At 38.6% G+C, this 62,968-nt stretch overlaps 3 protein-coding genes and 1 pseudogene across 3 annotated transcripts; 1 reads left to right on the plus strand and 3 right to left on the minus strand.

Moving 5' to 3' along the window:
• The first annotated feature begins 2,093 nt into the window (after positions 1-2,093).
• On the plus strand, positions 2,094-3,609 carry LOC143573136 (U-box domain-containing protein 21 pseudogene; annotated as a pseudogene).
• A 10,410-nt stretch (positions 3,610-14,019) lies between these two features.
• LOC143573144 (putative clathrin assembly protein At4g32285) lies at positions 14,020-15,376 on the minus strand. The gene has a single exon (XM_077058106.1). The coding sequence runs from the start codon at positions 15,364-15,366 to the stop codon at positions 14,035-14,037; it is 1,332 nt and encodes a 443-aa protein (XP_076914221.1). The 5' UTR covers positions 15,367-15,376; the 3' UTR covers positions 14,020-14,034.
• Positions 15,377-18,743: 3,367 nt separating this feature from the next.
• LOC143573154 (PHD finger protein At2g01810-like) lies at positions 18,744-22,137 on the minus strand. The gene is made up of 3 exons (XM_077058115.1): positions 21,852-22,137; positions 20,972-21,230; positions 18,744-20,422 (listed from the first exon to the last, which is right to left on the minus strand). Exons 1-3 carry the CDS (start codon positions 22,135-22,137, stop codon positions 18,763-18,765), a joined length of 2,205 nt encoding a protein of 734 aa, XP_076914230.1. The 3' UTR covers positions 18,744-18,762.
• An 18,191-nt stretch (positions 22,138-40,328) lies between these two features.
• LOC143573773 (putative disease resistance RPP8-like protein 2) lies at positions 40,329-44,189 on the minus strand. Its single transcript, XM_077058573.1, has 2 exons — positions 43,738-44,189; positions 40,329-42,541 (listed from the first exon to the last, which is right to left on the minus strand). The coding sequence occupies exons 1-2, from the start codon at positions 44,144-44,146 to the stop codon at positions 40,329-40,331; spliced, it is 2,622 nt and encodes an 873-aa protein (XP_076914688.1). The 5' UTR covers positions 44,147-44,189.
• Positions 44,190-62,968: the final 18,779 nt, after the last annotated feature.

The raw sequence follows: 62,968 nt of genomic DNA on the forward strand, positions 1-62,968 counted from the left end.
AATGAGAACCAATTTGTTGTTATTAATAGGCTTGTTTTTATAATTGTTTGCTGTTATTTTGTGTTCGTGTTTGCTGATTTTCGATTATGACATGTTATAAGTATTTGACGAATTACATTTTGTTGTTATTATTGGGTTGTTTTTCTTATGCTGTTATTATTTTGTTACTAATTTTGATTCTTTTGTTGTTATTATTAGGTTTTTTTCTTTGTTATTATAAAACATTGCTTATATAGATTGGTATTGTCGTTGATATTGTTTTCTACGTTCTCATTTTTGGTAGATTGGTATTATTTCCTACGTTCTCATGTTAAGATTATTTTATACATGAACCTTCCACTTTGGTTTTAAACTATTTGTAATAGTATTGACTAATGCTTTTTTTTAATGACCAACAAACATAAAATTACCTAGGTACTCTATACGAGATGACCCAATAACCAAAGACCACGTTCAGTTGGCCTAACCCAGCCGTACGGAGCCTTTAAGCGCCTTCAACTTATCACAAGTTTTGAGGAAAACCCACTCGCCAGAAAGCCTACTAGTGGTAAAACCCGAACGCCTAAAGATCAATCTGGAGATCACAAAGATTTTAATCTTTCTTCATTGAGCCACCTATGCCCTCACAAAGTGTTACCTGTGAGAATTAAACATAGATCTCCGTTGAAAAACTCAAATTTCCTACCACGATACACGTTGAAAAAACATAGGGATTTAATGTTAAAGCCTAAAAGTAAGGAAGAGCACTTTGGCAAATTAATTATATTGTTTAGAATTTGTTAATTTACTTTTATAGCACTAAAATTTTTAAATTGTTAAAAGAATTAATAAGCTAAATTAGTTTTTTTAAGTGGAATGATTAATCTTCATAAAAGATTCTTTATTTCCATCTTCAAATATTTAAAAAAAAAACAGATAGTTTTACAATAAAGAAGTTAATAACGTTCGTTTTAGACTATGCATTGTGGATCCCTCTCACTCGTTGCTGGCATCGCTTGTCCACTGCTTTCTTACATCAGTATGCTCCTTTGTCTTCATTATATGGCGTGGAGATCTCTACCAATCTATCTCTTCCTTCCCGCAAAAACCCATCATGGTAGCCACCTCATCATCGGTGGACAAGAACGCAGTTTCCTATCTCCCAGTCTTATTGCAACAAACGCCTTCCTCTTTCTCATATATATATAAAAGTAAATCAGTTTTTATAAACTTAACCAATTCAAATTAAATAACATTCACATTAAATAAACTTAGTCGTCCATTTTATAGCCATAAACACCTCTTTTTTCTGTAAAATTGGTCCTTATACGTGGACCAGAGACACAAAAAATGCCCAAGAGGCTACACAGTCTCAAAAGCACCGTAAAATAAGGTGTAAATGAGTCAAGCCGCTAGCAAGTTACTTAATATTGACTTGTTAAAAGCTCTAGTCGAGCCAATTTTAAAGAAGCCCGAGTTTAGAAGTCCGAGAAACAAGCTCGACCCTGTGCTTAATTTCTTGAGTTCGAGTAAGCTCACGAACTTAAACGAGTATATATAATTTTATTTAATACATATTTGATATATAGTTATATATATTACAATAAAAATGGCTATATATATATATTTAAAAATTAAATAAGATATAATAAACTATCCAAGCTTCATATTATAAAAAGAATTATGAGCTAAACTCAAGCTTTAAAGACACAAGTCACACAACCTTAAATGAGTTAAGCTCAAACTTAAATCACTTGTAAGTTGTAACTTAACCTGTTATATAATCTTTAAAATATAAACAAATTTTTTAATGCTTTTAAATTTAGTTAGTTACACACCGACCCTTTCAACTACGCTCTCCGTTGACCATTTCTCCCATCAGCTATTTCTAATCTACCGTTTCAAACTCTAGACAATGGTCAACATTCAACCTTTGTCTTCTTCTCATCTCATATGTTTTTACGAATCAATTTCTATGACCATCCCACCAACTTTTCAAACTTCAAAAGCCGCGTTTGCACGCCTCTTTCTATATATACATACGTCCACACCAACTCGGCTATCCATTATTATTCTTTTCTTTCATACAAAGTTAGCAAAAACCATATAGACTTTAAGCTTTTTTTGTTCTTTGTAGATAATTAACAAAAACCCTAAAATGATTTCCGCATATAGGAACCGAAAAGCAGCAAGAAATGCTAACAAGATGATCAAGAAACTTGCTGAAGTGGAGGTTGATCATCAACTGATCGTACCGGAGGGTTTTCTGTGTCCAATATCATTAGAATTGATGAAAGATCCGGTCACATTATCAACCGGGATAACATACGATAGAGAAAACATCGAAAGATGGATTTTTGAAGATGGAAAGAACACGTGCCCGGTGACCGGTGTGGCGTTGACTAGCCTAGAGCCGGTGCCAAATCATACTATTAGAAGGATGATTCAAGATTGGTGTGTAGAGAATAAGTCGTATGGGTTTGATCGAATCCCAACCCCTCGAGCCCTACCTAGCGCGTCTCAAGTGTCGAACATTCTTTCGAAGATTGTGTTGATGAGGGATAAGGGTAATGTAGAAGGTCTTATGGAGATGGTGGGAAAGATTAAGGATTTAGCAAAAGAAAGTGAGAGGATGAAGAAATGCATTGTCTCAAAAGGGTCGGGTCGAGTGTTGACCGAGACGTTCGAGGCGTTTTCTTGTGATCAAACTCAAGAAAATGTTTTGGTTTTGGAGGAAATTTTGTCAGGGTTAGCCCTGATTCTTCCATTTGACCAAGAGACCAAGTCTGGTCTAGGGTCAAACGGAAATTTATGTACCATTGTAAAGATTTTAAAGGTTGGAACTTTATCGGGACGAAGGAATGCGGTGTTGGTACTTAAAGAACTCCTTTCAACCGATCAAACAAAACTCGAAGAATTCGTGGAAGTTGAAGGAAGTATTGAAGGTTTAGCAAAACTCATCAAGGAGCCAATAGACCCTACCACAACAAATGCTGCGTTGCTAGCTATTTACCACTTGGTCACTCCATCAACTTCTTTTAACCAAAAGGAAACCCTAATTACAACATTTCTTGAAATGGGCTTAACCAAAAAGATAATAGAAATGCTTGTAGATTGCACAAGAGGCATATGCGAAAAGGCGTTAGGTGTACTCGAAGGTCTTTGTAGCATTGATCAAGGGCTAGAAAAATGTTACGCCAATGCATTAACCGTCCCCGTTCTGGTGAAGAAACTCTTGCGTGTTTCAGATATCGCAACTGAGTTTTCGGTTTCGATAATTTGGAAGTTGAGCAAGTATGCTAAGAGTATTGGAGAGGAAGAAGGTGTGGCCATTGAAGCACTTCAAGTAGGAGCTTTTCAGAAGCTTTTGTTGCTGTTGCTGTTGCAAGTTGGTTCTTCTTTGAGAACTAAGGAGAAGGCTTGTGATTTGTTGAAGGATTGGAATTTGCATAGAGGGAGAGTTGAGTGTATTGAATCTATGGATTTCATGAACCTTAAAAGACCATTTTGAACAAAAGTGTAGTTTTAGGAACATTATTTATTTGTTAAGCTAACAATATTTGTAGAAAAATAATTCTTTTGTACATAAAGTTAGTTATAGAGGTACACAATTGATTGTGTTGGTTACTTCATTTTTTAGTTTTGGCCTTTTGGTAGAATTTGGTAGTTTTATTTTATTATATCACTTGTATGAATAGTTGTTTTCTTTCCAAAATCAGAATCATAAAAACAAATCAGATTAAAATAGTTCTTATATCATCAACATCATAAAAACAAAACTTCTTATAAGGTAACACTTGTTCCAACCCAAACACCTCAATTGTTAGATTTATCTTCTCATTCACAACCAATTAATGCATTCCTCGAGTATGTGCTAGTGGTGTTTGAGATTGAGTGGACAATTTTAGTTTTGCCTCCTAGTGGTGTTTGAGATTGAGTGTACGATTTTAGATTCGCATACCATCTTAATGGATAAATTATCTTTTGATACCATATGTAATATACGACTCTTATACCTATTAATATTGACTGTTTAGCCAACAAGAGACTAATGTATTTGCTTTCTTTTGTTACTCAGTGAAAACTATTTAAAAGTCATGTCCTCATCCAAATTAACGCATTTAAATACGGTGTCCTTTTTCATACACAATCAACCTCATCGTTGGCAGGGCGAGCATCCCATGTTTCAATGAAAATATGAAACCTCTGGATTGTAAGTTAAGTCCCACTTTTTTGCTTTTAAGTGGTTTCTTATATTCTCGTTCATCTCGACCCTTAGTAAATACTAGTGGACTCATTTGCTCCATATTCTCATTCACAACCAATTAAGGCATATAATATGTGCTAGTGTGTTTGGGATTGAACTTTCCTTATTGTCTCTCTTCTGTGAATGGATAATTTCATATTTGTCTACAATCTTATTAGGACAAAACCGTCTTTGAAACCATTTATAACATCGAACTCCTTGTACCTACCAATATCACCGTTTTACCAGCAAGGAATTAATGTATTTGTTTTTTGTGTTACCATGTGAAAACTATTTATAAAGTTTTTCAAATGGAATTGCTCTCAACCTCACACATATAATATGGAGTTTTCTTTTTCATCAACAATGATCAATCGTGTTGATGATATTTAAGATTGAGTCTTTCTTTTGACCCAATATGGAAATGAAAGATAGGGATTTTCCAAAGATGCCAGAAAGCATATTTGTTATCTTTAGATCGTGCGTCGCAGGGCGCCATCACATTTCATGAAGCCCTCATAGCGTCGGGAACACCGCCCCCGGGCTCTATGGGCACTACAGAAAGGGGGGGGCTCCCCTTAAAGAGTCGAGCTTTCTTCTCTTTTGGTCAACATAGCCGTCGATAACGGCTGGATTTAAAAAAAAAAACAATTTTATTTAATGCCATCCACCGCATGTATATCAATCATACCATTTTTTTTAAAACCACAACTCTTTCTTTCGTTTTCTATCAAAATCAAAACAAAAAACCTTCCACTCTCTACCCACCATGAATCCATTCAACATTCCATGTTCGGTTAGAACAATTTGCAACCAATCAACGCCCAAACACCACCCAACAGAAACAACACAACCAAACACCACACAACCGACTCAACCGAACATCAGCCAAGCGAGTCAATCAAACCCCATGTTCCCGGCCAGCTTGAATTTCGACCCTAACATGTTGTCGTACATGCAATATTTAGGGATGCCCACCAACGTACCACCCGGTCTTTTTAACCCACAGACTCGTCCGAACTTCTCAACGACACAAGAGGAGACGATGCCGGAGACTCAACTCGATCCAGTGCTTCAAGACGAGGTGGAGACACAACCCTGTTCGAGCAAATCTAAAAAAACCGGTTCGAGCAAAGCTGGACGAGAACGGTCACACAAAAAGAAAGACGAGACTTAGCCTCCTCGTAGTAAAAAAAACAACTCACCATTGGACCCTCGAGGAGTATTTGACCATTTCACGGTCGTGGTGCGCGGTCTCGGAAGATCGCAAATGTTGTAAGTGTTGTTAAATAATTTTTTTTTATTTCTGTACTAATTTTTCTTAAACAAAATATTAGCGGGTACATATATGTTTTCTAATTTGTTTTAGCCAACTATAAAAAATTAGGCATTTTTTGGGACAAAGTTCGAGACCTTTTTTTCAAGGAAATGGGCAAAGGGGATGGCTACCAAACGCCTGATTCTATATCGGGAAAATGGTCCAATATAAACGGTAGATGCCTATTCTTTCAAGGGGAACATGCTTTGTAAATCGTGGGGCAGTGGTGCGGGTGATGCTTAAATTATTGCCGTGGCGTTGACTTAGTATCAAAATGCTTGGGGGACCTTTATATATATGAATTGTTGGAATTTTCTTTGTCATCACGCTAAGTGGGTGTAACCCCCCGTTGGGTCTGGAAGTAAGCGACGAGCAAAAAGGTCCAAAACCTCGTCCTCCGTTGATCCTGAAATGCAGCAATCCGATGCTCGAAACTTCAACTTAAACAATGACAAATTCAGTGATAACGAGGATGAGTATGCGGAGTTGCCTCGACCGGCAGTAGAAGAAGTCGTGGAAAGAGGAAACCCGCGGGTCGTCATCGACGGGTGCGAGTGTGGGCGCTAGAGAAAATTTCACCGAATGAACCGCTGACTCGTCAATTTACACGACCTTGGGAGTCAACGTTTCCAGGTGATGCAACAAAATTCTGATTCCAACAAGGTGTTCGCCAATATACTGAACGAGAGGCAAATGGGCAAAGATCTCGCTTTTTTTGCAGAAACCGATCGATCACCTTACCGAACATGTCCGGAGGCTAACGAAAATAAAAAAGGATAAAATTATCAAAAACTATAAGCTCGATGAGTAATATATATTTTTAGTACTAGTGATGTTTTTTTAATGTATTTATTTTAATTTTAATGTAGTTTTTCTAATTTATTTTATTTAATAAAATGTTATTTACATTATTTTAAATAAAAAGAAAAAAATAGTAATAAGTTAATAATTGAAAGGGCTCCATCTACTATATCTTTTTTAGCTATAAAACTCCTATAATAACATGCCGTCACATTGCATATAACGCCCACCTAGAAACTTAATCCATTATACATGATCTTGGTTCATACTATTTATTCATTTTACCCTTCAAAATAATGCAGAAAACATGCCTAAAGAATAGAGTATTCAAACATCTAACATTATATTCCATATATATATTTCACCTATTCACACAATAGTCATGTTCACATCCTGTTGTGCTTTGTCCGATATTCCAATTCTTGTGACGGGTCTCTCCTAAAAATATTAATATAAAAAAATGTAAATTTAAATCGGTTTGTTGCATTATTGCTCAAGTCAAACCAAAAAAGTAAAGCACTGTTAACTCATAGTTATGGATGATAATTGGTCGGGTTTGAGACACGTTTAGACATTCCAAACTCATACCTGGTTAGTAAGCCACCCAAAACCCGTTGGGTATTAGTCAAGCAATTATCTATCAGGTATCAGATAAACATATAAGTTTTTGATCATATATCTATTAGGTTTTGACAATTTATGATTAGAACGGATTAATAGTCTCATAATCTTAGCCCAAGAATATTCGTTGTTCTTTAATTTTCTTGAGATATTATCCTATTCTTTAATTCTCGAGAAAGTTAAAGGAATAATATCTTCTCATTTAAAACATTCTCTCTAGAACATATATATCAAGTTAAAGGGGTGTGACTGTGTGAGTACAATCAGTAACAATTGTTTGGAGGGTATATTTAGCGTCCAATGGAGAACCCAGTTTGATCTTCACCTATGACATTTTTTATGGATATTATTAATAAATGATTTGAACTATTTACTAGATCTTGTGAGGTTGTTAGTTTGGATCCGAGCCCTCCCGGATTTTCGTCCCACCGTATAGTCATGCTCTTGTGACGGCACAACGACTGTCAAGTAGCATCCGACGGTATGGTTTCCCGGGGAAATGCCTAGGCCAAACTCTAAAGCGAGCGTGGACCCAGCTAAGAAAATATAGTCTGGCCAGGGTGGAGTAACGGGGCTCTCCAAATTGGAGAGTGTGGTGACCTAAACTAGGGGTGTGTGTGTATGGTTCGGTGCGGTTTTGGGCTGAAACCAAACCAAAAACCAAAACTTCGGTTTTTTGAAACCGTTCGATTTCGGTTTCTTCGGATTTTGTTTTTTGGTTTTCATTTTGGGTTCGGTTTTTCTGGTTTTGGCATTTGAGTTTGAAAAATTTTAGGCCGAAAAGAAAGTTGGCCGAGTAAATTTAGGTATAAATAATATTGTTAAATGTTAACTAATAGACTATTATGCATTTGGACAAAAGTATTTGAGTTACATATTTATTATATTCTTATAAATTACATAAAATAAAAAATAAGACATCTAGAAATTCGGTTCGGTTTTTTTGGTTTTTATTACATGCAAACCCAAAACCGAACCGTTAGTTCGATTTTTACAAAAACATAAAACCAAACCGTTGGTTTTTATTTCGGTTCGGTTTTACGGTTTGGATTTATCGGTTTCAGATTGGTGTTTTCGGTTTTTTGCACAACCCTACCTAAACACAAAAAAGAAAGTCATCGTTAACTATTTATAAGAGAACAATTAATATAATTACAAAGAATATTAGTCAAATAACTTATCATAATTATAACAAACCCGGCCTGTTAAATAAATCTCATCTATATAGTAAACCCCAACTAATATAATCTATCTAATACCTCTCCTAGTTGAAAAAGGAGAAACTCGAATGCTCGTATTAAAATGAAAAACAATGATACATTCCTAATTATCATATCTCAACTTGGTGAATTTTGGCACACATACGGAGCACGGCAGGGTGCCTACGTTCATTTGAGTTAAACCTTAGTTGTTTGCAAAATGACACTTCTGATTTCCTTAGGATTTCAAATCTACAGTTGTGTGAGGAGTTGCACCATGTGCAAATCAATTGTTGTATTGTTGCTGCGTAAGAATAAACATAGTATTACTTTTAATAGAGTAAATATTAACATCATAACCTAATCACACACACATAACAATTTTGTGTGCCTCATATTTTCTAAAGTCGGGTTCCTCTCAAGAACCCTAATCGCTATCCTTATAACTATACTGTGAAACGTAAACAACACTCGATAATATAGGGCGGTTCGGTTCGTGATCTCATGGGGTGGCTTGGAGGAGATCAAGATAATAAATTAATTATTATCATTATCTTTTTAGTTTAAAAGTTTGATTTATCTTTTATTATTTAAATTTTAGAATTCGTATTATAGTCCAATAAAGTGTTTGAGTTGGAATAGGAAACTAAATGTAAGGGTTATAAAAGCCCATTAGATTATTGTTTGTTTAGAGTACGTATTTTTGTTTTCTCAACTAATAAGAAGAGGAGTAGCAGGCAGTTCTGAATTGTTGGTCTTTGATTTGTTCTGTTACCAACTTGCCAAGTTCAACAAGTGGTATCAGAGCCACGTTTAGGGCTCGTAGAAGAATCCGTTCAGGTCCAGAAGAAGCAATCGGAGCAGTAGCAGATTAGAGGAAGTCTACGGTTCGATTGGAAGAAGATACTATGGCAGATCTTCAGGTTACCGGTGGGATAAGGAAGCTTAATCAGACGAACTACAACACGTGGTCGACTTGTATGATGTCGTATCTACAAGGACAAGATCTATGGGAAGTTGTCAACGGTACGAATACCATCCTACCCAGAAACGATGTGAACGGGGAAATCGGCAAGTGGAGAGTCAAAACAGGTAAGGCGTTTTATGTTCTCAAGACTACGATTGAAGAGGAGTTTTTAGAACACATACGAGACCTTCAAACACCTAAACAGGCATGGGATGCCTTGGTAGCCCTGTTTTCCAAGAAGAATGATGCAAAATTGCAACTTCTTGAGAATGAATTGTTGTCCGTAAGCCAAAAAGAATTGACGATACCGCAATATTTTCATAAGGTGAAAACCTTGTGTAGAGAATCGGGGAATTGGATCCGGAGGCAAGAATCGGGGAACCGAGAATGAAGCGAATCATCATACACGGGTTAAAACCCGAGTATAGAACGTTTGTTGCTGCCATACAAGGATGGCTAACTCAACCATCCTTGGTTGAGTTTGAAAACCTGCTGGCTGGGCAAGAGTCTTTAGCCAAGAAAATGGCGGATACGTCAATTGGAGGATCAACAAAAGCCGAAGACACGGCGCTTTATGCAGATCGCGGTAAAGGTAAGTTCAGGTCAAATAAATGGTCTGGTCAAAAGAATTATGGTGAGCGGGCCAAGAAACAGGAGTGGCGGAAATCGAATCAGAATCAAGAAAAGGAATCGAATGATCGGGGTTTCGATAAAAGAAACAAGAAGCCATGGAAACAGTTCCCGTTTAATTGCCATAAGTGCGGACAGCGAGGTCACATGGCTAAATATTGTAGAACGCCATCGAATGAGGAAGGCAATGTTGCTGTAACCCAAGAAGAGGTTGCTTGGGATGTCGAGGCACACTATGCCACTGTTGAAACAGTACTAGCATTAAATGCAACAACCGAAGAAAAGAACAAAGGAAAGGTAGAATGGATAGTTGACTCGGGGTGCTCGAATCACATGACGGGTGAGAAAAGTCAACTGAAGAACCCGGTAAAGCATGAAGGAAACCAAGTTGTAGTGATCGCCTACAATTCCCGTCATAACATTGCTCATGTAGGCGATACATGATTGTGCCCAGAAGGAAAGCAAGAACTAATGTTAAATAATGTGCTTCATGTACCGGGGATGAAGAAGAATCTTTTATCAGTACCTCAAATCACCGCATTAGGGAGGTACGTTTTATTTGGGCCGAATGATGTAAAAATTTATGACAAGTTTGAAACTTCGTCTAAACCCGTAGTACAAGGAAGAAGGGCTGAAACAGTATATGTTTTATCGGCCGGAACGGTCTATATTGAAAAGGCGAAATCAAATCAAAACGCAGATCTGTTGCATCAAAGGTTAAGCCACGTGGGATATGATCAACTCGAAATAATGATGAAGAGAAGCCTAGCGATCGGGTTGCCAAAGTTAAGTATAAATAAAGATGCGGTGTGTGGAGGCTGCCAATATGGGAAGGCGCACGAGCAGCCCTTCGAGAGCTCAAACCACAAGTCATTAAAGCCATTGGAACTCGTCCATTCGGATGTGTTAGGGCTCGTTAAGCAAGCCTCACTATCGGGTATGAAATATATGATAACATTTATTGATGATTTTTCTAGGTACCTTTGGGTTTACTTCATGAAAAAAAAGTTGAAGGCGTTCACAAAGGTTAAAGAATTCAAATATGAATCAGAGAGAGATGTTAAGTATTCGATTCAATGTCTAAGATCGGATAACAGGGGCGAGTACACATCAAGAGAGTTTAACGACTATCTTAAAGAACTCAAGATCAAAAGACAACTCACATGTTTAAATACCCCGCAGCAAAATGGTGTTTCGGAACGCAAGAACCGATATCTTCAGGAGTTTTCGGGAAGTATGATACATAGCAAAAACGTACCGGGGCGTTTTTGGGCTGAAGCTATGAAGACGGCGGCGTATGTAAGTAACCGTCTCCCACAACAAAATATGCAGTACATATCGCCGTTTGAAAAGTTGTTTAATCAAAAACCGAATGTTAGCCATTTTCGTATGTTTGGTTGTGTATGTTACGATTTTATAACAAGCCATTTGAGACACAAGTTGGAGAAAAAGGCGATAAGGTGTATTTTTGTAGGGTATGATAATGAACGAAAAGGTTGGAGATGTTATGACCCTTCGACCGGGAAGTGTTACGCGTCAAGACATGTAATTTTCGATGAGGCATCGGCATGGTGGTCAATAAACCAAGAATCATTGCCTGATTCAAACGAACTAAAAGATGACTTAGAATCATATACTGTGTTAAAGTTTGACGGGGTTGACACCGTGATGGAAGATGAAGTAGCAACGGGCCTGAGTAACTCATTGTCATGGAATAACCCGTGGGAAACTGGTGTCAACAGTACACAACCGTCAAGACTTGAAATGACCAAGGAAGCACATGAAGAAGATGGAGTCAGAAGATCAAACCGGAATCGGAAACCAAATTTGCGGTATGCAAATGTGGCTGTTGCATAAACCAAAGAAGAAACTGAACCGGAATGTTTTGATCAGGCGGGTAAAGAACCGGTGTGGCAAATCGCTATGCAAGAAGAAGTAGATGCCTTATTAAAGAACCAGACTTGGGAGCTTGTACCGAAACCAGGAGATACAAAGACGATTTCGTGTAAATGGGTATACAAAATTAAACGAAAGACGGATGGATCGATCGATAGGTATAAAACGCGTTTGGTTGCACGAGGCTTCTCCCAACAGTTTGGTATCGACTATGAAGAGACGTTTAGTCCCGTGGCTAAACTCACAACTGTTCGGGTTATACTGGCCATAGCAGCACGTAAAAGATGGAACCTATGGCAAATGGACGTGAGCAACGCGTTTTTATATGGAGACCGGATCATGTAATCTACATGGATCAGCCCGAAGGTTTTAAGCGTATGGATCGACTGAGATATGTGTGCAAATTAAAGAAAGCTTTGTACGGTTTGAAGCAGTCGCCTCGAGCCTGGTTTGGAAAAATGGGTGAATTTTTAGAACATAATGGGTTCACACCGACCGATGCGGATACTAGTTTATTTGTTCGAATAGAAGGTAAAAGGGTTGCTGCCGTTTTGGTGTACGTTAATGATTTAATCATCACGGGTGACATGGAAGATGAGATCGAGCAGTTAAAAGTGAATCTGTGTACAAGGTTTCACATGAAAGACTTTGGAAGGCTAAAACATTTTCTTGGGTTAGAGTTAGAATACAAGGATGATGGTCTTCTGCTACATCAACATAAGTACACTGTTGACATGTTGATGAAATATGGTTTAGAATGTTGCAAGCCGGCAATGAATCCGATGGAGCCAAGCGATCAGTTTCGGGCAACCGAAGGCAAAGAATTACAAGATCCAACTATGTACCGAAAGATAGTAGGAAGTTTAATTTATTTGACACTAACTCGACCCGATATCTCGTATGCAGTTGGTGTTCTAAGCCGTTTCATGCAAGACCCAAGAAAACCGCACCTTGAAGCGGTTAGACGAGTACTACGATATTTGAAGGTAAGAACAAAACATGGAATAAAGTTTGAGAGGGAGTCTCGGGCTGAATTGGTTGGTTACTGTGATACAGATTATGCGCGAGACCGGGACACCCGAATGTCGACTACGGGTTATGTGTTTATGATAGGATCGGGTGCCGTGTCGTGGTGTAGTAAACTGCAACCGACTATGTCGTTGTCAACTACCGAAGCGGAGTACCGAGCGGCCGCAATTGAAACTCAGGAGTGTGTGTGGTTGAAGCAACTGATGCAAAATCTGAATCAAGAAGTTGGTGCTAATGTGGTAATATATTGTGATAATATGTCATCTATTGCTTTAGCCGAAAACCCGACATTTCATGCGCGCACTAAACATATTGAAGTACATTATCATTTTGTTTGGGAGAAAGTATTGAAAGGTGAGATCGATCTGAAGCATGTAGACACGGAGGAGCAGGTAGCGGATATGTTTACTAAGCCGTTAACCAGAGTGAAGTTGATCAAGTTTCGTGATGGCGTTGGAATGGAGAAGTCGAGTGTTGAGAGGGAGTGTGAAACGTAAACAACACTCGATAATATAGGGCGGTTCGGTTTGTGATCTCATGGGGTGGCTTGGAGGAGATCAAGATAATAAATTAATTATTATCATTATCTTTTTAGTTTAAAAGTTTGATTTATCTTTTATTATTTAAATTTTAGAATTCGTATTATAGTCCAATAAAGTGTTTGAGTTGGAATAGGAAACTAAATGTAAGGGTTATAAAAGCCCATTAGATTATTGTTTGTTTGGAGTACGTATTTTTGTTTTCTCAACTAATAAGAAGAGGAGTAGCAGGCAGTTCTGAATTGTTGGTGTTTGATTTGTTCTGTTACTCACTTGCCAAGTTCAACATATACATCCTAAATGTACACTCAACCAAGCTGACAATCATGTCGTTTACATCTTTATCTGTTACGGTTACCACTCTCCCTGCTGTAACAGACTTATAGATTTAATATTTATTATGTTTTCTATTACTTACATGAAGAACTGATCAACATACTAAACTCTATCTAGTCACATTTTGGTAGCATTGGAAAATTGGTTCAGAAATGGATACAACACAATGGATCAATTCCTTGAGCCATGTGTTTGGTGGTGTAGTTTTTATTTAAATATTGCTTCACTAGTAAATAAGCATGAAACTTGTCTTTCATTATTTCAATTCACGTGCTAATGTACATGTCCACAAAAACATGAACTTATCATTCAATAACAATAACATTTTTCCTGTATATTTTCCATCTTGATTTAATTTCATACATCTTCAAACAAATCACACAATCTTGATATATATAATATAATAAACAAATAAAATCTTTCTCAAAACCTATGAACTTGTTGTAGGTTTCAAATTTAATGCACCAAAACCACTAGTGAAATGGGTTGATCACATAAGGATTATACACTTGAATCCTCAAATCATTACCACTTTCCTCATCACTTTCATCCTGAAAATAGAAATAGTTATCAGACACCATAAGTGGTGCAAGAATCACTGAAGCCTCCAACAACACTTCCCAACTCACAACATTATCATTAATATTATTATCATTCGTTTCGAATCGGATCAATGCATGTTCTTCTTTCTTTTCATGTTCTTCAAACTGCACCCAATCATTAAACCTAATCAGCGGCTTCTCGTCTTCGTTCGAGCTTGTTACAGATTCAACGGTGGACGCGGTTGAAGACATGGTGGAACAAGAACAAGATTGATCAGTTAACTGCCACATACCATCAAGAAAACTCTCCAAAGCTTGGATTTGAATCTCCGGGATTCGATCAACAAAAGGGTATTCGTAGATTCCACAAAGGCCGACCGATTTACACCAATCATAGAATTCGGAAAGATGATCAGCTTGAATGGCAGCTTTCTTGTATACACCAAATGCCATCATGCAGCTTCTGTAGGGTAATTGGATTAGATGGTCCAACACTGCCACTATTTCGGTTCGGAAGTTATTGTAGCACGCGAAACTGTCGCGAACGATGTATTTTAATGCACATTGTATAAGAAAGGTTCGTGATGCTGCCCCTTTCGGCTTGCATTCGATTACTCGGTCGATTAGGGTTTGGAGTTGCGGTAAAATCTCTAGTTTGTCGCCGACACGCTTCATTTTGTCGGGAAATGTTTGGATTAGGGCTTCCTGTTCTTCGTGTTCATCGTGTTCATCATGTTCATGATGTTCATGTTCATTTGTTTGTTCGGGGTCTTCGTAGAAGCATACGGAGTCGATTGTGAGACAATCTAATGCTTCATTAAGGAGATTAGCATAAGAGGAAATGAAATGTGTGTAATCACGGTAATTAGACGAGGAAGTGTCGCGAAAGGGGCATGGATTTAGCGACAAGTAACCGTTGGAGCGGGTCCATAAAAGCTCGGTTTGAAACAGGCTGTTATAAGGCAATGCGCGAAGCAAACGGTGGAGAAGTCTTAAGCATTTTAAAGCAACTCTCCAACATTTTGTGTTGCTAAACCGTCGAGAAAAACTCGTCGCAAAAGTGCGGTAAGATGGCGGTGAGACCGCAAATATTTTTAATAGTTGGAGGACGTACCGATCACGGAGCGGTATGTCCTCCGGAGATGTCGCCTTTACGAGTATTAAATCTATGTCGCAAAAGCCTCCGACCGTCGCGATTTTCGCATAACTAACAAATGTGTTTTCTTTTATTGTTGTGTATGCTCTTTGAAAGCGCCTATGCATTGTGTTTAATTTGTTTGATTACTAATGGAACTTGGAACACAAATGTGGTTGAAGGTTTATAAGTTGTTAGTACTTGTTAAGGTTGTTGGCATCACACCGTTAAATACTAGGAAGATCTTACAGGCTGAAGATGTTTACTATGACAGTTGGGACAATGGACAAACGTATTGAAGTTGTCACATGATTGACCAATTGGAATAAGGTGTCCAAATGTGACGTGTAGGATGTAATGTAGTGTGCAGGCCATGGTGAGTAAGAGACTTAATATGAGTTTAATAATGGTGCAGGCCTTGGTTTTTTATGTTAAATAAAAAGTTGGAGACAGTGATTGTGTTGGTAATATGTTAAATTTGTTGTGTTATACCAACTTGAAATCCATTTTTATATCATTGATAAAGACTATCAAGCTAGTTTTTTCGTAAAAGACGTCTAAAAATTAAATTACATAAAAAAAGAAGGTAAGCGGACAACAAGCTGCGCCGCTACCCCTTTTGAATCGCAAAACTCAATCTTTTAAAAACTACATTTGCTGATCTTGAAATTATAATATTACTATGCATGACCCGTTGAACATGAGTAAGTAACTCCACAGCTTCAGGCGCGAGAAAACCAAAAGTGTCAAAAAAACAAAAGAAATAAATACATATTGGTTGTCAAGACACGCCTTCTCATGTATTTTTATTTTTTTTCTTTAATTTTATATCCGGACAGTTCGTTATTCTTATAATCGAACTCAACAAGTTTACTTGGGTAGCAACTAGCAAGCGAAAGTTATGTGAAAAACTGGTTGTGTATGATGAAAAACTTTATGAAGTACTTATTGTCACCCAAACCAACTTACCATGTTCACTTAGTGGGGTAGCGAACTGCCCAGAATTAAGTATAAGAGCCTTAAAAAAGACAGAGAAGTACCAGTCTTTCGTGTTTAAACAACTTAAAAAATTCTAATATGTTGGTAGTCATTTTCGGTTGGTGGGTAAAAGTTAGGACACGAGTTATGCGTGGTTCGGCAGCTAGATAGGTTACTTTCATGAAAAATGCCCAACATTAGATTTAATAAAATATCTCACCTATTATCTATATAGAGTAAAGTTGACAGCCACCGTCACATAAGTGAAATTAGTTTAAGGATTTTCATATATATTATATATTTGTGCACAAAACAAAGAGGTTTGGTTCTGGCTGAGTGGCTAGGATGGTATTAAATACTATGTTAGATGTTCCTTATCCTTGATTTGTCTGGAATCAATTCCTTTCCAAGACATTTTTGTTTCCAACATTGCATCATTGTGGTTGGCAAACCCGTTTAAAAACATCATTTGATTAAATCAAATATTTAGAATATAGGTGTGGATAATGTTTTTTTTAACTTGAAAAAGTATTTAAAACATGTTTATGTAAATCCAATTGTTAAAACGTCCGAGTTTTACCGATTAAATAAACGTCGTATTTTTAGAACGGCAACTTTCTTTTTTTGTGATTACGTCATAGCCCTCTCCAATTTGGAGACCTCCGTTGCTCCACTCTGGCGGACTATGCTGTCTTAACCGGGTACATGTTGGCTTCAGAGACCGAGTTCGTGTCGACTTACCGTCATAATGCGTGGGTTTCACCGACCGAATAAATATGCTAATTTTTTTTATAATATGCTATATGAGTTTCGCTACTTTTTTTTGGTTTCTTATTTTAAACATGTTAATTTGACGAATTAATTTTTTAGGTTTAGTTCTGGTACCGTAACAAACGTAGCCAACACCAACCGAAATCGTGTTAACTCGCCATTGCAACACCTGAGTTTTACCAACCAGTATCCCGCGTAACATGCGGCTGAATTAGGGATGAGTTCGGGACCGTACCGATACCGACCGGTCCCGGTCCCGAAAATCCCGGTCCCGAAAATCGTAAATTTTTGGTACCGGTACCGGTACCGAAATCCTCGGTTCGGTACCGGTACCGGGACAGTACCAGTACCAAAGGTAAAAAAATCGGGAAATACCGGTACCGGTCCCGTCCCGATATCAAAACTCAAAACTTTGGTACCGATTCGATACCGACGGTACCAACAAATCGATACCGGTACTGGTACCGAATTTGCCCATCCCTGTACGTTGATTCACTGGTTATTATTATGATCAAGAATGAAAAATCCAACCTTCTTTTATTTCCATCAACAATATCCAACGAATGGGCTCATGGGCCAATTAATTTGCATTGCCTTTTTATAAAATGCATCACAAGAGTTAATATTGAGCCAACTGTCAATTAGTTAAGGGTTATTGGATTTTAATAATTCCAATTTTGACTTATCAGATTAATCATAACTTAGGAAATGCTTAGAGACAGTCTCAATCTTGAAAGTATTTTCCTCCAATGATTTCACACTAACTAAAAATTAACCCTTTTAAATTTTTAATGACATGGTCTGTTTATGTGGCAAAAATATTAATTTTAGAAAAATACAAAACATTGACTATTTATCTTTATTGTTGATAATCTTATTACTTATATTATACAATTTATTAAATTATGGGTAATAGAAGGGCGATAACAATATGACAATCACCTGATTATGTTGTAGGCTGGTCATGGACTCACTGCAAAACCCATGGTGTTACATTATGATGAGACTAACGCCACCTTTTATTGTAGCCCATAGGACAAGCTCATTCCAATAGTTGATCGTTTTTCTTGGTGCAACTTCGATCTCCAACGAAACGGTGTGAATATTTATAGCAGCATTGACATTTTAGAATACATTATTTACGTGTGACTGTGTAAAAATACTAATAATATCACAAAAATCTCTATATTCGATATAGGAGAAAGTCTATAAGCGTTTAAAAATGATTACAATGAATTTATATAAAAATTGACATTGTCCTCTTAATTCTTAAACAGGTTAAGGTTGGATAAGTGTCACTTTTAAGCGTTTAAAATTGATTATATAACACACTGCAGTGAATTTTTAAAATTGTTTTTAAAGTTGATTACGGTGAATTTTTTCGGATCATATAACATGCTACAAAATTTATATTCAAAGCGGTTGAAATGTTTTCCACATAGACTTCACGTATGTATAGAATATTATGGTAACAAACTAACAATATTTATAGTTTATTTAAGACGTTGTGGATATTGAATAAGTTGAAATACTTAACAAAATTTAGTTGAGAGGCATTCCCTATAAAATATTACTACATTTTAATTAAGATAAAACTAAGTTTTTCTTTTGTTGTGAATATTTGCTACTGCAATGAGATAACTTGAGAGCAAGTAATGGCCAACACAACCAAATCTTTCAACTCCATATATATATTTTCTTCGTAATATTTAAGTAATAAATTAATTAATTAAATATCCCATCTCAATTTCTCATATCCCATTGCCAAACCCAACCTACTGGCTCAAAAGCTCACTCTTGCTCCTAGCATCACACTCACCACACACAAACTCCACGGGTGCGAGTTCGTCATCGTCTATGCCACAACACACCGTATGCTTCCAAACGCGGCACTCATCACACTCCACCATCCTCTCCCCGTCATCATCCCGGGCCCCACACACACACTCCACCCTCGATTCCATCGCATACCCATCACCCCCTTCATACCTCAGCGCCGTACCCAAGTCTAACCCGAACCCCCTTACCCAAACCTGCACACCCGCCTCCAAGGCGCACGAAATCACCACCTCATCATTAATTCCTTTTAACCCCCCAATTTGACTCACCACAAACTTACTCATCACACAATATGTATCCCTTAATGCACACTGAGCCACCTCTTTTAAACCGCCAACCGTCATCCACGGTGTCACCAATACAATCTCGCCAGGTGGCAGCGGCCGAGTCAACTCAGTATCCAACTCATCAAAACTCGGTAAAACCCGGCAGGTCAACATCATCAACTCATCATTCCCCACCCCAAACTCCCACTCTTTAACAAAATACTTACTATTCAAAACGAGTCGACTTGCTTGACTCACCGAGTTCCATAACGGGTAACCCAATAACACATTTCTGTACACAAACAACATATCCCCATAAACACCCCCACCAAATTCCTCACTGTTTTGATCCCGGATCTCGAATTCCATTAAACGGGTTAACGGGTTTTTCATACGGGTCATGATTTGGTCCCCGACAACCAAATTATCAACCGATTTCAACACGAAATCGATCAAACCCGTGTCACCGACGTATTTACTAGCCATATCCCTCAAATCTTTACGTGACATCGCGCCGCTTCTTCCAATGTTCATAACCTTATGATCTTTTAAAATATTTGCAATTATTTTTGCAGTCTTCTCAAGCCGTTGCTTCGGCCACCGAGGCTCCAGTTTCCACAATGAAGAAACGGGCTTCACGTTAACTTCACGAAGCTCAAACTCGACGAACCTGGTCAACGGGTTGACCACCCGACGAATAATGTAACTATCAAAACTCAAAACATTGATTGACTTCAGTACAAAGTCAATCAAACCCGTGTCCCCGATATATTCTCGGGCACCTTCCCTTAACTCGTGTCTCGACATCGCATCGTTCATTCCATTTAACAACTTCACGATCACTTCAAGCGAGTACACAACCTGTTTCGGGGCCCACCGACACTCAGCATCCAGAACAGAAGTCAAAAACTGGTCCAGACACATTATATTTTCACTCTCTTCATCAAATTCATAATGTTCATATTTAGATACTTTTCGTGAAGGCGATAATTTTACCCGCTCGATCTCTTGAGTTTGCTTAAACTCGAGCATGCATTGTAACAGCTCGCTTAAAGTACTCAACCGCGACTCACTGAATTCCTCATACTTTAATATAATCTGTCGAAACTTGTTTCGAATGCGAGTGTTTTTGAAGTCGTTTATAATCTTATCGAGGTTCAATTCGGCTAGAAACCGAACCGCTCCCTTGTATTTCTCCTCCGTTACACCATAAATCCCATTACCGAAATTATACCCCCAATTTCCGAACCACGAGTTCTTAAACGCCACTCCATGTATTAACCTTAACTCGATTGATCGGTCTAACTTAACATCAGCAACAGATACTTTCCTGCACATTGTAAATTCACACTTAATGTAACTCAAATTCACAATAAAATGAGATTAAATAAGATTTCAGTTTTCATAAACTCAGTCAGGTCGGGTCTCGTGTGTCTGACCATTGTCTCTTTACATAAACCGGGTAAGACTTGTGACCCCAAACCCATCAAACTCGGTTATTCACAACAGGGTCAGGTCCCAGGTCCTGTGAAACTACTAAACAGGTCCGGGTCGGGTCAGGTCTCGTGGGTCTGATTATTATCTCTTTAAAAAACCGGGTAAGACCTGTGAGACAAACGGATCAGACCTGGTTATTTACAAATTACAATATGGTCGGGTCCCGGGTCCTGAGAAACTACTAAACGGGTCCGGGTCGGGCCTGACCATTGTCTCTTTATACAAACTGGGTAAGACCTGTGAGACTCAAACCAATCAAACCTAGTAATTTACAATAGGGCCAGGTCCCGGGTCCTGAGAAACTGCTAAACGAATCTGGTCAGGTCTGACCCGTTATGTAACTCAAATTCACATAAAATTGATACAAAGCTAGAAAATATACCTGGTTTTGAGAGAACTGCAGATGCTGTTCCAGAAACTCATGACATTAGACTCGGTTAAGCAAACCAAAGACCCTAAATCGAGTTTGTTAACAGAAATCAGATGACCGAAGCCGTTGCAGTGAATCAAACCGTGTAAGATGTACGAATCGTCGAGCTCCAAACCGTTATTCATATCGTAATCATTCAGCAGCGGTTTCTCACCGTAAGAAGGGATCATAAACCGGTACCTTCTCTTACACACAAAATGATGCCCCCAACCTTCACAATATCACAATTAATAATCAATTAAATGTCAATATTATTAAAACTGGATCTAATTAGACTCAAATTCACATTAACTTAAAATTAAACTGGATCTAATTAAACATTAGCAACTCCATAATTGACGTCAATTCACACTAAATACAATTCAAATTCACACTAAACCCAACTCAGATTCACATTAATTTGAGATCAATTTACACAAAATCTAATCCAACTCAAATTCACATTAACTTCAACTCAAATTCACACTAAATGCAACTCAAATTCACATTAATTTGAGATTAAACTGGATTTTCATTGTTCATCATCGATCTAATTTAACATCAGCAACTCATACTTTCACGATCGACGTTAATTCACACAAAACCCAACTAAATTTCACACTAAATTCAACTCAAATTCACATTAATCTGAGATTAAACTGGATTTTCAATTTTCATCATCGACCCAATTCACACTAAATCTAATCCAAGTCAAATTCACACTAACCCAACTTAAATTCACATTAATTTGAAATTAAACTGGATCTAATTTAACATCAGCAACTGATGCTTTCTGGGTCGACGTTAATTTACACTAAATGCAACTCAAATTCAAATTAAATTGCTCACTAACCGACGAATTTGCAGTGAAAGCAGAACTTATGAACAGAGTGATCAGTAACGTGTTCTTCAATAACATAAAACGGGAAAACGGCGCCGTTTGACTCGCACAGAAGCAGCGTTGACCACATATTCTGGGTGTCAACTTGTTCACCGAATTCGTTGATAAATGACCGGATATTATCGCGAAACGGACGAGAATAATCGCCGATTGAGTTCGGGAAGCTTTTGAACTCGAAGATTCGTTGCTTGCGTTTGCGGTTGGGTGTGAGTTTGATGCAGGGTTCAAGAGTTGCCATTGGAGGGTTTGTGAGAGATGATGATGATGAAGAAGATGATGGAGAGAATGGTGGATTAGTGGGTTTTGGTTTACTGTCGAAATGACGGTGAAGGGTATGTGAAGGCGGGAGATTGTGAGAGGGTTGTGGGGGTATAATGGTAATTTGATTGGTGTAACGATATGTTATTGCATGAGGGAGTACGTGTGTGATTATGTGGGTCCCACTGGTGGAAGTTACGTTAGCCACCCCTATAGTTTGGTTTTTCGTCATTTAGTTTGTATGCCTGTGGGCTATACTGACTCCTTCGTTAAGGATCAGCGTTGAGTGCGTTCCTTTTTACAGTAGTCTTGGATTAGCTTTTGAAGTTGATTAAGGAGGCAGTCCCGTGGTGCATGATGCTTGAAGAGGATATTACGTTAGTTGGTAAGAGAAAACAAGATCTGAGCATGAGGTTAGAGGAGTGGCGAGCAGCTTTAGAGACGGAAGTTTTAATGATTAGTGGCTCTAAGACCGAGTATCTCCACTAGGTATGATTGCTGTTGTATTCTTGAAAATCTTTATTTATTTATATTAAATGTTGTTGCTTAAAAGCTATAACGTATTTATGGTTTGTATAAAGGTTGTTAAATCTACATAGAACTGTCTAACTTTATAAAAATCATATAGGGGTGTGAATCAGGAGACCAAACTGATAATCGATAATAAAGAAAAAAAAAGTAGACTAGAGATGAACACATGGTGGTTTACAATGGAGTTTCATATGGTGCATTTTCGGTACACGATAGAGCCCGTGGCAATAGTTGGATTTGTATGAACATGTGAACAGGTGAATGGAACTTTTGGTATGCATGAAGTAAAAACAGAATATTGAAGTGAGTTGAGTTGAATGCTAAGATGAGCTTAACGTAAATATTAGAAACTTTTCTTATTTTGAATACATTTTGTTTTCTTATTCTATGCTTTTTGTAACATTTCAATTTCCTTTTTTTTTTTAATTACAAAAAGGATGTATGATTTTTCTGAAGGACTACATTATTCTTATTGATGTAGTATGAGGATTAAAAGTTAATAAAGAGTTCTTTTATGTGGTCAATCTGACTAAACTGTAAACTATATGGATTATAAAGTGAACTTAAAAAACCATTAAAGTAGTTTTAAAGAGAGAGAAAAGGGCTCTAGACTGAGAATTTGTGGTTTGCATGTCCAAATTAAATCCTTAGAACCGAAGAGTTTGCAAATGTTTGTACATATTTAAATTCCCAATTGGGAAGCCAGTTCACTTTCTAACTTTATTTTTGGCTTTTTTATTTTTATATTTTTAATTTTTGTTAATATTTTACTTTAAATCCATCTAATCCTTGTATGACGGGAATTGAACTTTCGACCTACAAAGGGAGGAAGCATTTATCATTAGGCCAACTTATGCTACCCTCTTAGCAGTGGCGGAGAGCCACATGCAAGTCTACCGGGTTCGGTCGAACCTGGTCCATTTTTGGTTTCTATATAACCTATATGTATGATTTAATGAACGAACATATTCTTTTTCAGCGAGCGAACCCATTGTCATGAAATCTCCGGAAGCATTTCATCGTTCGCCGGTGAAAAAAACAAAAACTTGAATTTTAGAGAGACAACGATGTCGTTTTCAATACATGAAAACGCATATGGAACAATTATAATATGAAAACTTTTTTATTTAATATGACATTTTTATTTTATTTAATGTTGACGATGTACTTTTGTTATGGTAGTGATATAGTGTATTATTTATTTGACCGAATAACCGATCCGACCCATCTGGACCCAAAACCTTTGACGCCAAAAAATCTCAAACCCATAGGAAAATTCCTGACTCCACCATTGCCTATTAGTGAAAATCGATTTTATAACAAGCGGTAACATCCGTAAGTGTAAAAATAACTAATTGATTTTTAAACAATTGGTGATATAGCTTAGTGTAGATTGTAGAAATACTACTGTATTGAATATGTTTAATTTGTCAAGCATTCTCAACCCATCCCCTATAATTTTGCGAGGGGAATTTGTAAATTATAGGGTGGGGCTGTGAGTAGTTGTGAGTGTAAATTATAGGGTGGAGAAAGAAAAGGTAGTGATTTTTTGTAAATTTAGATAAAAGGTAGTGATTTTTGTAAAATATAGGGTGAAGAAAGAAAACTTTAATGATAAAAGTATAAAAAAAATAATATTTAATTAAACTGTAGATAGAGATGTAGTGTTATATAGTGTAATTATGAAGATGAGGACGGGAGACGGGCCGGGAACGCTCTCACTACCGTTTGATTTGGCTGGATGAAATATGAGGAGATGGTGTGGGGTAAAATGGTAATTTGGCGAGTGTAACGATGTACTTTTTCATGAGGGTGTGTGTGACGGACTTTGTTGTGATAGGGCAGGGAGTACGTTGTGTGATTGTGTGGGTCCCACTGGTGAAAGCTACGTTAGCTCCCCGTTTTGTTAGTTTTTCATCATGTTTGCCTCATAGTTTTCTTACCTTTGTATTCTTGAAATGTGAAATAGAATGAGTAATTGCGAGAAAATGAAAAAAGGAATGTTTGGTCAGTCAATATAATGGAATCAATGATTACACAAGGAGTCTTGTTCCATCAAATCTTACTCTCTTCCACCTGACAACCACAACCACCACCACCGTCACCGTCATACCACCATCGTCGCCGCCGCCACCACCACTGTGACCGCCATACCACCACTGCCACCATCACTATTGTTGCCTGACCAGCACCACTACCGCCACCACCTGACTACCACCGCCTCCGTCACCACCGTACGGCCACACCACCATCACCTGACCACCATCACCTCTGCCACCACCTGATCACTATCATCGTCGCCATCGCCGCCACCACCTGACCTCCATCACCGCCGCGACCACCTGACCACTACCATCGTGGCCGCCGCCACCACCACTGTGGTCGGCGCCACCATCGGCATTGCAATTTTTTTGTATTTTTTAATTTTGAGATATGAGTATTTTTATCATTTCTATTTCATTTATACGTTTTTTTTATTTATTGTTTTTTTTCTATCAAATCACATAAAATAATAAGTCATTTCATTTTCTTGTTCATTCTATTCCTTCTTCGATTCCATTCCTCCTTTATTCCATTACGTTCAACCAAACATACTCTTATTGCATTTTCATGAAATGATGTTGCTTAAAGGTTGAAAAAAAAAGCTATCTGATAGACGTGTTTATGTAGCATTGCATTTATGGTTGGTATATATAAAGCCTGCTAAATCCATAAGAACTGTAAACCATATAGAAATCATATACATGTGTGAATCAAGAGACCGAATTGGATAACTGGAAATAAAGAAAAAAACGAGACCATAGATAGAAGTATGATGGTTCACAATGAAGCTAGCTCCATATTGTATATTTTTGGTATATAGGGGTGTGAATCACGAGACTAGACTAATAACCGAGAATAAAGAGAAAAAGTAGACAGGTGAAGTGAGTTGATTAGTATGTTAAGATGAGCTTAAGAGTGTTAGAAACTATTCTTATCGATTACATATTGTTCTATTTTTCCAATTTTTCATATTGATGTAATATGAGGATCAAAAGTTAATATAAGTTATTTTATGTGGTCAATTTGACTAAACTGTAAAACAATGAAGTATAAAATAACTTGAAGAACCGTTGAGAATTTAGGGGTGCAAACGAGCCGAGCTGTTCGTGAGCTACTTGAGATCGGCTCGTTAAAAAACACGATCGAGCCAAGCTGAATCGAGCCCGATCCCAAGCTTGAGCCTAAAAGCAAGTTCGTTTAATAAACGAGCCGGAGCCCGAGCTTCACTTAACGAGCTCGAGCTGGCTCGCGAGCTTAAACGAGTCTGTCATTTATATAATTTTTAAAAAAATATATTTAATAAATATTAATTAACATGTGTAATGTTATAAAAATAAATAAAAATAACTAAATAATATATATTATTTTATACATAAAATTATAATAACAAAAAATATATATAAAAATACTTATAATTATATAAAAAAAATAATTAATAAATAGTAAACAAGCCGAGCCCGAATCGAGCTCGAGCTCTGCATAAGTTAAACTAGCCGAGCTCGAGCCTAATTGAGCTCGGGCCCGTCTTGGCTCGTTTACACCCCTAAGAAAAATCAATGGGACTCTATAGAGAGAAAGTGAGAATTTGTGGAGAGATCAATGGGACTCTATAGAGAGAAAGTGAGAATTTTTGGTTGCATACTTGCTTATCCAAATTAAATCACCAGAGTAGTGCATTGCAAATGTTTGTAGAGATTTTAAGTATTTAACATTCAAATTGGGAAGCAAGTTTTCACTTTCAAACTTTATTTTTCATTCACTATATATCAGTGTTTTAAAATCCGGTTCGTACCGGCCGGTTAAACCGGTAATACCGGGTTTCGCATATCAGACCGGTATTTTGTGCTCAGTATTTTTGAACGGTTTGCTAAAACATTGAACCGCCGGTTTTTTCTAAAACCGGTTTAAACCGGAAAATCGGTTTTAAGTTTAAGAGATTTTTGATATTTTGTGGTCCGTATTTTCTAAAAATTACTTTTAACCTAGCGATTAACATTGAAATGAGTAAACTTTTGGCTTATTTTTTTTTTTGAAAATCAAGTGTTTTTGTATTATTTTTTATTACAGATTACTTTTAGATTATATTTTTTAATGGAATCATATACTTTTGTGCAATTTTTTGAGTGAAAGTTACATTTATATGAAATTGCAAGGTAAATTACTCAACCCGGTTGAACCTTCCGATACAAACCGGTTCAACCGGTTGTACCATTTTTTAGCCTATTCCGGTATGAGTAAAAAACCGGTTTTTAAAACATTGCTATATATATTATTTTTAGCAGCTAATATTTTCTATCTAAATCTATTTAACCCGTCTACTACGATTGCAGGGAGCACCTACCATTGGGCCAAATTATGTTGCCAATTGGAAATCGATTTTTGAAACAATTGGTAATATCCATTGATGTAAAAATAGCTAATCGATTTTAAGACAATTTGTGATATCGCTTAGACCCTCCGTAGGGCGCTTTAAAGGGGGTAAAAGACCCACACCCCCCCTGGCGGGGCAGAGGCACTATGGGGGCGTTTTGTGAGTGGGGGATGGCTTGGGCGTCTTGTGGAAAGCGCTAAAATAGGATTGACTTTGGTGAAAAAAAAAGGTTTCAGGCAGTGAAGACTAAAGAGAGTGACGGAGAGCGTTTTCCCCTCCACCATTACACATGATCTTAGTACGAAAATACTATATTAAATGTATCTAACTTGTCACTATGGTTGATTTGGCTGGATGAATTTCTTAAAATTGGTCAATTTTAACAAATTGTTTATTTATTTATTATTTTGTGAAGTGATGTTGATAATCGTGGATGATTTTTCAACAAATGATTATAATTACTATTTAAGTATCTTTGAATAATAGTTAATATTGAATATTCAAATTGTCAAAATTGAGAAATTATTGACCAACACGGTAACCACTCGTTTTAAAAGTCTTAAAATGGCCATATAACTATTTCACAATCTAAATGCTTTGGTAAATAAGTGAGTCGAACAAAGTTTTAACAATAAAATGGTTACACTTGTTAAACACGTTGTAACTTTTTAAAAGAGAATGTAGTGGGTTGACGTCCAATGCCAAGTCACCCAAAAAGGGTGTTAAACAAAACTCAGTGGAGGCACCAATGGGAGTTAAGGGTGGAGGCATGAGTGTGGTAACGAGCATATTTGGTATGTATGATATGCATGTAGAATTAATGCAAGAACAAATAAAAAAAATTTGTGTGGTGTGGGGCTTCAACCAACTACGCTCTGGCAAATGATTTTTAAGTTGTGTTAGGATGCAGTGCTCGTGAAAAGAGGCGCGAGGGTACCATCGTGAATTCAATAACGGGCGCGGGGAACGTTTATATGATTTCTTTAATTAATAATTATTTTATTAATCAATCAATTTACTTCACCTTAAGTCACAATCATATGTGACCTTATAGTCGATGCAAAATATGTGAATGCTCCTTTAGCCAAGGTGATGCCTACATGTAGCATATTACTATTTTCGCATTTCACGCAACTCACGCCTCTTGTAATTTTAACCTTTGTGGTGCTACCAGTTTCTAATTTCAACCTTTCTAACATGTTTACGTCTTAACATGGTCTTCTACTCTTCTTTGACTTATTTAGTCAAACTGCTCTACGCTTCTTCTGTGTGCAAGCTTTTATTCCAGAAATTAAATTAAGCAATCTTGGTCTCTATAGTTTTTAACTATACGTATTTTGCCCTTGCCGAACGCGATAGAAACCGACCGAATTTGCGTAAACTCACCGCATTTTGTTTTAGTTCCGATACCGTAACGAAAAGCGACCGAATGTTGATTTTTGTTTTTTTAGTTCCGATACCGTAACGAACATGAAAAATCGACTGAATTTGCGTAGACTCAACCGCTTCAACGCCCGGGATCGATAACAGCCGGGTTTTACCAATGATCGAGTTTTACTGACTGATGCACACCATTGGTCCATCCTAATTTTTTATAATTTTTTTGTTTTAGTTCCGATACAATAACGCATATAACTGAAACCGACCGAATTCGCGTCAACTTACACAGTATCAACGCTTGGGTTTTACCTACCTGCCTGGCGCAACGCGCCAGGAAAAACACTAGTTTTTGGACAATTAATAACTTAATCAACAACAAATTTAAACTAAGGAATGTAATCAAACTAGACTTCTAATTTAGATAATTTTAGATAAAATGATAACTTAGGCACCAAGTTATCGTTAACTTATTGAAGAAACACTAATCGACCCCGGGCAGATTACGGATAATCTGAGGGTTAAGTAGGTGTTTCCCACGAGGGGTTAGATCCGGCGAAAATGGTTCTTCTGATAACCTGCAAAACAGACACCGTGAGCTCGTCACTGAGAAGGGGGGGGGGGTACCTCCTTGTGACCACCCTCCGGCGTGAGAATCAGACTAGATTGCTCTTGAATATAAGTGTATATTAAGAGAATAACTAGAGCAGATATCAGGTAATATATCAAGATATGAGATATGAGATATGAGATAAGATGATACCATTCCAAGGTGTTGGAGTATTTATTGCCGAAGGTAGGTTTCCAAGCAGGTACAGCCGGCTGAATAGTGTTCCTGTTCTGCCAACTGTGGGCTACGCACATGCCATGCTGGTGGTTGGTGGGTAGGCAGCGGCTGATAGTGACCAGGCCGGCTGTGTACTATTCCTGTTCCACCAACTGCAGGCTATGCACGTCCTCCGACAGGTTGGTGAGTAGGCAGCGGCTAATAGTGACATACAGTACAAGAGCGTGCTGCTCGTCATACTGTTGTCAGTGAGCTGTCGTATCCTTGGTCAGATCTTTTGTCCATACCTCGTCAGGTACAGTACAAAAGATCCCCCAGTATCGTACGAACTGGCTCATTTGGGCGGGAGTTTTCCCGGCTTTGTGCGGGAGTGTTCCCGGCTTGCTCACTCCTTCAGGTGACATTACTGAATTATTTAAGAGTTAAGTGCCTTGTGCGTGTAGCCTTGCTGCGCGGGTAGCCTTCCCTGATGGCTAGTATCCGTTGCTGCGGGAACAGGCGGAGTACGTCGACCATTGGGAGGCTTTTCCTGCGGGAACAGCTTGCGTACTGCGCGTAAGGACGTCACGTCTCTGAGCATGGTGGGTCCTGCGGATCCAGTTGGTTTCTGCGCAGACGACTCTCTTCAAGGTGAGTTGCGAGTTTAGCCTTTGCGCAGACGTCCTTCTTGAAGGTGAGTCTTGCGGGTTCAACTGCGCAGACGTCCCTCTTTGAGGTGAGTCTTGCGGGTCCAACTGGGCTCTGCTGGGACCTACCTCTTCAAGTCCCCCCAGTCCAATGTTCTTCTCATGAATTGTTAATAAGTGAGGTGAACTTTTGGACTTAAGCAAAGGGTTTTGAAAAGGGTTTAGTTTTAAGGTTTTCCATGGGGATTCTTCCCGCGGAAGTCCTAATGTCACGTGCAGAAATTCCCAACTTTCCTGCTTGATCTTTGGGTATGATGCGGGTAGGTCTGTAACCTCCTCGCAAGCCAGGAGCGTTGAGTCCCACTTGTGTAGATTCTCCATGAGGTTTTGGTAGTTTTGAACATAGTGATCAATTATGTTAAAACAACCAATTCCATCTTGGAGCTTCAAACAATCTAGTTCTCGACGTTCCCGCTATGCGAGGATGTTATTCCCGTTTCCGCAAGCATGGCCCAGAAGATCCTTCTTGGTTTCAATTCCCTGCGGAGTGCTAGGTATGTGAAGGGTTTCGCCTTGACACTGTACCCGCACTCGTCTTATAGTTACTTTACTTCCAAGGTATTCCTGGCTACAATTCACTGCGGGTGCTAAGTATGTGAAGGGTTTTGCCTTGACACTGTACCCGCACCCGTCTTATAGTTACTTGGTCGCCGAGGTATTCTTGGCTTCAAATCCCTGCAGGTGCTAAGTATGTGAAGGGTTTTGCCTTAACACTGTACCCGCACCTGTCTTATAGTTACCTGGTTGCCAAGGTAAGGGGTATATTCCCGCTTATTTTTGAAACTTTTTGAATCTTTTTGAATTTCGAAGAGTTGGTGAAAGGATAAGAACAGTCCCAACTGTTGAAAGGACGGTTGAGTAGTCCGACGGTTTCTTCTGACAGTTTCAGGACGTGCAGGAAGTTATGGCGACGTGACAGTATATGGTCATTCCAGACGCTTTTTCAGGCGCGTGGGCGCGAGTTTTCGGGCGCGTGGCAGCGAAATTTATTGCACGCGTCCTTTCAACAGCTGTTGCCAGCTTGCTCTTTGCCACATGTCATAGTTTCATTGCACCTGCGATTTCTCTCTCTTCCGCATTAAATTCATCGCATTTATTGTGATGAGTATATAAAGGGGGAGAGGGTGCATCTTAATCCACACTTTCACTTTTCTCTTCTTCTTCTAAACGATTTCGGCGAATATTCTCCTGAAATCGTTCTTTCTATCTTTCTAAACATGTCTTCCCTTCGTGATCCTGAGGCTATTGCCGAGGAGTCCGACGTGTATACGGAGAATCCGTCGTCCACTTCTGATAAGGACGATAAGAGTACTGCTGGCGAGTGCCAGTGTGCTATTCCCGTCGGCCAGTATCAGTATATCGTCAGGAAGTTCATGCTCGAGCCTTTCGAGCCTGAGTTTCCTGAGCCACACCAGACGGTGTACGATGCCCCCAAGGGCAAAATAGGGGTGTATGCTGCATTCTTCATCTATGGGAATCTCAGGTTCCCATTGACGAAGTTTGTATACCGTGTTCTGGAGAGACACGGTGTGCACCTGACGGAGGTACACCCAATGGGGATCGCAAAGATCCGCCATTTTGAATGGGTGTGCCTCATTCTGGGCGTGGAGCCCCATGTCGACCGCCTGATGACCTTCTATTCTTGGAGGTGCATCCAGGGGTGGTATACCTTGGTCAATCGGATCAAGGGTCTGAAGATCTGCGCAACCGAGCGCAGTCTTCGGTCTTGGAAGCGGTAGTTCTTCTATATCTCCGCTCGCGTCGTCCCGATAGCGATGACGTTTAAGAACGGGAGAGCTCTCCCGAACCTTCACGCCTCCAACTATGAGGAGGCGGAATGGTTCGCCAAGATTTCCCGGATCCAGTCTCCGGTTTACCGCTTTGCGGAGTCCGGGATGGTGATGCTCGGGATGAGCAGGGTGTGGAAGGATGCTGGGGCGGAGATGCCACAGATTCCCATCGTCCTTGAATACGGTTTGAACTTTATCCCTTACGGTATGCTCCGTCTTCTTTGCTGATTTAGGATTTTTCTTCTAACTGTTTTTTTCTTTTTCTTTTTTTTTTATTTCAGAGGGGAATGACTTGCAATCGCCTCTGCATCCGCGGGAAGCTGATGGTCCCGCTCGGATGGGTACCCGTGCTCTTGATGAGAACGAGTTGCCCATCCTGGAGCAGACGAGGGATCGGTTTGTGGAGGTCTACCCGCCGGGCCACCCGATTCTGAGCGCCACGCGGCCAGGTGAGGAGTTATTTAACCCTCGCCCTCTCAATGCTGAAACCTCTGCCGGAATTCCTCTAATTCTGTCATCTTCTGATAAGGAATCCGCAGATGGTCCTTTTTTCACGCATAAGAAGAAGGCTGCTGGCGGGAAGGGCAAGGCGAAGGTTGCCTCCACTGCCGATCAGGGGAACCGGTCTAACTCGGAGACCGAGAGCGAGGAGGCGGCGGGGAACCCAGGTGGTGTTGATACCACTGCTCCGGAGGCTGAGACGACTGTCACCTCCGAGCAGCCCCGGACGACGGCGGTGACCGGTATGAAGCGTCCGGCTCCATCGGGTTCGTCCCCGCCTGTTCGCACCTTCAAGCTCAAAAGGACCCGTAAGTACAAACTTCATTTACTTTTAACTTCATATCTTTCCGCCATTATACTTATATATCTTCTTTGTGCAGGCGTGGATGCTACCGCATTCCAGGGTGGAGCGGGGAGGAGCACCTCCGGACCCATGACGGTAGGCTTGGTCAACCTACCTGAGGCGATGACCCAGGCGACTGCGCCTGCTTCAGTTGTTGGTTCAGTTGCTCACCCGGTTGAGCCAACTGTTCCAACTGTGACGACGTCTCCGCCGGCTGTCAGTGCCATATCCACTGATTCCTTCACTGAGCCGGCGGTGAGTGTTTCTGTGGATTCTTCCGCAGCCGCGGCCACGGTTGTGAGTTCACCTCCGGTGAGTTCACCTCCGTTGGTTTCCACCGCAGCGGCTTCGACCGTGCCTCCCGCGCCGGCAACTACCTCGCCCCCGGTCGGTTCAGCAGGTATGTTTGGGGCTTCAAGCCAGTCTGTGCCTCCTTCCCATCTGCCTGACCTCTTGGATGAATATCCGTTAGGTTCAGGTGATGGGTTCGGCGGCTACCGGCCTGTTGTCGACCCTACAGGTGCGTAGGGTGAATTTGGCCTCTTTTTTTATCATCTTTTCCTAACTGCCTTTTGTTTTTGCAGTGTCGGATTCGAATGAGGTGTTAGTTCCGCGGTGGAACATCCGCCGGGGAACCACCCTTCGGACGGCTGTGGACTGCGTCGAGTGGGCGCGTCACGCCGCCCCCAGTGGTGCACTGGGAGAAGCTATGTCAAGCTACCAGGAGGGTAGGCTGACAAATGAGCTTCGAATTCTCCTTGCCCGGATGCAGCCGCGCGTCGAGCTGCTTTGTCGTGAAAACGACAAGTTAAAAGCAGCTCGTATCCAAGAAGTAGCTCAGGCGCGGGCTGTCCGGGAGGAGAACAGGAGGCTCTCCGCCGTTGCTGCGGAGAAGGAGAAGGCCTTCAAGGCCCTTGAGGTTGAAGTTCAGGCCCGTCTCGAGGCCCGTTCCAAGGCTGCCCAAGCTGTTAACGAACAGCTTCGGTTGGCTAAGGAAACTGCACGGAACGCAACTGAGAGGGCCACCAAGGCTGAAGCTGTTGCTGAGCCTCTACGCATTGAGAATGAGGAGCTTAAAGCCAAGCTGGAGAGGCTTCAACAGGCTCATGATGCCTTGGCTATGGAAGACGCGAAGAAGCTCCAAGAGATCTTGGACCAGAGGGGCGTGCTTGACCACACTGAGCGGAAGCTAAAGGGCGTTGAAGAGGCTGCTGCTAAGGAAGTGTTGCTCGCCAACCTTAACAAAAGTGAAGCCGAACGCGCCCGTAACCAAGCTCAAGCTGCCCTCCAGGAGGCTCTGGTTGCCAAGGAATGGCTTCTACGAGAAGCGTTGTCGCAGGTAGGCTTAGCTTCATAATGTCTTTACGCTTTTCTTTGTACTTAGAAAAGGTTTTGATACTTGTATTTTTGTTTTGTAGGTTGTGCATCGGGTCTTCACGGACACATCATATGACGATGCCATGAGTGCAGCCCTCAACGCTTCTCATGAGGATGGGGAAAAGGCTGGCTTCCTGCTTGGTCTAGGGTTCGTTGAGAAGGGCATCCCGCCTTCCAACTTCCCTTTATATGATGTGGATACTGAAGCTGCTTATGACCAAGCAGTGAACCAGTATGCTGCCTTCCCGCATCCAGTGGTGGAGAAGGTGAACGAAGTTGCTGCTGCTGATGATGGGTTTACCATTCTTAAGACCTTCCTTGAACCGCCACTGCCAACTGATGGTGCGGGAACAAGTGGGTTTGGAGGGAGTGGTCCTGAAGCTTGAACCTTTAGATCCCTTCCCACTGTTAGGATAAGTTTACCTTGTATAGATTTATATTCTTGTAGGCGGGTAGATACCCGGCCATTCTTGTAATACTTGAATTATTATGGAATATAAATCTTTGTGCGGGTAGGACCGCTACTTTCACTGGATGACTTGCTTTATAAACGTGATATGACTTGCTCATGCATACTTTAGTTTAAATTAGCAACTTTCCAAGTGTTCTGAATAAGTTAACCTTTGAACGTGGTAGACAATAGGTTGAAGTTTTGCTTCCTCCTTCGTGATTGTGCGGGTAAGACCGTCACGTGAACTTAGTAGGATGGCTAAACTTTACCTATATCTGACCTCCGTGGAGGTTTTCTTCATCTTTTCCCTAGAAATTTTCTAAGTGTTTTAGAATAAGTTAACCTTTGAACGTGGTAGATAATAGGTTGAAGTTTTGCTTCCTCCTTCGTGATTGTGCGGGTAAGACCGTCACTTGCACTTAGTAGGATGGCTAAACTTTACCTATATCTGACCTGCGTGGAGGTTTTCCTCATCTTTTCGTTAGAAATTTTCTAAGTGTTTTGAATAAGTTAACCGTTCGACGCGCGGTTGTCAATAGGTTAGTTCGGTTTCCTCTATCATGATTTGTGCGGTTAGGACCGGCACTTTCATTTAGTGGGATCACCAAACTTTACCTATGACTGACCTGCGTGAAGGTTTTCCGTTTATTGTGTTTACGCGGGTTTTGCCGCCGTCCACCCGCAACGATTTCTTTACACTTATTTATGCGGTGAAAATCGGCATATCAGTGTTTTGAATAAATTAACCGTTCGACGCGCGGTTGTCAATAGGTTAGTTCGGTTTCCTCATCATGATTTGTGCGGGTAAGACCGGCACTTTCATTTAGTGGGATGACCAAACTTTACCTATGACTGACCTGCGTGAAGGTTTGCCGTTTTTTGTGTTTATGCGGGTTTTGCCGCCTTCCACACGCAACGACTTACTTCCCCACTTATGTATGCGGTGAAGACCGGCATATCAGTGTGGAAAGTTCATAAGTATAAATGTAAGACCATCAGCATCAATGTGATAAGGAGAATCATTTCCATTAGAAGTGGCTCTGGGCCTTTTCTTTTACAAGTTTGGAATTGATCTACATGCAGACTGTGTAATTGAGCTCCCTTCCATGTTCTTGGGAGTGTCATCGAGCCTTTCGAGCCGATATGCACTTGGTTCGGAATCTCGTTGTTTACGCAGTATGTAGTCTCCGACATTGAAGCTGCAGTTTTATTCGTGTTTTCCCCAACTGGGGTTCTACACGCATTAGCCTGCTCAGCGTTCATTATGCCACGAGGTGCGTGAGCGTCCCATCTCTGACAAATGCTTCGACGATGTCCTTCAAGTCTACGCATTCCTCGGTGTTGTGGCCTCTTGTCCTGTGGAAGTCACAGAATTTGCTCTGATCAGCGTTGTGACGCTCTCGGATTATTGGAGCCTTTGGCCATGGGAGTCTCTCGGTGTCGAATATCTCGGTGACGCTTTTGGTGAGTGTCGTCCATCTGGAGTTCCGGTTTGACGACGACATGTTATCCTTTCCGCCTAACCGAGAGTGCGAGCTGGATGAGGTGTCAAAGTTTACCCTTGACTGCCAAATGCCTAGCTTCCTCTTTTTGTTTAGTCGGGCGGTAAGGACATTGTTTTCTCTTGTTTTCTGGGTGTAGAGGTTTGTGCTCTGGGGAAGATCTCTACCCAGTTGCCTTTCCGTTTCCGCGAAGCGTTTAGCTGCTGTCATGATGGCATCCCATGTGGATGGCATGCCATCTTTACCCGTTAAGGTGCGGATGAGCTCTGGGTCTTTTGTGCCCTGGATGAAAGTAGCGCGAACAAGATCTTTGCTAATACTACCCAGACTTAGCTTCTTTGAGTTGAAATGAGTGATGAAGTCTAGCAAAGATTCATCTTCCTCTCGAATGCAATTGAGGATTGTCCATTGCTCTTCGGTATACTTTCTTTGTTGGCTGAAGTGTTGGCTAAACTTCTGTTGGAAGTCTGCCCAATCGTATTTGTGGTGGACCGGTAGACGGTCGAACCACGCTCTGGCTGCTCCAACCAGCGTCATCTGTAACATATAACACCACGTGGGTTCCGTCCAGTTGCTGACGGTTGCCCCCGCTATGAATCTGTTCAAATGATCGTCTGGGTCGGATATACCATCATAAGTGCCGATGTTGGACATCTGTTTGGCACTTCTTGGGGCGATTGCTTCCGCAATGTCCCTTGCAAACTTGGAGGTTCCCGCATTTGCAGCGGTTGGTCTGAAGGTTTTAGAGAAGTCACGTGGGTTTCCACCCGCGTTTTTTAGTTTGAAGGTTTCTCCAAAATTCCTTCTCGGTTGGAAGTCCGTGTCCTTACGCTTCCCTTTCGCCTTATGGCGAGGGTTTACGTTGGTGTCGGATTCCTCCGAATCATCGTCCAAGTATTCGCACTCATTGCTCATGTTGAGCTGTTGAGTGCTTCCGAATTCGTCAGCCTGTTGGAGTGAACGTAAGCGTTCATTCAATTCAGCTTGGAATTCCCTTTGACGTTTTTCCGCCCACGCTTTAATTTGTTCAAGTGTTTGGCGAGGGTGCCTCGTCTGTTGTCTTTCCACCTGGGTATCAATGAATCCCAGGGGAGGATTGTTTACTGTACTTGCCCCGGCTCGGGTAACCGGGGTAGTGTTCGTAAAATTTACTGCCCTTTCCCCGGATTGGGTAACCGAGGTAGTGTTCGTAAAATGTGTGTATTCGCCGGTGTTACCCCCAGTAGCTGGGGTTGTGGTTACCGGGGTTTCTTGGTTACTCCCTGGCCTGGGGACCGGAGTAACGTTAACCATCTTTTCGGAGGTTTTGAAAAAACTGAGAATTAGTTCTAGCTTTTATGCACGGATGGCGCCAATGAAGGGGTAGGTCCCAGCAGAGCCCAGTTGGACCCGCAAGACTCACCTCAAAGAGGGACGTCTGCGCAGTTGAACCCGCAAGACTCACCTTCAAGAAGGACGTCTGCGCAAAGGCTAAACTCGCAACTCACCTTGAAGAGAGACGTCTGCGCAGAAACCAACTGGATCCGCAGGACCCACCATGCTCAGAGACGTGACGTCCTTACGCGCAGTACGCAAGCTGTTCCAGCAGGAAAAGCCTCCCAATGGTAGACGTACTCCGCCTGTTCCCGCAGCAACAGATACTAGCCATCAGGGAAGGCTACCCGCGCAGCAAGGCTACACGCACAAGGCACTTAACTCTTAAATAATTCAGTAATGTCACCTGAAGGAGTGAGCAAGCCGGGAACACTCCCGCACAAAGCCGGGAAAACTCCCGCCCAAATGAGCCAGTCCGTACGATACTGGGGGATCTTTTGTACTGTACCTGACGAGGTATGGACAAAAGATCTGACCAAGGATACGACAGCTCACTGACAACAGTATGACGAGCAGCACGCTCTTGTACTGTATGTCACTATTAGCCGCTGCCTACTCACCAACCTGTCGGAGGACGTGCATAGCCTGCAGTTTGTGGAACAGGAATAGTACACAGCCGGCCTGGTCATTATCACCAGCATGGCATGTGCGTAGCCCACAGTTGGCAGAACAGGAACACTATTCAGCCGGCTGTACCTGCTTGGAAACCTACCTTCGGCTATAAATACTCCAACACCTTAGAATGGTATCATCTTATCTCATATCTCATATCTTATATCTTGATATATTACCTGATATCTGCTCTAGTTATTCTCTTAATATACACTTATATTCAAGAGCAATCTAGTCTGATTCTCACGCCGGAGGGTGGTCACAAGGAGGTACCCCCCCTTCTCAGTGACGAGCTCACGGTGTCTGTTTTGCAGGTTATCAGAAGAACCATCTTCGCCGGATCTAACCCCTCGTGGGAAACATCTACTTAACCCCCAGATTATCCGTAATCTGCCCGGGGTCGATTAGTGTTTCTTCACTTATAATTTTCGTATTAATCATTCGAGTCATTCAAGTTGTAACTGCACCAAGTTTCACATAACTAATCAGTTAACAATTAACTTTCGTTATATTGATAGTCAACGATTTCACTACTACCAATTTCAGTTTGGATTAATCAAAATACTACAACAAATAATATTATTGAATTCTATGTAATTTCCAAACATAAACCCTGCAAATTGACATGAGTTTTCCAAAATAACGTGTTTGGGCTAACAATGATCATGCAACAAAAAGTAATATTGTGGTTTTAAATCAAGAACCTACACAATAAATGCAAATCTTACTCAAACAACGAAAAACCCGAGCCCTACAAATCGGACAATCGTTCTTCTGCCGCAACCACTTCTCAAGACATTCTATATGATACCCGTGTTTGCATTCGAGTGCCGCACACATCTCACCAGTTTGAAATTCTTCCTGACAAACCACACAAACAAGTTCTTCTTTCTCCTCGTTACTGTTTCCATCAATCTTGACTGAATGTTCCTGAATCGTTGCCTCCAGGGACTCGCTTGTACAAAGGGACTCGTTCTTCATTATACAAAATTACTTGCAACACAAGTTTCTTGAAGCACTTTCTTAAACGACTGTAGCTTGAAATATTGATGGTATTGAGTTATAACTACTTATTTATTTATATAAGCGCAAGTTTGATTTTGCTATATTTTAGCGGATAATAGTCCTAATTAAGGAATTGATATTGAATACCCGATATTATAGCTTTATGAAAATTACATGATTTTACGGATGTTCCCAACGCGTTATGTGAATTTATCCTACAGCCCCTCAATTTGTTATGTTTATTAAAAAATAAAACATAGATGTTTTAAAAGTATTATGTTTACACGAGAAATAAAGTAGTTTAAATAATATTATGACTTGTTTAAATAATATTTTTACTTATTTTGTTAGAGAACTAAATGCTGTGTTTACTAGTTTTACTACTATGTTATCCAAAAAAAAAAAAAAAAAAACTTTCAAGTAAAAGACTGCAAACAAATTGCCCGATGTGAAATTTGAATCTATAAACTTTAATGAAAGGAAATACAAGGTAACAACTCAATTATCTTTTACCATTGATTATGTTCTTACACCATTATTTATATGGGGGTATTGTTCAAAAAAGTATTAGCCAAATGAGTTCTTACTATATGCGACAAATTTTTTGAAAGCGTGGGGTTGCTTGACCGGTCCACGGTTAGTGGGTCCCCCATCCTCCCCTGTAACAGACAACCATATGCGGAAATAGGGATGAACAAACAGGCACGGGTACCAAATTCAATGCCATTGGTATCAATTCGGCATCGATTTATTTGTCGTTTCAGGATCGGTACGGTACCGGTATTTCTCGATTTGTTTTTCTTCGGTACATTTATCAAGATTTTAAGAAAATTGGGATCGGGATTTTCGGCACCTCGTTCAATACCGAGCTCATCCCTACACTAGATGCACCCAAAGCTAGTTTTGGGCCCCAACTCGATCATTTTGAAAACCAGATCGAATCAAGTCATAGCTAGTCCATTCCGGTTTGGCCCAAACCAGTTGGTTTCAGAAAACCGTTTGTACCGACTCTAGATTGTAAATTAAGGATATAAACCCTTTCGAACTTGAAATCCTTTCGATCAAGTTTTTGAAATTATTGAAATGACTCGTTAATTGCTATGAGAGCATTCATCCATCCAAAATATTGATGTCAAATGCAATTTTGTGTGATGTTATGAATTGAAAATTTATGTGCAATATCAATTCACAATGTTGAATAACTTAAGCAGCTAGCATAAAACGTCCATGAAGAAATAACATAATGGCTAATTGGCTAATAGCAATCACGTGAACATTTTTAAGAACTTTATAACATTTCACCCGGATCAAAACCTTTAGTGGTTGGGTTTGGGCCTAATGTCTGGCCCAAACCAGTTTGGTGGCGTTAATTGTACAAACACAGCTCGAGTATCATTAAGCTCGGACATCTCATTACAAGTTTAAGTCTCTTGATCCGGAGGGAACACAAGAAGCTTAAATTTCTTTTGAATCAAACGCGCCGAAGCAATGGCTAACTGAGAAGTCCAAGACAACTCCATAACCTCAAGAGTCGTTATGTCCCCTAAACCCGAAGGCACCGCAACAAGTTGTTCACAATGCTTCAAACTAACCCGCTGAAGTTGAGGAAACTGATGACCAGTAGCCTCCCAACGCACCAAATCCGTCTTCCCAATTTGAAGAACTCTTAGCTGAACAAAACCACCGTCGGGTGTCACCCATCGTTCGCCCACAAACGCATTGTCCCCGAGCTTAAGAACCTCAAGGCTTAGCAGCTTTCCAATAACCGACATTTGTTCCCAGTCGAGCATAGTGTCGGATAATGTAAGTTTCTTTAGCTTTGGTGGGAACTTGTACCAATCGGGAAGAACACGCAACTTACCATCCATTGGTGAAATCGGGTACGTGTCGTTTAGCAACTTTAACTTCTCGAGATGACTTAATTTTGCAATGTTATCGAACTTACAAATACCCTTTTTCTCTTCCAAAAGCGAGGCTAAGTTCCCACGAACACCAAGCTTTTGTAGATTTGGCGTCCGAGCTAAAATCACATCGGTGCAACTACTCGGGGAAACTTTAGACATGGTTCTAAGGTTTTCGTTAACCAAAGGATCTTGACCACCCTTTCGCGAGCTTGAAGACGGGGCCGGCAAAACACTAGCTGCACTTGTGTAAACATGTCTCAACTGTAACAACTTCCATAAATCCGCTTTAACCTCAATTCTACGAGAGCTTGTCTCGAGTATAAGCGTCTGTAGGTTCCAAAGGTTCGTTATGGCCGCTGGAAGAACTTCAAACGTGCCTAGCAACGCAATGTACCTTAAATGAACGAGTTGGATGCTCGGGAACCGAGTGAAACTAATCGGGAGAACATCCAAAACTCTAAGCAATTTAAAGGTGCCCGGAAAGTATGTTATGAGTTCCGGACGCAAAACAGTTTCTTCCTGACCGTAACACAAGAAAGACCGAATATGCGAAGAATCGGGCTTTAAAGAAATGTAATCTAACACCCGAGAATGAACAGAAACACGACGAAAAACGTTCGGATCAATGGATTTATAAATAGATTGTTCCAAACCTTTGATTTCCTTAAAAAAGTTCTCTTCTTCGGCTTGTTTCACGCACATGTCATGTAACATATCATGAACTCGACAAGTTTTGATTCCACCGTTCGCCTTTCGCCTTTCGACCAAAACCAAGTTCCTATCCACAAGATCCTGCAAGTTCTCTTCCGCCATTTCTTCTGCACTAGCGTCCCCAATTCGCTGAATAAACCCCTCGGCGACCCAAATATGAATCAACTTCCACACCGGTATCTCATAATCTTCCGGAAAAACACCAAAATACAAAAAACAAGCCTTCAAATCATAGGGCAAATGGTTATAACTTAATGCTAATACCTCCATACATTGCTCCGGTTCCATAGCGACATAAGTATTCACCTTTTGCTCGACTTTCTCCCACGAACTAGGCGTTTTATCCCTCTTTTTTAATATTCCCGCAATCACAACAATCGCAAGAGGCAACCCATAACATTTTCTCGCGATCTGCTTCCCTAAATTCTCCAATTCTCTCGAGCAACGTGTTCCTTTTGGGAACACTTTCTTCTCCAAAAGCTCCCAACTTTCGTCATCCGTAAGAAACCGAAGTTGATATGGAGGGAGAGTCGTGTTAGCATGAACCGCGACGTCTTTGTTCCGACTTGTTATCAAGATTCGACACCCATTTTTCGTGTTGGGAAACACCGTCTTCAAATCATCCCACGCCTTTTTGGTCCAAATATCGTCTAACACAATTAAATACTTCCCGTCTTTTAATCTATCACGAAGCTCATCCGCGATCATTTCCACGCTCCATTGCGACATATCTTTGGTTTCTCGAGTGACGTCGAATAAAATCTTGAGAAACACCTCGCGTGTACTATAAACTTGCGAGACATAAACCCACGACCGGATGAAAAACTCGTATTGAACAACTGAATCGTTGTACACTTTCTTAACAAGAGTGGTTTTACCTAACCCGCCCATACCCACAACCGAGAGTACCTCGAGCTCTTTAGTCTCCGCCTTGAGCCACCCGACAACATTTTCGGCTTCTTTATCGAATCCCACAACGTTCTCCTCCTCCACAGATGGAGGAGATCTGATAAAAGTCTCTGTAACACAAATAATAAAAGAAGCTTTTTAAAAATAAAATGCCAATATTTCTACCGCGAGAAATATACAAATCAAATGAAACTGAAGCAAAAAAAGGATGATGTATTCATGCTTCACAACCAGAAGAATACATTATCAGCACCTAAGACCATACGTAGTGGGCTCGTTGTGAGTCCAAAACGAGCACAAAAAGCGCCACACACCGCCCCATCCCCTTGTTTTTGGTTCGTTTTGGTGGTGGTGCCAGACGCTTGTTTTGACGCCACCACTACGCACGGCCTTAAGTAACTGCCTATCACTGCCACGTGCGCATTATGTGAGCCACATCTACTTTTCTACCCTTTATTTTATTCCAACTTATATTATTTACAAGTTTATATAATTCCTAAATCTTCATTACTAACTAGAGATGCTAAAAAAAACTGGTTTTGAAATCCAAAGCAGTTTTCAAACCGACCCAACCCGTAGGTTCGTATAATGGTTCGGACTATGAAGATGCAAACCCGTTTCCAAACCGATATTGCCCAAACCGTTTTCCCCAAACCTGTTTATATCCTTGACTGAACAGATTTGATAGGTTTGAAATATTTTACTCCTAAACCATTTATAACCCGAACCAGTTTGGCCAAACGGGTTTTGACAAGCCGTTGACTAAACCGATCCGGTTTATTCCCGAACCGGTTTGGCCTCATTAACCAATTTGTACCTCTATTACTAACCAGTGTTGTAAAAATCCCCACTAGATGTCGATTAATCCCCGATTAATCGCTATCCCCACCCCACAGATTAATTTTGAGCTAATCGGTCAATGGTCAAATCTGGCCAAAATCGGTATTAATCGGTTTTATTCGGCATTTTCTGACGAGGTTCTAGCCAAAATCGGCGGTTTCCAACAAGATTCCTGCCAAAATCAGCGGTTTCAAACGAGATTCCAACCAATGTCCGGCCAAAATGTGTTTGTGTATATATAAAACTGAAAATTAAATATAAAAATGTGTACGTTTGTATATAAATTGAAGAATTATATATTAAAGTTTGATTCGTCTAATCCCAATTTAACTCGATTAATCCCAATTAATTGCTAGTCCTCGTCCCACCATCCGACTAGCCACTAGCGATTTCTACAATACTGTTACTACTATTCACTATATATCATTTATTCAACCTGTGTAACAAAATAATAACGCACACTCACCCGTCTTATTAAAAACCTCGCTAGCAAACAACTTGTTATCATAAATCTCCTTCACGCGTCCTCTAATATCTTGAATCTCTTTCCCAACACCTCGTAGCTTCATCGAGTAATCCGGCAAGTGCACAGCAAACCCGAAGTTGGTTCGGGTTTTCTGGACCGATTTATAGAACACGTACATATCCACAATATCTTCCGCTTTATAAACCTCTATTCGAATTCGTCTCACGAGCTCTTTTACGACCGCATGTTTGCTCCGGCTTTCGGTTGTTTCTTTCACGAAAGCCGCTAGCAAACGGAGATCGTTGCATAGCGAGTCGACTTGGTCTTTGACACTTGAGATCAAGTGGACGTTGTAGACTAGAAGCTGTTTGAGATTGCCTAGTAGGAACTCTACAGCTGCATCAGCCATTGGAATTGAATATTTGGATTGTTCACATAGAGTGAAATTGAATATGAATGGTTTTGTAATACCTGTTTATTTTCAAGGAAATTGGTTATTATCTTCCTTGCAAGTTCATCGAATCTTACTCGGTTTAGAGTCATCGATGAAAGTCGTCTTAGTGGGACCGGGTACTTTATTTCTCAATAATTAAAAGCAATATTCGTTTTTATTTTTTTTATCATTACATTGGTAGCATCACTTGGAATTGATTTGAAAGATTATAAGTTGTAGTTTGTATAGAATGAAATATTTTAATATGTTTTTCTTATTTATTGTTTTGCATTCACATATATATACCTTTGGTGATTACATTTGAGATTATTATGAAATAAGATTACAAATTCTTTATAGTATCAACAGTCAGTGAAGTTTTATGGATTCGATGGATCTTGAAATATTTGGATGTCTCTCAAACCGGCCCGACACAATTATTTTGTGATAATGTAGCTGTCAAACATATAACAAATAACCAAGTTTTTCATGAACACACGAAGCATGTTGAAATAGATTGTTATTTCGTTAGAGAACGTGTGGAGTCGAAGGATATTGAGCCATTATACATTGATACTAAAGAACAGATTGCTGACTTGCTCACGAAGGCTCTTGGTGCTAAACAGTTGCGGTTTCTACTGGACAAGTTGTGCATTTGTGATCTCCATGCTTCAACTTGCGGGGGAGTATAGAATGAAATATTTTAATATGTTTTCCTTATTTATTGTTTTGCATTCACATATATACCTTTGGTGATTACATTTGAGATTATTATGAAATAAGATTACAAATTCTTTAGTTTGTTTTTTTTTTAAAGTTCTACGCAGATTCTTTATCGGTGTCGGGTAGACTACACGCAGACATAATCATTCTGTTTGTTTTTTGAAAAACGTTTCATTAAAAATAAAAACATCTACCAACACCCACTGTCCACCCCCACCACCACCCATCGTCCACCACCACCACCCACCACAACCACCCATTACCACTATCTACCAACATCGTCCACCACCACCACCACCACAACCCACCACCCACCATCCGCCACCACCACCGTCTACCACCAGTGTCCATCACCACCATCCACCGTCACTACCACTATCTCTGTCCACCACCACCACCCACTACCACAGGTTATACACCACCACCAGTTTATTTTAGCAGTCTACAAACGTTAAAATATAAACGGTCTTCTGCTTGCAAACTGTAGAGATTTGATCCACCTTTTCTACCAATGTCTGCAGATTTAGTCCGCAAACTGCATACATTTTACTTCTGAAAAATAAAAAACACTAAGAAATGAGCCTGCCTTAACTTTAGAACTTAAGCTCGGTTTGTTTCGAGCGTTGGTTTTAAAGCTTAAGTTCGGTTTGCCGTTCGAATCATTTAGTATAAATTAATTAACTTATATACGTTTCTAATTAGTTTTGTATATTCTCAGAAAACTTTAAAGAAGCCTAAGCCCGGCTTAAGCGCGTGTAGTATCTTAAACAAGCCAAAGCTCGGCTCGAACTCAAACTAAACAAGCTTTATTTAAGGTTTGGTTCTATTAAAGACACATTAATTGTATATCTTGAATGCGTGTTATCTAAGCAAATTCTATTATTAGTTCTAATTATAGGTATGCTATGTGTATTCCCCATTGTATGCTATTTGTATTTGTAAGGAATACAACATGTGGTTGATCATTTTCTTATAGGTTCGTTTTCGAAAAAGCTTGGCTCGTTTTGAACCTTTTATCGAAATAAGCTTGAGTAGCTTGCGAGCAGCTCGACTCGTCTACGCCCATATGCATGATTAATCGGACGCTTCAATACAAGAAATCAAATTATGGGAACGAGGTGGATCATATGAAAATAATTGTAAATTAACAGAATAGGAGGGTTGGAAATATAAAGGCAATAAATAATTGTAAATTAACAGAATCTCTTTAGCTTGGCATATTTCAGACAGATCTAAACATCGTTATACATATTTGGCTATCTTTTTTCTTTTCCTTTCTTTTTTTTTCATTCGGTTATCGTGTTTTATTGTCTAGCTATTGTTATTGTGGAGTTTCTTATGTTATAACTTAGGCCCATCAAACCGGTTTTGCATAGAGGTGTGTGCGGTGTAGTTTTGGGCTGAAACCAAACCGAAAACAAAATTTTAAAATTTTTTAATGTTTTAGACCATTGATGAATAAGTATAGTGAAAAAATAAATATCATCAAAAAAGGAAAACCGGATACACCTAGTTGGATATCCAAGCCCTTCACCTACAAGACCTCGATCTCCGGTCAATTTTGCCGAGTATCAACGGGAGTCCTGCAAAACAAACACCATTAGCCTCCCCACAGCATGGGTTCCTCTCGTGACAGTCCTTCAATATGAGAATCAGTACTTGGTTTTTCAAAAAATTGTACGAGAGTATAACTATTAGTCATAATGAGAGCATACATGAGTTCTTATTCTATATTGCCATTTATAATGGAGAGATTGGCGTTGATGTCAATGCTCATGTCATCGCCTCATTGGTCCTCACAGGCCTAACAGATGCAATAGTGACATCTTCCTTTCCATTGAAGAACACCTTTTGCACGTTGTGGTACTCACATTTTGTCGGGTCGATTCTTGTAATGCGAGTTTACCCATGGATCAAAAGATTGAGGATGCAAACCTGTAGGATGTAAGCTGTGGTGTATTTATCCTAGAAAATATAGTATTGTCGTGAAAAAGAAATTCGCTAAGTTATTGGGTCAAATTGCGTATTTGGATGTTTTTCCCGGTAAAATAACATAGTTTATTTTGAGAAACAGCTTACGTGCATGTAACTAATGTAGCCTCGTTAGAAATCAAATATTCACACAAAATGATTTTTGAATCAGGTTGGTGGTTATAATATTGCTCTAAGCTAGTATAAACAAATTTGTTTTTGGAACTTTGTAAAGTAGCCAAAACTAAGAAAGGACTTTGTCTAGGCAACCCACTTTCACTTTTCCTCATTATGCTAAGGATGAGCAAATACGTTAAAGTTTTGGCATAAAGGAAATTTTCTTATTCATAAAATGGGTTGTATGAATACATTTTACACGAAGAGAACAGGGGAATATAAAAACATGGAGTCCACCAACAATTACTCATAAATTGGTGCTCAATACAAGGAAGGAAATAATTAAGAGAAGAATAATAAAGATAGGAGGAGAAAAAGGTGCCAATTTACACTCCCCCTCAAGTTGGAGCGTGTAGGTTACGAACGCCTAACTTGCCAAGAAGAAACATTAGTTGTTGCGAGCCCAAAGCTTTGGTGAATAGGTAAGCGATTTGCATTGTAGTGTCAATGCCTCTCGGTTGAATCTCTTTTGATTCCACTCGTTATCGAACAAAGAGACAATCAATCTCTACATGTTTCGTGCGTTCATGATAGTCTGGATTATTAGCAATGTGTCTAGCGGATTGGTTGTCACAAAAGAGAGGTGTCTAGTGGATTTGGTTTACGTTTAGCTCACTTAATAACCATCGCATCCACAAAACTTCACTAATGGTTGTTGCCATAGCGCGGTATTCTGCTTCAGCCGATGAACGGGAAACTATAGATTGCTTTTTGGACTTCCATGAGACAGGTGCTCCATCAAAGAGAAGCACATAACCCGTTCTTGATCTTCTCGAATTCGGACATCCAAGCCAGTATGAATCACTGTATGATGTGAGATCATAATCACCTTCCTTTAGCAACAAGATTCCTTGTCCAGGAGTAGTTTTTAAATACCTTAAAACTCTTGTGGCTGCATCCATGTGGCTTTGTCTCGGGTCTGAAAGAAATCGGCTTAAAATGTTTCGGAGTATGCAATGTCAGGCCTTATGGCCTGCAGGTAGAGTAATCTTCCAATAAGTCGTCTGTATTAGTTGGCATCCACCCTTGATTCCTCTTCGTTCTTTCCAATCTTCAAGTTTTGTTCCATTGGAAAAGCACTTGGGTGAGACCCTAGGACTCCACAATCCTTTAAAATGTCTAATGTGTATTTCTGTTGACTAAGAACAAGCCCTTCCTTCGTTCGAGCCACCTCAATTCCCAAGACGTACTTTAAATTTCCAAGGTCTTTAATGCTAAACCTTTCGTCAACATAAGTTTTTGTTTCATTTGTTTTTGCTAAATCAATTCTGATAATAATGACATCATCGATATATACTAGGGCTGCTACAAATGAGTTATCTTTCTTGAAAATGAAAAGGGAGTAATCCGCTTTTGACTGTATAAAATCAAGTGTTAAAAGAGTAAAAGTAAGCTTGTGGTACCAGTTTCGTGAGGCTTGTTTTAAACCATACAAAGACTTCCTCAATCTGCAAACTTTCCTTTCCATTCCCTTATCAAAACGTTGTGGAATTTTCATGCAGACTTCCTCCTCGAGATCCCCATGTAAAAAGGCATTGTTACCATCTAGTTGGTGAATGACCCAATCTTTCTTGATCGTCACAGCAAGAAGAGTACGAACTGTAGCTTAGCGACTGGTGTGAATGTATCATGGAAGTCAACTCCTTCCATTTGTGTGAACCCTTTTGCCACAAGTCTTGCCTTGTACCTTTCAATTTCTCCATTAGGCTTGTACTTTATTTTATAGACCTATTTTGAATCTATAGCTCGCTTTCCGGATGGTAACTCTTCAAGAGTCTGTCACACCCCGCCAAGGCGGAAACGCGGGCGCGTGATGTCATGTATACCATAAGCATATGCTTATCACAAACATAGTAGTATTAGGATACCATTAGTTTTCAAAAGAGTTTTACAACCCACGAAATGTTTTTAACAAGATAATTATACATAATAAGAGATTTCTCGTATATGACCCAGATATCAATCGGGTTATACATCTGAAATCCCTCCAAAATAGGTAGCCTAATTATGCATCGAGGTTTCGGTTCCATGATTTTCTTACAAGCTTGTTAATTCCCTGAAAGAAACATACAATTTAAAAGGTCAACACAATGGTTGCTGAGTCCACAAGTTTTAAGACTCGAAGTAAAATCACGTTATTCATAAAGCGTTGAATTAGTTCACAAATAAGTATACGATAACATATTAAAACAAATACGATGATCCTCCGTAGACTAGCTAAATCTACGAATTAATATAAAGAACCCTGAGCCTATAACGAAACCACGACTTATATCCTTTTGCCCTGTTCAAATCTCACAGACTGAATATACGCACCCTGTTTCGATGCAATATCGGAGGTTAGAGCTACTAACCTAAAATAGGGGGAAATGTCAATGTCAATAGTACTATCCGTATATTCCTGTGGCTAACTCCGTTAGCTAATGGTTATAGTATGTAAGCAAGGGACTTATAGCACTACATACTTCAACTCATGTTCGCATAAGGATTGGTGTTTTGTTTCTAATTATCGTATATAAAAGCAGTTGTGTATGTTTTCTACCCCGAATTTATAAAACAATAAAACGGTAAAACATTAAAAGGGGTTAGTGAATCAGTGATCGATTCGCTAGCAATTTTATATTAGCCCGGTCCTGCTGCCTTCACACGTCCTAAACGCATAAGGTAAGTTAGTTCGTTACCGACTCGCAAGTCGGTTTATGCTAGTCAGTTTCACCCAACTAGCCGTTTCGTTTATTATATTTGCGTCGGTTGCTTTCACCAACCGAACGTTTCGTTGTTAAGTTTGTGTCGGTTGCTTTCACCAACCGAACGTTTCGTTTATTTTTGGGCGACCCGTTGGTGATAAGTTTTTATATTCTTTTTGGAGAATAAATGTTTATGTATATGCTTATATAAATTTAAGAATAAAATTCTTATTAGTGTCGGTGTAATTTGGATATAACATATTAGTTTGGGACTAGTAATATATATTAAAATTATATATATTTATGTCTAGACAATTTTCCTTAATTTACAACCAATATTTTTGTGAAACATAATAAATTTATATTTCCATTCAAAAATGTTAAGACCGAATTTATTTATAGTTTTGATCGTTTGACTCGTAAAAATTATTACTTTTACGCCTAACATTTATATATTTCCCCAAAATATATATTTATGTAAAAATTATTGTTTCGACTATAAAATGCCATTGTTAAAAATAATACTTATTATTTGTAAACTTTATAGCATAAAACTAGTCAAAACCATAATAAGTTTTATAAACCGAATGATCGTATTCTTAACATAAAAATTTATAAAAGACCACTTTCGTTTATTTATAGTTATAAATCACATTTATGGTTTGAATACATCTACTTAAAACCAATGTTTGCTTTAAAGGAACATATATATATTTTCCACTCATAACTCCATAGAGCTATACTTTTACACTAAAATGGTATATAACCTCTATATGTTCACATTTCACTCAAAACCATCAATCTTTATATGTTTTTCACAAATCAAGCTCTTAGACTTTTAAGCTCGTGTTTAGCTCATTTATTTTTATATAATCAAAACTATATAGTTTTATAGGTTTATCTTTCATCTTTCAAATATACTAATTTGTGTGCATATTTTATTACCAAAATCCATCTTTTAACATCATCAATTTATTTGCTACTTTTTTTTAGGAGTTTGTAAACACACTCTAAGGAAAAGCTTATTTTTCTAGCAAGTATATAAACAACATTCTTGTATAAATAAATTTAGTGATCATTTAAAAGTATGACACCATGCATTTAATCATTTTAACCAAATTTTAGTATAAAAATAAAATAAACTACATTTAAGCATGTTCTTAACCCATATCATTTAACCCTTAACCTCTAAGTGTTTTCTAAGCATAATAGGTTTATGTTCATCATTATAGGTTTCTTTGACATGTTAATTGGGTAGATTATTAGTTGGGTGTTTATAACTAGCATAAACAAAATATATATAACAATATAAAGATAGGTTTAGAGGAGTTTAGCTCACTTAGCACTAGGATTAGATATTAGAAAGAAAATAGAAAATCATGAGTTTGGTTTCCACCCCTTGAGCTTGTACACTTTCTTAAGAAAAGGAAACCTCCTACACTTGCCACTTCCTTTAGAGCTTCCTAACTCATGGTTATCTTTGAATAAGTAATATATGTTTGTGTGTTGTAGATTGATATATGAGTGTGTGAGATAGACAGAGAGAGCCGAGAGGATAGTTAGGATATATATTTTCTTTTTGTTTGTGTTTATCTCATGCAAGACTAAGCTTTAATATGAAATATGGTGGGGTTTACACAATACACATTTTGCCATAGAAATATGTGGCGAGGAAGTGTTTTGAGTGAAATAGAAGTAAAATAATTAAAGAAAAGAGGGTATGGTGAGGGGAGTGGTTAACAGGAGTGAAAATATGGTGATGGATAGAATTGATGATTGTGATCTTGCATTAGGTTTCAAAAATATATGGAGTTTGTACTTTAATAGTTTTATTATAGTTCTCATAATTTAGTGCTAGGATATTGCTAGGATATTTTTACTTACATATTAATATAAGAAACAATGTATACATATGCAGTGTTCTATTCATTTGACACTTATATTTATTTGCAAATTATATATGTTGTATGCATATATATCAAATTTAATGGTACTCCAATTCGACAATGGTAGACGAATTATGAGTTGTGTGCCTGGTGTTTATACTTATTTAAAATAACATTATATATATATATATATTTATATATATATATATATATATATATATATATATATATATATATATATATATATCACAACATAAGTTGATGTATGATTAACATTTATAGAACTATATATACAAACTATATACACTGTAATATATATAAACATATAGATGTATGACAATATTATTTGTTATTTTCATTTGATATTTTAGTGATCAAACGTTCGTTCATTAGTGCTTAAATACTCACTCGCACACGTCTATTACTCATATATATATATATATATATATATATATATATATATATATATATATATATATATATATATATATATATATATATATATAAAGTTTTTAAGTTGGTAAAGCCGTACGAGGCATACATTTATTTGAGAATGAATTTAATATTTGAACAAAAATATTTTGTCATCAATGTCCGTGTGCCTTGAGTTGGTAGTGTTTCACCAAATAGGTTCGTTAAATAACTAATATGTTTAAGTTACCACCAACGTCCGTTTATGTCGGAAATGTTCCGTAAGTTCGAGTAATTTAATTAAAAATAGATTATTTATATAAGATGTATCGTGCCTATGCTAGACTCGTTGTGATTAAACTTAACAAAATTTAATCATGCAGGAATTAACGTTAAGAAATCATAATTAAACATTGTACGGAAAAAGACCTGTTTAGCGGAGTGTCAAAGAGTCCATGTTCCATTTTCCTCTAATGCCTTTATCTCTTTTTCCATTGCATCTCTCTAGTTTTTGCTTTTTGCTGCTTGGTTAAAAGACTTTGGCTCATCGTTCGAGCCAATGGCCACCAAAATGGCTTTGTGATCGTTAGTAAACTTTTCATAAAAAATAAAACGAGCTATTGGGTGCACCGTATTAGTTGAGGTTTCTTGATCAGAAGTGGGCAAAGTGTGATCTATGGATGGTGGGAGATCAACAACAAAATCATCAAGATGTTTTGGTTGAGTTCTGACTCTTTGCTGTTTGGTCGGTTGTGGTTCTATATGGCTCGTTTCATCTTCCATTTGGTTTTCAGTTGGGCGGTTTGATTGAGTATTGGCTTCAACCTGATAGTTCACTATTTGGTCACTTAGTTGGACTTGGGCTTCATCAGAAACAATCGGTATTTCCTGATTGAATGAGTACTGTTGATAATAGCATACGATATTAGATAATTAATCGTAAATACCTTATTTCCTGATTCCATTAGATCAGTTCTTTCGCACTGATGTATGAAACTAAGAGTTTTGTCGAAATCTCTTGAATCTCGATGTAAAGCAAATTTAGGGTATACGGTAAACATAAATTTACCATAAGCTAAATTTCCTTGTACTGCCCCTAAGAGAGCATCTTGTCTGTTAATGATTCTATTATCAACAACAGCCATTTTTATAGGAAAATTAATTCCATCTCTGAACTGTGCTTTTAGTAAGATTTTTACCGCTCCTATATGCACCATGTTCATTGATTTTCTTAATTCGGGTTTAATAGTCAAAAGTCTTTTTGCTATCTCTCCTTTAGTTAAGAGTGGCAAAAATACTTTTCCCGATGTATCCTTTATGTCTACTGAAAATTCTTCAGTATTAAAGCAGTAAAGGATTTTATTTTTTCTTGAAAAAGCCTTTGAAACTAGGCTTTGCAAACTATTAAGTGGATTAAAAACCTGTCTATTATCAAGCTTGAACTTAAGCTTGCTTATTTTTGTTAATTGGTCAAAATTAATCATGTAATATGACTGAAAACCTCTTTCATTTTCACTAAAGTTGATAACTTCAGTATTTTGTTTGTATGATTCTTCAGAATCATCTTCAATTAGAAAATTTTTATTTTCTATTTTAACTGAGCCTAAGGCTTAGTGTTTAATTATAGTTGAGCACAAGGCTCTGATATTAATTTTTAAAAAGTTGAGCACAAGGCACAAGGAAATTTAATAACGGGTGAAACTCATTATTTATATAGCCATATAGGGGAGTGTACGTGTAAAACCTTTTAATATTTGACCATACGGTATGCATTTTTGGTGCTTTTTAGTAGTAGTTTTCATAATTTCATTAAAAGGCGATCTTTGAATTAGTCTAAAGATGATTGTTTGGTTTATTTAAAATACATCTCTTAATGATCAATTGAGTCTCTTGATGTGTTAGTTTTGAAAACATATTGATCAATTTGAAAACTACTCTCAATGACTCAATACTAGGCTTTCAAATCATCCCTTAAACCTTGAGGTGTGCATATGATTTACATTAAAAAAGTAACTATTATTTTGATGGTATACATGTGCATATATTCTTCAACTTTTACGTGCACCACAGGCCGGACGATCCAAAACACAATGTATTATATCTATTATTTTTTCAATATACTAACATGTATATACAAAACTATCAATCTATTATAAACCATATGTTATTCTACATTTCCATGTATCCCTTATTTGTGTTCTAATGATAGAAAGGTTTGGGTTTTTTAGTGGAGACCCAAGTTTGATCCTGTTCTTGTGTAACTTTGGGTAGATATTGGCAATGAAAGATTTGAGCTAGGCCTTGTTTAAGTTTATCAGTTCGGATTTCAAACCCACCCAGGTTTTCGTCCCAATGTGTGTTACGCTAGAGAGTTCTGCTCTTGTGGCGACACAACGATTGTCAAGTGGCAGTTGACAGTATGGCTTTACGGGGGAACGCCCAAGCCAAACTCTGAAGCCAGCGTGGACCCGGTTAAGACAACATAGTCTGGCTAGTGTGGGCCCGGTTAAAACAACATAGTTTGGCTAGAGTGGGCATCGGGACTCTTCAAATTTAGAGAGCGCGGTAACCTAAATACAAGAAAGTCGCAGTTTAAAAAAAAAACTGGTATTCTACATTCTAGGTTACACATATTGAGGCCACTTTTAAGTCGCTCTAAGACCATGCGTGGTGGATAACCTTTCTATGAGGGCATTATGCACCATGTCTCCATATTGGGGCTATACAAAGGAGTGGTGTATTGGATAACTCCCTCCCAATCATTGCCCCCATACCCCCATTATTATTTTTTCTTTTTTTAATATAAAACAAATCCTCTAAGGCCAACCCCCCAATCAGCGTCAACCTCACCAACGTCATAGAGGAAGCGCCCCCCACCTCTAAAACCTTCTAGGTGCCCCTAAGGGGGGTGCTCCCGACGTTTAGAGCGGATGAGGTTATGGTGAGAAAGACATCCGAGATGATCTAACTCCTTTTCATGTATTTTACTATGAAAAGCTAATAAATAAAATAGAATTAAAAGCTTGACTAGTAGTTTTCACTTTTTAATAGTAATATTATTGCCCTTTTCAATGTGATGTGGTGGTAGAGAGTTTGGTTTTTCAATAGAGACCCAAGTTCAACTCCCACTTACAACATTTTGAAGGGACATGGTGGTCCAATGAAGGAAGATTGGGATCTTACGTGATCTTCAGTTCGATCCTGAGGGCATCCAGGTTTTACCACTAGTGAGCCTTCAGGCGGGTGGATTTTCCCCGTAACTAGAGATAAGTTGGAGGTGCTTAAGGGCTCCGTGCGGCTAGGTTGGGCCAGCTGGCGGTGGCCTTTAGCCATTAGGTCTCCCTGTACGGAGTACCTAATCATTCTATGTTTGTTAGCCGTTCAAAAAAAATAGTTGTATTACTTGTTAAATGCAATAAAGATATGGTCTAATTGTTAAACCTTAGACAACTGAATCAAGAACACCAAACACGATTTTGTATAAAACGTTTATGCGACTCTTTTCATTAATAAGAAACAAGAACAAAATACTTTTTACCACTCTAAAAATAAACCTATTGATAGGTTTATATAACACCCACAATTATAATCCTACTCAAACTAGGAAACATAATCATACTAGACTTCTAATTTATTTAATACTAATTAAAAGATAACTATGACACCAAGTTATTTCAACTTGGTCCATGAACTTTTGATCTCCACCAGACCGCCCCTTGAGATCTTCCGTACCACCCTTATACTTTTCGTATTAACCATTCGGGTCATTCAAGTTGGTATTGCACCAAGTTTTACACTCCCTCTCAATACCAACTACCATTGTTCCTCCAAGATCCTTCACATCTTGTAACACTCGCACCTCTTTGAGGTTGATTCTTAGATTCGACTTTTTCACTCTACCATCAGGTTTCTTTTTCCGGGTGACAACTGAGCTAGTTTCGAGATTACCATTGTTTAGAACTGCATCACCCAGTTTCATACAAGAAACAACTTTTGCTTTCTCAACTTCATGACCAACTATCATGGTACTCAAAGCAATTCTTCCATCTTCACTTGATGCATGCTCCCTCTCAAACTTAACTCCTTCATTCAATTGTTCATTCGGATCGCTCCGAACTATGCATGAACCTCATGCAAAGTCCAACTTCAACTTTGTTGGTTTGTTGATCTTCAACGTTTACTATTCCACCATGAAAACATGTAACATGAGACGGAACTATCTCCTCGTGCACTTCATCCAACATGGTTTATTTCTCGTCTTGTTCGGTTACCGTCACGGTTACGTCTTGATCAACCATAATTTCTTCTTCAACCACAATTTCCTCATCATCTAAATTCAAAATAACAATAGATGATTCCAAGGTCTCCTTCAACTGATTCGACTTTGGCACTACTACCTGATCTGTCCACCAACAGGAGCCTTCTTCAAACCATTCATCTATCAAATTTGGTTTGACTTCGGTGTTAACTGTGCATTTTTCTTGAATCTCGGCCATATTGGCCTCCACTTCCCACAGTTCTTCTTCTTTAACAATAGCTGCATTACCTTCCTCCTTACGTTCTCGATAGTATTTATATGCCCTTTTTGTCCACAGTTATGGCACCTAAAAGGAAATTGGTACCTTGATTCCTTGTCTCGGTTCTCTTCATCCGATGAATCTTCTTCAAAGTTTTCAACTCAACTCTTTTTGTTCCATTCTTTCTTCTTCGGTCGTTCATGTTTCTCGTTCTCCTAGTACTTACTCTTGCCTTTATCGCCATAACGGTTCTTATTTTTATTAAACCGATACTTCTCCTTCCTTCAACATACAAGGCTTCGCTCTCGGTTTTAACCGACACACCGGCTAACTGTTTTGCTAAGGCTTCTTGTCCAGCAAGAATATTCTCGAACTCGGTTATACTCGGTTGGGTCGCCCACCCTTGAATAGTGGTAACAAAGCTACGATACTCCGGCCTTAAACCGTGGATGAGTATCCGCTTCATACGAGCATCGCTAACCCGAAACTGTGGATCAAGTTCTCCTATCTCGCGACATAGATTCTTCATCTTACGAAAATATTGTGCGATCGGAAGATCACCTTGGGAAATCGTCATCAACTCATCTTCGACTAGTTGCAATCGGGCATCGTTCTTCTTCGTGAATAAGGTCTCCAGCGTATCCCACGCTTGCTTTGGGTATTCGAGATCTTGAATGTGATCAAGAACATCATCATCCACCGTTATCTTTATGATAAACATTGCCTGGCCTGTTTTCACTTGCCACTTACCGATACTATCTTTAATATTGTTTGCGGGTTGTCTCATGTCGTTACCGTTCGTTACCTGCCAAAGATCTTGACCTTAAAGATACGATTTGATGCATGTCGACCATTGTTTATAGTTGCTCTGGTTCAACTTCTTAATTCCTCCTACAACTTGGAACTCTGCCATCGCTTCTTGATTTTTTTTAGAGATTATTTCTTGCCTTTGATCGGATACTTTTCTTCTTCTTCCTTTTTTTAATTTTTTTTATTGTTGAAGAAATAAAACAACAGGATTCTCTTCTATTCGCTTCTGGTCGATGCTAAAAAAATAAGCAACAGCATCAACAACTTTGTTCTTTGTTGATTGGTAGTAGTGAATTGAACTTTTGTTGTGACGTATGAGTTGACTTCAAATACAACTCCACTATTATTTATTTTCTTTTCTCTTTCTTCGATGGGAACCTCACAATCAGAAAACAAACCTTTTCTTTGACTTACTTTTAAAAACAGAAGACTGACTTTCTTCCCGTATGCTTTCCTCGCTTCAGATATGTATCTGCGAACGGCTCACCTTCGACCGAAACATTAACTGCTTCTTGGCCTTTTATGTGTTCAATTGGGAACTACCACTTCAATCAAGACTTGCCGCCAAATCGGAAACACGAGCCTGGATCGTTAGGCTTTGATACCACTTGTTAAACCTTAGACAAGTGAATCAAGAACACCAAACACGATTTTGTATAAAACGTTTATGCGACTCTTTTCATTAATAAGAAACAAGAACAAAATACTTTCTACCACTCTAAAAATAAACCTATTGATAGGTTTATATAACACCCACAATTATAATCCTACTCAAACTAGGAAACATAATCTACTAAACTTCTAATTTATTTAATACTAATTAAAAGATAACTATGACACCAAGTTATTTCAACTTGGTCCATGAACTTTTGATCTCCACCAAACCGCCCCTTGAGATCTTCCGTACCACCCTTATACTTTTCGTATTAACCATTCGGATCCTTCAAGTTGGTATTGCACCAAGTTTTACACTAATGACAAGTGGTCGACTCATAAAAATTTTTTAAATGAGCTGAAATTTTCTCAGTTAATTATCGTTATATACTCATAGGGGTTCGTCGGGATTTTTACCCTACAATAATACTAAAGTGGTTTTTTTTCATGGATAACAGCCGACCCGTACCATAAAGATTAGGTCTACCCCTGATATGGTTGATATTTTTGTTATCTAATCGATCTTCATCCTAATTTGAATACAAAACTGGCAACTAGTGGTTGTTTTTTCTGTTATGTACATACTCGGAACCTCACGTAGTCTCCACAAAACATTATTTTTTGTTTATTTTCCACCTTAAATTAAAAAATCCATAAGGCCTAAAAACTTAAACCAGAAGAGAACGTCTTTTGTTTATGACAAAGAGAGGAATCATTTGGTTTTATAATAATATTCAAGGTTGAAAATCCGTGAGAACCGAAACGAGGTTATTTTTAATCTATTGAAGAAGTCCATATGGTAGGAAAATTTGTCGGATTTACTGTATTTATGTCGTTAAAATATGGGACCCTATTTAATATTCTTAATATAAAATTTGCAATCAAGGTGCTGCATTATTCCATTTCTATCAAAAACAATTGTTTGCTGTGTAATTTTAGTAGGAGTGTGCATGAGTCGTTTTGGAGCGATTTTGAGCTAAACCCATTACCATAACTGATAAGTTGGTTAATGGATAACCATAACCATAACCAATCCGTTATGGCAGTTTCGGTTGAACGGTTTTGATGTTTATAGCAAGTTGGTTATGGGTCAATTAACCATAAGCAAGACAATGTAATTGAGTCTAAAAGTTTAGTACCAAATATTAAAAAACATGACATGACATAATCTAACAAAATATATATATCGGTAGCATTAATACCATACTAAAAAAATGACTTTATATAATCCATCAATAAAATTCAAGTTAATTTGATTACAAAAGTTGAATCGAAAACATAAAAATTGTACAATCCGACAATATGTTTGGTAAAAGTTAATAACAAACATATTGTTGGTTAAATAAATTGGACGGTTCAGTTATGACGGGTATGGAATTATCTTCAACCAAAGCCGACCCGTATTTGGTGGTTTTCAAGAGTTCATTAAACCTACTCATCAGTTATGTCGGTTATCGGTTAAATTCGGTTTGGTTATCGTGGTTATGGTTCGGTTAACGGTAGGCGGTTAAGTTGCTGACCCCTAAATTTTAGCATATGTATTAAGACAATTTAAAGATAAATATATAGTGTGCAAAATAGGGAAGAGCAAATGGTACCATGTATTGATACCGAACTGGGTATCATCGATACCAATTCGATACCCACGTTTTGAGGTTTCAGGAACGGTATGGTACCGGCATTTTACCAAATTTTTGTATTTGGTATCGAATCGGTATCGTACTGTACCGAGTACTTTCGGTATCAGTACCCATTTTTAAGTATTTTCTGTATCGATATTTCCAGTACCAATTAGTACAGTGCTCACCCGTAGTGAAAAATGCGGACAAATACTTATTTACTTGACACTCTTAGGGTTTAGTACTATTGTAGCAAAAAACTACAACTCCAGAGAGAAGGCTTACGACTTGGAGTTGGTAAAATTATTGGGTAAGATGAATGAACCAAAGTTATAATACAAAATGCATTAAAGAATAGCCAAATGACGTCTTTACAAATCCATAAAGACGTCATTAATTGCTTTGCACAAGAAGTACTAAAACAATTTCTTGAAGAACTTGATGATGACGTCTTTTCTATATTAGTTGACAAGTCTAGAGATGTCTCTAAAAAGAAACAGATGGCTTTGGTGTTGAGATATGTTGAAGAATTAGGACTTGTTAAACAATGATTTATTGGTCTAGTTCATGCCATGGAAACAACTTTATCTCTTAAACATGCTATTGATGAATTATTTACTCGATGTAATTTGAGTTGACTAAATCTAGAGGTCAAGGATATGATTGTGCCATTAACATGGCATGTGAGTTTAATGTTTTAAAAGATGTAATATTGAAAGGGGCTTCTTCTATTTATTTTGTGCATTGTTTCGCTCACCAACTTCAAATAGTCGTTGTGGGCCTTGCAAATAAACATGATGAAGTCTGGAAATCTTTTGAAGAGGTGTTGCCTTTGACAAATGTGTGTTTGTGCATCATGTAAACAAATAGATATGATCCGGGAAAGTTAAAAAGAGAAGCTGAAAGAAGCCAATGGTCGTGAATAAGTTGAAACCAGGTATGGTTAAACCAAAAAAATTATCTTGCAAGAGCTGGAGATGTATGTTGGAGTTTTTATCATAAAACACTAGTGCATTTGATTCAATTCTATACGTCTGTTATTCAAGTGCTTGAATATATTCAAAATTTAAGTGACAAGTAAAATAAAGGCAAGCAAAATGGAATTTGAAAATACACGAAGACATATGATTTTGCATATTATTGACACTTGATGAATCATGTTTCAGGGATTACTAATATGTTGTCTCAAGCTCTGCAAAGAAGGATCAATATATAATAATTGCAATGGGGATGATTAATGCTACCAAGCAAAAATTACATACATTTAAACTTGAAGGAATTAATTCACTTTTGAAAGAGGACGTAACATCATTTTGTGAAGGAAATGAGATTAATATGGTTGACATGAAAGATGAATATGTTGATCCGAAGTATAAAGAAAAAAGGCCGACACACTGGTCGTCATTAATATGAGTTTGATGTCAGGGATATTTCTTGAACTTGTGAGTGTTTGTGTGAGAGAGAGAGTGTGTGGGGTGGCCCACAACCCGTTCGACCTCACAACCTGGCTCCACAGATTTTCTCCACATCGTTCCTCCCTCCCTCTCTTCCATCCGTACGTGATCCAGGTCACATGCACCCACAACACGAGCGTTGTGGGAACTCTAATAGTTTGTTTCCCATGTTGATAACACTGTCTTCTTCGTTCATTATAATGAAACTTCTTTGATCTTCGTATATAACCAAACTAGTAACATTTTTTTCCTAAAACCAAAGCTACTTGAACGTTTCCTGCCATCGCATACATTCATGATTAATTTTTTTTTTTGACAACGTTTAAAACTACGCTCAATACCCGAGTGAGTATTTCTGAGATGAGATATCAATCGTCTATGCCGCTTTTGACACTTCAGACATAACTCGCTCAGGAACACCAGCAAGGAAAAACTCGGCCACCACTATCAAAAAATCCTTTGAGACAGGTTTCGAACATGAAACCCTAAGATCCTAAACCATAACCATCACCCCGTGATTAAATTATATTCAATAATTCAAAGCTTATTGGAGGGTAAAATGTTTATTATTTTTTTAGATTCGATCATATCTTTGGTTATAAAAGAAGTCAATCCTCTCTAGATTGTGTCCCAACATATGCTTGAGGACATAAACATACATCCAATAGGACGGTACATAAAGTCCAGGGAAAGTCATATAAACAACCAAAAGGCCAAAAGTATATCAACGGAGAATATATAGATTTTAAATTCAAATATACGAGACTTAAAAATAATCATAGTCGTCGTTCCATTCAATGCTGACGACTCATGCTCAAAGTATGTTGGCGATCTTTTTGTTCACTTGTTGGAGCATGGCTAAGGTAAATGTTGTTAGTAAATTTACCTTATTAAACGAAAAAACGACAGTGACGGAATCACCCCTGGTCCTCAATATACTTCGCGTTTAGGAATTACCTAATTGCTACACAATGCATGACAGTATTATTGTGTTATCTAATGTTTAATTTATGTCGCTTTAATTTTATCTTTTTTTTTCGTGATTATTAATGAAGAGTTAAATAGTATGTTAACAAGGTATTTTAGTAAAGTTAAATTACGATCATTTAAGATGAAGTTCCTAGAACCAAAATGCAAGTATGTTGGTTTAATATTAGTAACACCAGGGGGGCTATAAATTGAGAGGGATAAGTAACATGTGACGCCTAGTCAGAAAAAGACAATTTTTGTTTTAGGGGTGCAATGGTTTTGTAGTCACATCACATCACCACGCCATCTTTTTTTTTATTTTTCTTTTTATAAATAAATTAAACAAAAAAAATTAATTAAATAGAAGAATATAATAAAATAAAAATAAAAACACACCAAAAAATAAAAAAAATACATATAAAATACTTTAAGACTCCTCTTCGCTTTCGCCGTATTTTTTATCGTCTTCGTCTTGGTTTTTCGGCTTCATCTTGGTCCTCGTCATCGTCCTCGTATTTGTCTTCGTATTCGTATTCGTATTCAACGGGACGATTATCTCAAACGTGTTGATGAACCAAATCCTCCTTAAATTGGTTTTGTATCTCACTTGATGTGAGCTCGTGATTGTTTCGTGTTTGTTGTTCTTCATTTGATTCAGGAAATTGTTCTGGAACGCTCCCTGATATACAGTGTTGGCATATTGTAAACGAATCGAACGATCACGAACAAGGCCTTGTTCATGTTCGTTCGTTAAGAAAATAATATGTTCACGAACACTTACCGAACGAGATTTATGTTCGTGTTCGTTCATTAAGTAAATTAATCTGTTCACGAACACAAACGAACACAAATAAAATCGGAAAAGCCTAAAGATTGAGACCGATTTATTCATCAATGTGAATAAAGAAAGCCTGTAAACG

The sequence above is a fragment of the Bidens hawaiensis genome, unplaced genomic scaffold (assembly GCF_021521415.1).
Source record: "Bidens hawaiensis isolate Kalapana, Puna unplaced genomic scaffold, B.hawaiensis_p1.1 tig00001382_1, whole genome shotgun sequence".
Lineage (NCBI taxonomy): Eukaryota > Viridiplantae > Streptophyta > Magnoliopsida > Asterales > Asteraceae > Bidens > Bidens hawaiensis.

Bases quoted from the DNA above. Each gene is read 5' to 3' on its own strand.
- LOC143573144 (XM_077058106.1), bottom strand. From the start codon at position 15,366: ATGCATAGGCGCTTTCAAAGAGCATACACAACAATAAAAGAAAACACA.
- LOC143573154 (XM_077058115.1), bottom strand. From the start codon at position 22,137: ATGGCAACTCTTGAACCCTGCATCAAACTCACACCCAACCGCAAACGC. The intron at 21,231-21,851 runs GTTAGTGAGCAA...GATATTGTGAAG, and splicing joins CTTTCACTGCAAATTCGTCG to GTTGGGGGCATCATTTTGTG. The intron at 20,423-20,971 runs GTATATTTTCTA...TACAATGTGCAG, and splicing joins TGCAGTTCTCTCAAAACCAG to GAAAGTATCTGTTGCTGATG.
- LOC143573773 (XM_077058573.1), bottom strand. From the start codon at position 44,146: ATGGCTGATGCAGCTGTAGAGTTCCTACTAGGCAATCTCAAACAGCTT. The intron at 42,542-43,737 runs GTGAGTGTGCGT...TTTGTGTTACAG, and splicing joins CGAGGTTTTTAATAAGACGG to AGACTTTTATCAGATCTCCT.